We start from the raw sequence: 72,089 nt of genomic DNA on the forward strand, positions 1-72,089 counted from the left end.
AAAAAACAAAATAAATAAATAAATAACATTCAACATGTACTGGAACATTAAGGTATTTTTCATATGTACCAATTGTAAATGACAAGACTTTAGCGTAATAATTTGAAAGTAAATGGTTTTTGTTGGGTCCTGGCTTTCAGAATGGCTAAGAAGAAGACTTTCTGATCTTGTCCCTGTAGCTGCCTATTATACTTAAAGTCCTAATCTAGAGAAATTACATGTCATCAAATAGTAAAAGTTTGGTGTATTCTTTTTTAAATTGACTAGATTAAAAATTGATTGAGTGAAAGAAAGCTTAAGTGTGAAGTAAGGTTTATCATACAGAAATCTGAAAATTATGCATAAAATTGCTTTTATTTATTTTTTCAGATTTTTAAGAGTTTTGAACGGCATTGAAATATTTGAATTGTAAGGAGGGCTTTATGAACCATATTGACAGTATCTCGTAACTCTGATGTCACGTCACTTTTTTTCCTGATGTTCAGCAGAAGGAAGGAAATTTTGGGAATCTTTTACTCTTGGGTATAAAGAATTATTCAAACATTCAGTTTCGTGATTAGGGTTGGAAAACTTTCTCTGACGTCAGAGTTCCTAAACCCTGATAGTAAGGTTCATAAAGCCCATCCTAGAATTCAAATGTTGGAGCGCTTTTAACTCTCTTCACAAAAAACTGGAAAAATAAATGAAAGTATATTTATGCATAGTTTTAAGTGGTCTATTTAGTGATGCCTACTTTGATTTTTAGAGGTCTTTTCCTTTAATGTTTTTGTTTTATTGTTTGTCAACTTTGAGATTTGCCCCCAAACCGTTTTGTACTCGTTTATTTCCATCGCCAGAGCTGTATTGACATCACAAGTCAACATTTGAGTTTGTTAGCCATACAGTCAACAGGGAATGCCAGCGAGACACATGCGAAAAAACTACTAGAAAAGCACAAGAGTGATAGGCATGAGTTAGGTGACAGTAGTCCTACACAACACTGCATATGGTATAGAAACCGTAGACACTTTTATCAATGTTTCTCACTAGGTTCATCTCATTTGGAAAATAAATGTACGCTGACAAAATCTAAGGATTGACTGGTAGCTTTCTTTCTCAACTGGCGATTGCAGACCTCGTAGTATGCCGCAATGATATAAGTTTAGTGCATTTTATAAAAATAAAATACTGGTATATGTAATAAAACCGTGGTTTTCTTGATCTTTAAAGCCAGTATTTCAAATGCCTAGCTCCGTGTCATCAGCTGCCATGCCCTGTCTTTCCAAGTACATAAATAATGCCTGAAATATCAGGGCAAGATCACTTCATTTTCTTCTGCATGTCTGCTGTTCAGACTCAATTTACATGTAAACACTATGTTTAAGTGGCTGTATGAAGTATGCAGAACATTAGTGGCATCAGTACGTAATATTGCAAAAGCATGTCTAATTGAGCCTTTCTAAATGAGGTCTGAACTGATGTGACCATTTTCTCCACTGCATAGGAAAGGTGTGGTGTTATTTCTCACAGCTACATGTATGTTGTAATGGCTGCATTGCTGATGTAAGACCTTTACAGAGTGTGAAGGAGAAAGTAAATATAGGAGGCCAGGGGCTTGGCCTGACATTCCCCACGTCTGACCAATCGCAGGCCAGCATTTGGCACACCTCCAGCCACACAGATGTGATGACAGCCAGGTCAGTGTGCCTCACATGCGCACATGTTGCAACACCATGTACCCTGCCAGACTGGCTACTTAGCTGTGTCAATATCTGGACGTGCCAACCTCAAGCTTGTACATGTATATTTTACAGTAGCTGTTTTTAAAACAGTTCTGAGCTTCAATTTTTGATTGTTTGGTGATGGCGAGGTTGTCACGGTATACATGTATCTATTACTAAATGTGTTTTCAGATGCAGTCGTTTCATCATTTAATATATGTAAACTGATGGAACGTGCCGTCGTAACCACGCCTGAAATACTGGTATTGAAATATAAATATCCTTGCGCAAATTTCATCTTTTGAGCACAATTTTGTTTTTTAAGGTGGACCATATCCTAGGGCCTCGTCTAAAGCTTAATGAAATATTGATGACGCCAATGCCCAGAGCAACATCTGCAGAGCATTTTTTAGCCAATCAGAGTGGAGGACGTGGACAACACCCACTGTCTGTGCTAGCTGTCTGGCTCAGACATGCACAGGACATACAGCTTACGTAAACTGAGGACTCCCCAACCTCAAAGACATGTTGATGAAGCTTACATGTACATCTGCCATCACTTGTTTGTTTTCCTCAGTTCTCAGCTCTAGTTGAACTGCATTTATGTTTTTTCTGGAAGTTTAAGAATTGTTGGCAATACATTTAAAAAATGCATTTTACTGTAAGTTTGAATGCGTTGCTTGATTAACAGGGTTTTAAGCTGTGATACAATATTCTATTGCACCTTGAAGTCAACATTTAAGTGGATTTATATAAGGCTGCTTCAGTAAAATCCATGTAACAAGAACTTCTGTGCAATGAAAATGTGTAATACACATGTAGTGTAAATAATAATGAATCTGTTTTTTGATTTTTGATAGCCAGCGATCAGGCTTTAGATGAAATAGTTTCGTCAAACATTCATGGTTTAGAGTGGGGATGGTACATGTACTTATTTGTAATCTACAGCATATAGAATCAAGTACAGTATTGACTGCTTCAGGCAGACAGCTTGTGTATTCAGTATAGCTGAAATAATTGATTTTAATCTGGAAAGTATTGATTTCTTCTTTTTTTTTTAGTCAGGAGACGCCCACGTTGAAAACTATGTAGGTTGTCTATTATCAGTGTGCCATTTAGTGCAAAAACAATGTTTTTACATGTAAACAAAATCTAGAGGGAGAAGGCTACAAACACCTTACGTATATTTACACATGCATTTTGCCAATATAGTGTTTACCGTTTGATGGGAGTGATGTATATGTATAAAGTAGTATGAGTGTTTTTGTGTTAGAATGTTGTTAAGGATTTGGATATATGTGCTGCCTTTAGAGGCTAAAAATGTTATCTTTTATATTTGAGATTTAAAGTGCTCACCCCTTATTCAACTATGGCAATCTGTATTTCATTTCACCCCAAAAAAAAATCTTGGATCGTATGACTTTGGTCTCCATAGCAACCAACCAAGGGAAAAATCAATATTGCCTCATTAATATGAGACTGGCTTGATGGGGTGGGCGCCTCTAGTAAGTAGAGGAGAAGCCTGAATCACATGTGACTGAAATGCCGGCATGGTGTGACAGATATTTGTGAATTGCGTGAGATTTGCTCAGTGGGATTTTATTTTAAACACACCTGGCTCCAGACTGAAAAGTGAAAGGTTGAGGTCAGACAAGAGACTTTATTATAGAGGAGGAACTAGCGCTGGGGCTCAGTTTATATTTGAAATCCTGACAGTTAGCATTGAGTCAGGCACATCTGGTCGACTTCAGGGTACAGGACTTCATCTTAACTGGCTGTCTGCCAACCACTCAGGGATAAAACAGACGTCACTGTTTGTGTCCACCTTTGGAGATTGTTGAAGCATCTGTTCAGTTATTGATTGCTGGAATAGGTAAAATACTCTGTTTTATCTAACAGTACTTAGATTTACCTGTATCCAGAGCCAGGTAAACTCACATCATATCCTTGCTGATTCTGAGGACTGCCCCAGACAGATCCATCCCTACCATCAAAACTATTCGTGAAAGGCGATCTATTTGGTAAACACCATGGGAGCTTGTTATGCCACAAACTCGGGCAAGGTGAAGCGTCACAAACTGAAACATGTTCTGCCCATCAAGTCGATGAAAGTTACCAATAATGCTGTCAAAGAAGTAAGTACTGTTCTACAGCAGGTAGATAGGGTGCTCTTGTATTCTTAAGTACTTTTCTTCTACATTCATGTGCTTGTATCTAAAAGTATGTCCATTAGTACCATGACTTTAAAACATGAAATGCTGTTAAATTTTTATTAAAATGGGTTCTTACAGATGAAATCAATTTTAAGGATGAAAGGCTAAAGATAAATTTTATTTAGTTCCATCTGATTTTAGCAGATTTTATTTTTCGGAAAAAGACGCAATGCCATGAGTATAACACTGACATCACTGTAACAATGATGGGCCATTGTCATTCCGTTTTATGTGTGTTTTGTAAATTATGTCAACCTGCGGAGATCATGTTTATAAAATTAAATTAAATCTGCATAATTTGCCTTTTTGAGTGGCCTGTTTGCGGATACTTGTACTGTACACGCATCTCAACATTACTGTCATGAAGGTTTTAATTGATATTTTTAAAATTTACCCACATTCTATTTGTAATGATAGTAATTTATCCTGCCCTTTCATTTGTCAAAAGAATGACGGAACTGGATAACTTATAAGGACTAAGGAATTCAGCATACAATTTAATATACGTACAATAAAAGTGTTTTATTTGTGAAACACAAAAATAAGCAAAATTTTTATTGTGACATACTAGAGCAAATTAGCGTTGAAGAACATCATTTTTCTGAAACAAAAATTTAAATCCAGTATACTCCACTCCTCATTAGAAATGTGCTGTGTGTAATTTGTGTACATGTAAATAATTGTGTGGGAGTGAAGCTTCTTTCCGCTACTAAGGGATGTCACAACAGCGCGCTAGACAACACAATACATGTGCATGTGCTATAAACCTTGTTCTGTTTCATGCTTTGCCTTACCTGTGTATTATTGCTGACAAATGGCCAGTCCTTAGGCCTGGGAATCTACCCCAGTCCCCTCTCTACTATTGGTAGGCCACATTGTTGTCTAATTTTAACAATGACATTTCTCTCGCCTGCATATCAGAGAACAGTAGTATATTTAGCATACATGTATGTAGATAGAGATTGCTTTATCACTGTCTCCATGTAATGTATTGAACACAGGAATGAGAACTGCCATTATGGCATGGATTCCTTACGCAACCTAGGAACTGTTTTCACCTGAAGTTTGAGCACGTATGCCATGATTTATGTTACATATTAAGTGTGTGCCCACCTCACCTCACATACATGGCACTTATCTGCCAGTGATGTCTAAATGTGCGCAGTACAACAACTGTGTCCACAACGGAAAATCAACATGCATTGATTTTTTTGTACCAAGGTTCAACACAGCAAGTACTTATGTGGGATATACACAAACAAAATACTGTTCAAAAGCCAATACAAGTGCCTGAGTTATGTACATAAAAAAAAAAAAAAAAAAAAAAAAAAACAGCTTGTGTTACTACGTCAGTTTGGCACAAACTGGCAGTATGCCAGAGTCAAAGATCATGGGTCTAGAAGAGGTGGTTGATATTTGTGTAATCATTTTGATATGTGTATAGTTATGAATGACAGAGATGAATATATATTGAAATTTATTGTTATACAAAGTTGAAATAGTTTTGTTTTCTTAATGGATTAGATGTAGAGTGTAAAGAATATATTTGTTTATTACACTTCTTTTATTACAGTCTTTTGTGGCTTCAATATTTGCTAAAGTGATGTTCAGCCATAAGCATTTATTCTGTTACAAGATGTTTGACACTTATGTGTACATGTACCATACATTCACACTTCATTTTATATTGTTCACATGAAACTGTAAACGTATGTAAATACTAAATGTATTTACAAACAAAGTAATGGAAGGAAAATTTGCTTTAGACTTCTTGTCATGTGGTTTGCCACTCAGCTTTACTGTTAATTACAAAACATAGTGGTACATGTATATTTGAGCTACACAAAAACTGTACCATATTCTATGTATATTTACTTTGGTGTAGTTGTTTTTGTTTTTTTTTTTTTACATATCTAGTCTGCTCTGTTTAGCCAATATACAGTGAAATGTAAATGCAGCAGGAATATTTAGCTTCCTTTTTTTTTTTCACGTTGTTAATTCATCTAATGAACAATATATTCATACATGTATCTGTACTCCCCCCCCCCCCCCAAAAAAAAAAAAACGGGAATGAAATGTAGCTGCTTCCTTTCACCACTACTAATATCTGCCCTAAAATTTGAAGAATTTAATAGGGTAAATGTCATATCTCAATATGTGCATATCCACATGTGTGTCTACTTGGATATAATAATACAATATACATGTTATGCTATGTTGATTGTGTTTGAAGTTGTTCCAAAATGTCAGCCATGCATACATGTGGACAAATACATTTCTACTCCTGATATGAAAACAGTCATGATGCTGGATCTAAATGTAGTAGGACAGTCATATAACTAAGAAACTTCTATAAATGTTGTTAGCAGTATAACCACAGCAATGTTTTCATACAGTAGCAGTGGTGTGTACAGACAGGGATCCCAACAGTGGTATGTGCACAGCTTGTGTGGGGGTGTGCAGGTGCGAAGCGCACGCTGATGCCGGTAATAGTTGAGGGGGTAAAGGTTAGCTTGACTGTGGGCACTAGGTTTACACGATTAGTAGCCTCCTCACACAACAGGAGTTCATTCATATCTGAGTACTGCCACAGTTGTGAACTGGACCCTACTGTTAGGGCCTAGGTTTTTACTTCCCCTATTTGTTTGCCGGTGTAGACAAACTAACTAACGGTTGGTCATTGAGTGAAGGTGACTCTTTTCAGGCAAAAATACCATATGTACTTGTACCTCAGAACAACTCTGTACCTCTAACAACCCAAGGTCATGAAACTTAAGGTAAGCTTCTCTATGATTCTGTTTTGTGTGTTGAGGTAGAGTACACACGGCCAGATTTGGCATGGCCTGTTGTTGACATTCCTTCTGTGTCAGGGCAGGCCTCACCTGTCACTCAGCAGTGGGTTTATATACATGTACATATGCTATCTTCATCTGTATAACTGTTAGTACATGTACCTTTACTGTTTTGGTGGCTGTTATGTTTATATCAGTACATGTACTTTACATACATTTCGTAACATCAGGGTCGTGACCTGTATCTGGGTGAACATTCCTTCATGTACATCTGGTTGTACCTGTGGCTTGTTCTTACTTCCAGCAGTTGTAGTGACGAAGCAGTAAATGAATTAGCAATATAACGTGTACATTAACACACATGGATGGAACAGCACTGGCACGAGGAAGCAGTATTAAAAGTGCACAAGATGACTTGCTAAACGTATGAAGTTTGCAGTCCTGCATTGCAGTTCTTTCAGATACATGACAATGCTTATTTCAGTTTTAGTGCAAAATGTCACTCAAGGTACATATTTGATGGTATGATTCTGAGTACAAATGGAACGCTGTTTCATGGTGTACATAGGTATTTATGAACCGCAAGTAAACTTGCAACACAGACATTGATTTTCGCTGCATGTAACCGTTAAATTGTGGTGTAGTCAGAGTGTGTTTATTTGGGGTCTACAGAAACACCTAGCAGTGTTCAGTAGGAATTTACCCCATAGAAAGACTCGTCATACAGTCCAGTGTGTCGGCCTAACTGTGAGGCAAGAAGTCATTGAACTGTGTGCATTTATATTCTACCTTCTGAAACATCATGACAATGGAATTGACTGTCTACAGTCTGTGTACTTGTATTAAGCCAAATCCATGTCTGCCTGTGTTAAAGACATGGGTCCAAGTGTTGTATTGCTCAGCATGTAGATTTTTAGAATGTGGAAGTTGGGTTTAACAGGGTACTGTAACTATAACATGGGAGGTAATGGGTGGAAATAAGCTGACCAGAATTCTGTTTTTTGACAGCTAAAAAGACAGATAAAAGAATCTGATTTCACAGTATATTGTCATTGGGTTGGTCTCATGTATTTTATTGGCCATACCAAGATCACATCTCTGTCACTTACATGAATGTTTACATTCCATAATTAATTGCCTATTAACAGGTACAGGTAAATGTACTATGGTATAGATAGCGCAGCCTGAAATTCTAACTAGCTTCCTTGTATCTAGGAAGTTTCTCTTTGCTTAGGTCCAGCCACAAGTATGTGTATATAGCCCACATATGATACTGTTTTGGGATCAGGTACATGTATATCGGAAGATTCGACCACAGACGGGCAGACCTGCCTTTTGAAGTACATATACAAGTCTGTCTGAGTGCTTAGGGTACTGTGACATGAGATATCTGCTCAAGGTTTACCTTTGTGAATATGGGAATGTATATGTATAATAGATCAGACTAGACGATAATATGCCAGCCTGCCAGTATTGATTCTTGTGTCAAATACCGAGGCTGACATGTTCAACTGTAACATTTAGCTTAATCAGGAAGTGTGTTTCTATTGATCAACAAATACCAATGGGCAAATATTGGCCTGGCATTATAGAATGTTCAAAATACCTCAAAAGACTGAAGTCCTGTTGTTTTTGTTTTTTTGCAAATGCCACCCCTGATAATGACTGTAAAGTCGTACGATATGTGGAGTGTATGAAAGTTTTTTTCTGGTCTGTTATGACATAATCACTTGTTTTCCATAAAATGTAAACTGTGGACATCCCTGTTGTACTCTACATGTGTGTTACTGATCGGTACAAGAAAAGTTTGATCAGCCCTCTAATCTGCTGCTCCTGTACCTTATAATCTTGCTGTCACAGCATCCAAATAGTGTCATTATCTAAGAAATTAAATATTCTCAAATACAATCAAGGTTCATGGATGAGTTAAAAGGATTATGGAAGAAATTATATCTTATTTACTTTGCATGTTTTTTTACAGGTATTTCTTTATACACGTACATTCCAACCAGGTTGTTCAAATTACATGACAAACCGCTGTAGACTTGTCAATGTTGTTGTTGGTATATCCTACTTGACAGGTGCTTGTTTGTTGTATGTTGAACAGATAGAGAACATTCTACGTCCTTTCCACCTGACAGATGATGACTACAGACGTGTCATGGACCTGCTCCTACAGAACATGGTTAAGGACTGGGCAAGGACACCAACCCCGACGCTCGAGTCAAGATGTTCCCTACCTACGTCAGATCTCTGCCAGACGGCACAGGTGCGCTCTTCAACTTTGTGTCACCGCCATAGATCACTAAATTATCTCCCTTATATCATCTACCTTGTACGCAAGCAACATTACATCGTTCATGTAATTAAAGTATCCCAGTGCTGACTTTAATTACACTAATTCCTCAATATTTTCACATGGGAAATTTTCGGTGCAATGTATGCAGCTTTTTAATTTGATGACATCAAGTATTATTTTATCAGTTTACACAGAATAATGTCTTCAGAATACACTGGAATAAACACCTTGCACACATGTGAAATGGTTGAAGACATTTCTTCAGTATGTATTGTATTTATTTCATTGGTGTTAAAGGCCTTACTCAAAATGTGGTTTCTCATACTGGCTTCCTCTCCGACTGTATGTGGAAAGGTCTGCCAGCAACCTGCGGATGGTTGTGTGTTTCCCTGGACTGTGCCCGGTTTCTGCCCACCATAATGCCAACCGCCGTTGTGTAAATGAAAACATCAATCAAATAACAAAACTTTTTCACTTTATAATGACGACTGTCTGTTGTATCAGTGGAGGAAACCGGTGATCCTGCAGTAAAGCACTGACCTTCGCTAGGTACATGTACCTGACAAAATTCCTGACAGGACAGGATACTATAAATACAGTATACTGTATTTATAGTATTTATTTATACACATTTGATCGCTGCCAAACAGACATTTAATGCTTATTTCAGTTCGTCAGGTTTCTATCAGCCAACACATCCGTCTTCATTGTGCACCGTTTTGTCATTGCTATGCAACTTCTGTGAAATGACACTAAGAAAGTGTGTTTGTGTATATAGAAAGCTTTGTGTGACCTCATCATTCACTCCTCACTGCACCTGTTTCATTCACACTTTCCATAATTCTCCTGAAGGTGAGAACATATATGTGTTTATATGTGTGAAAGAAACACTTCTGAAACTGGGTCACATACAGGTGTATTTTTCCTGAAGGTGTCACGTTACATGTAACATATAACTAGCCTTTAACAGGAACAGACGTTACATGAACATGTACTTCAGTAAACTACTTATCAATTTTATGATCTATTACTTCCCGAATTCTCCGCCCATATAGGCGACAAATTCTTAATTCTTCATTGGTGTGGTCTCGTATAGCACCATGGCAGGGCGTCATGCATCCCCTGTTGGCACTCGCAATGTAAGGACATGATAACAAGTGGGATAGAGGTATGCAGCATTCCTGGTGCCTTACAGTGTACTCCTATTTGAAAGATTAACCTATATACACAGTTCTCTCAGTACCTCATTTTATTTCTCTGTGTAATTCCCCTGAGCATTCTCCTCTCAGTGTTATCTCAATTACCACAACATTCTTTAATCCAGTTACCTGCATACACAAGTTTTTTCCATGTAAAGGTGTACCAGTTCACGAGGTGTAGATGACAGAATCGTTTGAGCAAAGGCTAGCTAACTTGGAAAGTTCAGAAATTAAAGGTTAAATTTATTAATATTTGCGGGAAGTAGTCGCATTTCTGATATGCTCTATCTAAATATCCCTCCACACATTCCTCCCCCCCCCCCAACAACACCCCCGGCTTTTCTGAAAATATACATCTGTGAGGCAAAATTATTTCTATTTACGTACTCAACACAGCCATCAAAAGCTCTTGTAAAAATTTACTCTACACAAAGGAATATTTCAAGTAAGAAAAAACTCTTAAATAATTTCTTCAAACTTGAATAGTTCGTGGGGAGATCTGCCAGAAATCTGATCACTGGATGATCACTGTCTTCTCACCATAATGATGGCTGCAGACGAATACATGTAGGTAAAATATTCTTCAATAAGTCCGGCTTTAAACACTAATAAATAGGTAAAGAAATAAATCAAGCGTAAAAAGGAACAAACCATTTGTTGTAAAAATTTTTGTGGTGTAGTAAATGTATCCTACACATAGTGATACTTCAGTGCCTGGCAGTGTGGGTAAGACTAAAGAGGGTGCCTTCAGACATTGCTAACTGACCTCTGCACATTTCTTGTCTTCCTAGCTCAGACAGACAGTCAATATTTGAACATGGGATCTCACAGGACATGACTTAAAACAGGATTATCTGTCTGTTCCTTCCCCAACCTTCCCTACTTTACCTGAGTGACCTCTTTGGTCAGCCTCATCAGTGCTGACCACATCCCCAAACTGACCTGCAGCCCATCACACCTGGATGACAGAACACACTTTATCTTACTGTATTCTACCTTACATGTCATGTACACAATAGGAGGTCTTACACACAGTCCATGTGCAAGGCTCTTTGTGTGTACATAGGGAAATTATGTAATATCTGGAGAATAAATAATATACTTTCATTATCTGAATAGAATACTGTAACTTAAGTTGCTCCAGGTTCGTTGTCATTGGGAGCAAACATTGGATATCTGATTATGTTGAAAAACTTTAAATATTATTTTGTGAATATAAAGCATTTATAAGAGCACATGTTTGTTCAGGATTGAAGCTGACTGTGCTGGCTTAATGATCTGAGGTCAGGGAATGACTGGCAGTATATGATGTGAGACATACATGCATTACATGGTGCTATGGAATGAGTCAGTAGCAGGTAGAATATGGAATAAAAACTTTCCAGTGAATGTTTTTTTTTTTTAAGATTTTTGTACATTTTATTGTCTTACAGAATCTGGGGATATCCTGGCTCTAGATTTGGGAGGAACAAATTTCCGTGTGCTCCTAATTCGTCTTGATGGGCAGGAAGTAACAATGGAGAGCAAAATTTTCCTTATACCACAGCACATTATGTTAGGCACTGGTAAAATGGTAAGTGGCATTCTCTCATACCACAGAACATGATATGAGTCATTGGTAAAATGGTAAGCACAGTAGATTGGCAATGGTAATGTGATATCAAAAGTATATTATAGTATATTATAGTGCACAGTATATTAGGTGCTTGTGAAATGGTGAGTGCAATGTATTTAGCACTGGTAAAATGGTTAGCACATTGTCGCGCACTGGTAAAATGATATTGACACTTCTATTTTAAACTCTGAACATTTTGATCATAGACACCTGACAAGTCATATGACGTATCCCATGAACCTTTGTCACATGTACAACTTGCATATACTGACACGAGTAGAAGACAAGACTCTGTTAAGCACTTACGGACACGTAGGGGAGGAAGAAGGGAAATGAAACATGCTCTAATTCATTCACATGACATTCTTCAACGCAGTAAACCCAAGTCATAAGTCGTCATATTTCTATATTTTTATTTTTATGTTGAGCAGTTGTGCTTTACAATTCTTTAACAAAATGAAAGGCGACACAAGAAGGAAGTCTCAAAATGTTAAACTTACCAAACAGTTAAGCTGCTAGGTCAGTGTAAGTGTATGTGATGTTTGTAATATTATCTTACATGTCCTTCAAAGCACTAGCTGGATTGAATGGATTTTAAATTTGTCAGCCACACCTTAAAAAGTTATTTAGGCCTGCAGTTATTTGAGTAAGTAGGGTATCTGTGGTCTTCACAGCTCTTAAGGTAGCCCATTTTGCTAAGTGGTTACCTCCTACCCTGTAGAGACAACCTACAGTGTATTTCCCACACAGTCCCTATGCCACACCCTACATGTAGTCATGGATTAAGAAAGTCCTTGTCAATCAAGACTGCTGTCACAAAGCCACCATGCTGAACTACTAGGCACACACGCACTCTGTAAACTGTTACAATAGCTGTATGTAGCAATAGCTGCTTAGTGTTTCCTCACGTGGTTGGCAGATCTCTAAAGGGGGTGTTGCACAATTATACCTGGTCTGTGATATCAGACATGTCTGGACACTGTGATCTGAACAAGCAATGCACACAGAGTGTTCTGTAGAATTACATGTATGGACACATGTATTCCTGTTCCAATTAGACTCCAACCTCTTTGATATATATATATATATATGCATGTAACGTTAGTAAAGTTGTTCAGTGTTCCACTTGTTGTATGTATGCGCACTCACACACATATACTGACAGCAATATGCCGTTATACATTACCAATGTCTCATTTAATATTTTAATTGGATATTTCGAACGCCTATAGTCGTGAGTGATAATTTCACCTTTGTACGCCTGTGAACAGGTCAAAACTATGTCAGAGCCGCGCAGGCCAACTGGCCAACTTGTCATTAGTGAACAGGTTCAGTTTAAAAAAAAATATCCTCTGTGACGATGATAAAATGTGAAACATTTCTGTTTATATTAGTGGGTATTTTTTTTATCTGTAAGTTTTTTTTTGTGTGTGGGTTTTTTTTTTATTTATTTAATTTTTGACATTGTTAACAAATAAATAAGCTCTTGTTCACAAGTGTTTTCCTATTTTACAGGAAAATGTTTGGTGTTTTGTAATGTTCTTCATGTTCTGTCTCTTTGCAGTTATTCGACCACATAGTTGACTGTATCGCAAAGTTTATGAAGGAACATAATTAACCGACAAGAAGCTGCCGTTAGGGTTCACCTTCTCATTCCCATGTAAACAGCTGGGTCTGAACAAGGCTATCCTCACCACCTGGACCAAGGGTTTCAAGTGCGAGGGTGTAGAGGGGAGGGACATCGTGGAGCTGCTCCACGAGGCTGTCGAGCGCAGAAAGGTCAGGCTCTCACTCTTACCAAGGACTTTATAGCACCGCAGAGAATAAATATGACCAAATCCAGCAACATTTACTGTATGGTTCTCAACCGACTTCTGTATGAAGTGGGGGCCTCCGTGGCTCAGTCGGTTAGTGCGCTAGCGCAGCGTAATGACCCAGGAGCCTCTCACCAATGCGGTCGCTGTGAGTTCAAGTCCAGCTCATGCTGGCTTCCTCTCCGGCCTTAAGTGGGAAGGTCTTCCAGCAACCTGCGGATGGTCGTGGGTTTCCCCCGGGCTGTGCCCAGTTTCCACCCACCATAATGCCAGCCGCCGTCGTATAAGTGAAATATTCTTGAGTACGGCGTAAAACACCAATCAAAAAAAAAAAAAAAAAAAAATTCTGTATGAAGTGTGGTGGTTTGTTCCAGGCACTTCGGTTTTCACAATCCATAAACCTTACTTCAGTGAAAGCTTCTTGAGTACAACATGAGTACACCAGTCTTAAGAATAAATAAGTTGATATATTGGGATTTTTTCTAATCTAGACTAATTACTTCAAATTGATGTTCAGTATATATGTAAAGTATTAAAACTTTTTCTTTTGACTTGTGATTGATGCAATGAATGGGTTGCTGTTGTACTCTGTTTATATTCCTGTCTTTTCTCAAATATGCATATTTTCATGATATCCTGCTTGCCAGAATATATGTACTTGGATAGCACGCCACTTTTCAAAGAACTTAATAAATCAATTTTCCATAACTTCCCTTTAAAATCATATCGCTTTGTGAAACAACATGTGCCAAAAACATTGTGAGTGCAAAGTTTCCAGAAAGTGACATTGGTTCTATATTTGTTATAAACCTGGGTGTTGTTTGTTTCAGGACATTGACATAGACTGTGTAGCTGTGATAAATGACACGGTCGGAGCCTTGATGTCCTGTGCTCACAGCGACAGAGATTGTAGAATTGGAATAATTTTAGGTATGAAGTTACTGTCTTCTTCCTGGTTTTAATACTGTACTACGAGATAAAATAAACAAACACTGATTTGTCAGGACCTGTGATAATATACTGTAAATCTTCAACCAATTCAATCACCCAAGCACTGTTTTAAGTGGAATTTTTGCATACAATTATTAAGACAGTGATGTTAAAAATGATTTGCTTGTGTCACTAGAAATGCCAGCTTTAAAAATCTGTGCAAATTATTTCTCTACACCTCATTGTTCTCTCAGAATGCTTCAAAATATTGGTTGTTAAGGCAGTTAAGACTTTTAAAGAGGAAGTTGTAACTTGGCGTTCAGCATGAAAGGGATAGTCCAACGACTGGTTGACCTGTATCAGTATAATGGCTCGGGTGGGGCGGCTTACTTACCTTTGGTAAGGCGTCTCAGTGAAGTAGCACTAGATAAAAGAGCAGTGGAAATCCATCCTGCAACAAGGAGGCACATTAACATTACATGCACTGTAAGGATGCCATCGTTGTCATATGACTGAAAAATTGTTAAGTACGACGTTAAGCCAAAACACTCACTCACTCACTCACTCAGGTGTTAATCCTGGTCATGAGCTTAAATCATGTGACAGAATATCATATACCCCAATTCCTCAGCAAGTTCAACCAGCAGAGAATAATTTGAAATGAAAATTGAAGACATATTTGTTAACATTTTGGAAATTATGATACAAGTATGGGGACTGGGAGTCTTCAGAGAGATCATGAAATAACATGCCAAATCAACAGTTCTCTAATGTGTCAAAACATGTCCTTTGTAGCTGGTCAGATTTTTGGGGAATTAAGGGTTGCTGTTAAAAGTCTGTCAAGCTTCTTCGTCAAGTACATGTAGTACACCATCTGTGAATGAATACAAGCTTCTGTTTGTCTAGTTTGTCTAGGTTGTCTAGGTATCTCACTGTGTTTCTCCCCTATTTGACTTTCAGGTACAGGGTCTAATGCTTGTTATGTAGAGGATTTAAAACATGTAGAAATCTGGGATGAAGACAAAAATGACCCTAGTCAGGTAATAATTTGTTTTCTCCTTAAGTTGTGCAAAACTCAGTTAATGGTTATGTTGTTGTTGGCATTAAAACTGGTATCAGGAATTGACAAGGTATAAAATTAAGCTTTGATTAATTTATGTTCTTTATGTAGAAAAAGGTTCATTAGTGATGGCTTGGTACAATATATTATGTATATACATGTACATTATCTATGTAAATTGAAGAACATACTTACAGCTCCTCAGTACACAGTTGTTATTTCCATGACTGTGAGGCTGATAAATGTTTTTGGTTGACAATTTGAGATGGCATGCTCATTTTGAGTACTGGTATGTACTAAGCATTCTATTCTGTTCTATTTGTAACAGGTGATCATTAACATGGAGTGGGGAGCGTTTGGGGACGACGGCTGTTTGGATTTCTTGAGAACAGATTATGACAAAGACATGGACAGACATTCCCTAAATCCAGGCAAACAACTGTAAGTTTTATCTTCTATGCTTCAGTAATTTATATGAAAACAGATGGGAAGGTACATGGGATTTACGAAACTTAGAGTGCAGAAATTCTGCAAAAATAATTAGTTTTAATATGTACTTGATTTTCCCGAAAGGCTTACAAGGAAAAAGTATTCTTTAGTTATGTATTGTTATCTTTTGAGCATCTTTGATCATAAGCACTGCTTAGCATTGTGAGCAATCTGTCACAAGGAGAAACTGCTTTGAAATACCAATATGTTAAAAGCAAAATAAACAAGAAAAAAAATATTTGAACACTGGCCCCTGTAATTTTGCAGGCATGAAAAAAGATAAGAGACAAATTTATAAGATATATTAATAATTGCCCAAGTGAAAGAGAATGAAAAAGAATGCATGTGCTTTTGTGTCCATTATTATGGCTCATATGAACTCTGTCTTATCTGCAGGTTTGAAAAGATGATCTCTGGTATGTACATGGGAGAAATTGTACGTCTGGTTCTGGAGAAACTCAGGAAATCCAAACTCATTTTCAACGGGAAAGGTTCAGAAGAAATGTCCACAAGGGGGCGCTTCTTCACAAAATATGTTTCAGAGATAGAAAGGTCAGTGTGGCATGGGTTAGAAACTTTCAGGAATTATGTGCACGTGTGATTTGTTGACCTGTACACTTAAAGGAGGCCTAGGAGTACATGTGTATTGTGTCTTGAATGATTCCAAGTTATTCAAGATCTAGAAATTTGTAATTTACTACTCACCTTGCTCTATGAAATATGGCATAAAAGGATGGTAACTTCATGAAAAATTATGCAAATCAACATACCAGTATATACTGCAGTATGTGATTTCACAATTTCACCTGATTTTTCACCAAATACTGCAAGTTGACTGGTTGGTGAAGAATCCCATGAAATTGTGTGATTTACACGCATTTTTTCCATTAAGGTGCACTTTCGGCTTTTCTCGGCTAGACTGACCATTTGACTCACATATTCTCCTTTACAGTCTATGCTCCAGTATTACAGATCTCGCGAAATAATGCATGAAAAGCCAATAGTGCACCTACCTTAGCTCATTCTTTCACAGGGAAGTCCAGGCATAGTTTCCGTCGTAACATACGGTATTGTTTGGTGTTACAGTGATGTAGACGACGGGTTCAAAAACACAAAGCAGGTGTTTGAGGATCTGAACCTCCAGCAGTGGTCTATAGAAGACTGCAGGATAACCCAGTATGTGTGCTCCTTGGTGTCTAGTCGGGCAGCCTTCCTCGCCTCTGCTGGTGAGTGCAACAACAACAACTACCTGTTATATTTGTGTCATTATGTAGACAACAGAATATAATCTCCTCTAATGTTTTCAGATATATACTTGATGTTTAATTTTATTGAAACAGTACAAGCCTTTCTTGTTTGATGGAGAAATTCTTTTTTTTACTGTGGTGGCGCTAAATTGTTGTATCTTGTGGTTGCCAAATTTGAGATGTATCTTCTTCTTTCCTTTATTTTACTCAAAACAGAAGAATGCGATCATATACATTCACAAATAGGATAATAAATGATTCTCTATTTGACATGTCACATATGCTGACATTTGTAATTTGTATGAGGACAAAATGTGCTTTAGTATTGACTTGTACATGTGTACATTGATGATTATGGTAAATGGACATGTATGCTCTAGGCACTCTCTACCCGTAAGCGAAAATTTCTTAAATTTGGCTTTAAATAAAAATGAAATAAATAAACATATATGAAGTGATGAATTGATTGATTGATTGATTGTTTTCAGGAGTTGCCACATTACTCAACCGCATCAACAAACCAGATGTGACCTGTGCTGTTGACGGTTCTCTCTATCGTTTTCATCCACACTTCCATGATCTGATGGTGGAGAAGATTGGCCAGTTGATAGATCCAGGCCTGAGGGTCAGTATAAACAGCTGGGACGTCACGTTAAGATAATCTTGTCTGATATGTAAGCTAAATGGTCTGTCTCAAGAGCCATGTTTTAGAACAGCAGGCTTATAAATCTGATTCAAAGGATTGGCTGTCTAGCTTCTTACATGTGAAAGGTTTTCCAGTTATATTTTTGATATCCTAGGTTTTAACACCGTCCATTCATTTTAATAACAAGTGGCCTGAGTACAAGACTCAGGCTTTGCTGTAGGATATTGTAGTTGTGAATTCGCACTCATTTATGTTCAGCTGTGTATGTATTTTGCTTTTGTTGACAGATGTTTTCACAAAACCAGCAGGTAAAGATTTTCCTTTTCATTTGCAGTTCAAACTGATGTTGTCTCACGACGGAAGTGGGAAAGGAGCAGCCATTGTAGCTTCTGTAGCAAGTCGCGTGCAGACCAACAAGGCCAGTCCAGAACAGCAGTTAAATTTAGACCAAATACAGTTGGGTGACAACCAATGATAGCAATTGTGGTGTTATTGCCAAGATATTACGCAGGAGGCTGACCAGAAGTTACCTCCCCTTGTTGTACCCTGCTCGCGCCCTGATAGGTGGCTACTCTTGTGTTCACTGGTATACACACACCCTTTCTTATGCAAATGGGACTGCAGACCAGCCGTGACGGATTCCTGGAGCTGACCAGCAAAGGAATATATCAAGAATCTCCAGCAAACTCCAAGCGTACTGCCGTCATAGAACATTCTCTCTATAGTGCTTTTTTTTTTTTTGTTCTGTACAACTGGCATAAAACAACTGAAGTCTTTGTGTAAATTATATTTTGTAACAGATTGCTTGCTCCTGTGTTTTCATATTTTGAGGTGCATATGAGCGTGTAGATTTTGATCAATTGTTTTGTTTAAGGTGTGAATTTCTTGTGGTATGTTTGGTTCCTGTCATTTTTTGTTCCTTTTTTTAGTTTTGGTGGGTTGAGAGCCTGTAAAGGTATTAGCTACTAAATGCAGTGTACAAAAGTCATCATTCCTATGAGCATTATCTCATCAATCATTCATCATGTCATCTGACCAGAGATGTCATTATAACAGGGTTGTCACAATGGTTTATATACAAAAACTCCTACACAGTTTGTAAATCCACTTTCCTAACAGGAAAGCAGTAGGACAACATGAAAACAGCCACAATTGCACTTGTATGTGTATTGTAGACTGTGCTTGTTACTATACTTACTCGTGATCTAGACAATTTAATTACAGATATATCTCTTATTGCGGAAAGGAAAACAAAACAAAATTTACTCAAAGATTTGTGATTCTTAGAATTATACACAGGCAATTTTTAAGATAAATTTTGTTCAGAAAGTTTTGTCTGTAAATGACCTAGCTAAACTAGCATTAGGTACACTTTTAAGAAAGTGACTTTTTCAAAGGTTCTTTCACTAGAAATCATTGATGTTTTTCTACTGAGCAATAAGGAGTGGCCTTTCTTCTGGGAAATCATGTGTTGTGACTGTATTAGAGGGTACAAACAAGATTAGCTAATTTCATTGACTCATATTAACATGATTTTCCATCATTCTGAATTTTGCAGTTCACATCTACCTGGTTAATATGTATATTTTAAAATTGGGACAGGAGGAAAATATTATGACGCTATTCCGGTGAAGTTTTGCTTCAGGCACTTAAAACAGCATCTTCTGGATTTTGAACAAACTAGAGGATTGATTACACTGTATCCATTCATGATCCTGTGGAGGAACTGTGTCTTGTTCTCACATATGCGCTTCACTTGTGACTTTCAACCAGACTGTTTGTAAATAATGTAGAGTATAAATATGGCTGTAAGAAGATGGTTTCTCATGAACCTTGTTATGCTTGCGTATGTGATATTCTTCTGTTATATTTAGGTTTAGTCATTCGTCAGTTATTTATGAATTGTACAGACGATGGACTGTGTGTCTGTGGGTGAAATTTTGTCTCCCTCAAAGTCCATGTCCCCTCCACCAACCTTTAGACTGCATAAGAATTTTTATCTAAGTGTTTTATCATAGAGAAATGTGACCTTCCAATGTGGTACATAACTTAAATGTTTGGTAAGTAAGTTAAGCATTATGTTTTAAATGGTTTCCATTATGGAGCTTAAAATTTAATTTTCATGAGCAACTAAAATGGATTCCTGAATATTAAATAGAGGCTGTAAGGAACTGATCAGCAAGATTATATCAAACAGATAATGGGAGAGCATTTCATTAACTTACTACATGTAGTTTTTATGTCTGTTACTACCAGAGAGGTCATAACATACTTCCTACAATAGCCCATCAAAGGTTTTCATGTTTTACCAGATTAATCAGCATTTAGCCATTAGAAGTTATGAAAGGCTTTTGTCTGTTTTGTAGTCAATCTCATACATACAGAACATGAAAATTAAAACAAAATTTACACGTTGAAATTGTAAGTTTTGCTTTCCACACCTAGAATTTGTTGACAGTGTTTTAGTTTGGGGAAAAGAATAACCTGGAGAGTTTGGTTTATTTCTGTACAATGGTAATATATCATGTAGCCACAACTCCACACTTTTTTTTTTGTAATCATAAGTTAAAATGAGGGATTATAGTATACAAGACCTAACTTATTGTATTGCATAAGAGTGTATTATCAATTTGAGGAAATCAATATTTCTAAGTATTTATTTGTACAATGCAATATATTTCACCTTGAGGAATTTCCCTCCACTCCATATTTCCCAAATACAGGGTCATCACTGTCACAGAGAATCTCAGAACAGTTGTGTGTACAATGTACTTGTTTAGTGTTTTGGTCATAAGTGATCTCACATAATCTCTTACTGAGTCTTGTCCAATGGAAGTGTTGTGTTGAGAGGGTAAGTTACATGGATGCTTTGCTTAACTACTTCAAGACAATATTTAATACTTACTGGAGAAGTATCTTGTGAAGGAATGAAAAAGCATTGAAGAATATAGAGGCAGAAAGACATGGCTGAAATGATTTAATTTCTGGGTATGAAGAGTTGATGCTGTAAATGAAGGCACAGATGAAAATCATGCCCAGATTGCCAGTTTTAGCAGAAGTTATTAGAGACACATTTTTATGTTTTTAATTATGAATCTATACAAGGAGAACTATGTTGGTGTGGGAGTGCATCAGTTAAATATTATCTGTTATGGGTGTATTACTTGTGGTGTTTTATTCGCCTGGGTGATGCGTGTCCCACAAAGCAACGGTTATCACCTGACCAGGTGTCTTGAGGACTACTGACTTGGATGTGTCATCAGTGTACAGGTGATGTCAACAGCTGTCTATAGCCATCACCTGGCCAGGTGTCCAAATTGAGATCTCTGCTCTTGCCACAAGCGCTGTCCATGTATGCCTTTGTTGCATGTGATGTATTATAGCCTGTATAAACCAGAAAATTTTTAGATGGAACTGGATTTGTTTTATCAATGCTTTGTAAATAAGTGGTATTCACATCAAATAAATATTATAAATATTATGTGACTAGAGTTCATTATGTGATTCATTCCTCTTCCATATTTCTTGCACAGTATGCGAAAATAAGTTCTACCAAAGGAAGATTGACAGCTAACTTATCATTTCATTTAAACACTATCATTTCAAATACAGTGTAGGCTGCGGGCAGTAACTCTATTAGGAAAAGCAGCCAGGTGAAACATTGGTTCAAAGTTGTCTCCCTTGGGATGAAGCCATGAAAAGTCGAAGCAGCAGACGTATGTCTATCCAGGTGAAAGAAATAAAGATAGATGCCTCCACTGAGTACTGGGATATATAATTCAAATGGCCCGTCATAGCCTGTTAGTGAGGATTTTACTACCATACCTTATATAGCCTATTTGCTAATCACTTCACAGGCCATCTTAGTGAACCATTGATATGACATAATCGATAAGACACTTGAATATGGTATCAAAGAGATATAGAAAATATTTCTGATGGTGGCACAGTATCGTCGTGTATATGGTAGAAAGGTGCAAAGAAATGCCGTGTTCTAACCTTATGTGCTTTCAATTATCAATATTTAAGCCTGCACTATATGCAAATCTGTTGGTATATGAACGCAGCTCATGTTCCAAAAAGAGAGAACAATATAACCCATCACGGACGCACTCCAGACTAAAATATCACAAAACACGCATGGTAGCCTACTTTTGACCTTACATTGTTACATTGGACACTTATGATATTAACATTAGAAATATATAATGAATTATTTTCACTCAGAAATCTTCCACAATGGTACAGACTATCAGGACGCCAGTTGCATGGCATTATTGCGTACAAAAATTGAAAGCGTTGCCTTTCTGCTTTAGTATAGAGGACTGTATGTAGATCTATCATATTCATCCCGGTATACAGGAACATGTACATATATAGGATATAATGTATAATTGGACAGGAAATATGTGTATATACTTGCTTATATATTTGCTTGATTTGAGTTTTTATGCTGCCTATAGGCCTATACCCATAAATATTTTACTTATAAAATATGACGGCTGATGTAAGGATAATAACTGTGAAGGACACCGAACAGACCTAACACAGGAAACCGTTGCACCTCGGCATGTATACATGTCGGTATACGTTGGCTGAAATATTCGCATTTCAGCTTTGAAGTGGTACGTGTAAGTATGACCTATGAAATATGACAACACTCGGATTTCGATCCCGCAGTAAGTATCCTTGGCGAAACATATATAGGCCTAGGGCCAAATGTGGCAGTGATTGGCGTTCAGACAGTGTACATACCCAGGTAGTTACTACATATATTGGATAAGAAGAGATCTGTATGGAGAAACATTATCTAGGCCTACAGAGTTCGTTTGACAGATTTCGACTAACACCGCACATATAAAATAATTTACTCGCAGATTCATTATATACACGGTTCACGTTGCAGGCATGTAGGATCGGTCTTGATAGAACGTACACGAGCTTGGATATATCAGTTGCATGAAGAGATGGACAGTCCAGAGTTCGAATCCCTATAACAATTCATTAAGTTCCCCCATGTGCCAAATGTATAACAAAAAAAAAAAAAAAGAAGCGAACACGGATGCATGATCGAGATTTATTCTCAGTACACGCGAAGCCACACAACCAAAATGATATAATTTTCTACCACATTTTATCTGACGGAATTAACTTTTTTATTCATTTTTTTTTTTCTGTTTGAAATATCACCTAGACGTTTGATAAACAGATAAACTTTAGAGTTTAGACATAACGGTTCATATATGATAAATATAATAAAAATAGCAGTTAAGTTGTCGGATCGAGATAATGCCTCTGCCAAAGGTTTCAGTAGGGTACAAAACTCGCATCTTTTATTGGCGAATTTTATGTGTAATCCTGTTATCACATCGTTGTTCTTTCATGGCTCAGTGTACCCTGACTCACTAACTTCTTTTTTCATCTTATTCACTCAGACTGAAGTCTCCATGCGGTACTTTTTCATCCATCTTGAGGACATTGACATATTATATAAATGTTTTCTGGACACAATTAACGAGTCTTGAGTTTTGCTCATGAATCAATAAGGTTCCACAAAGGTTTTCCGTAAACAGTCCGAATGAGGGTACCTCAGAACAAATAAGTTGTTTCCGCTCGATGGTTGGATCGAAACAACTTGGCACAGTGTCACCAACTGAGGCGTATTTCATATTCATGATGCTGCTTTGCTATGGATTGAGGTCAGTGGGCTGAACTAAGTTAGCGCTTTGTTGAACTGGCCTGATACGTACAGCAGATCAGTGCAGATACACCGAGTAACGAAGCTGCAATATAGCTTTCTCTACTAGCTAACAAACCAGCTTGTTTTCAAGATTTACGGATACTAACGCCTTTTGCCGGACAACCAGTATTGAACAGAGATGCCCAGCACGCCGGAGCAACTCAGCAAATATGAAAAGGTGAGTTCGGGTGGAAATTTGGTCTTGTTTTGTTTTTTTTTTTGGTACTGTCCTGGTAGAACAGCCTTCGGGCGCACTTTAAGTATGTCTTGGCGGCCCGTGTAGCTTAGCTGAGTTTATGATGCGCAGGCATTTGATTACACATACATAAGCTGAGATTATCAGCTCGACCTGACGAGGTCTGGGACAAGCACTTACCCTCATGACCCGAGACACATCAACTGTCATTTCATGAACGAATGACCCAGGGCAAGTTTTGTGGTACATGCCACACACATCAACATTACATGCATATGTTCCCGCATGTTCCCATGTTCGATGAATTTATGTGATGTAGGCCTGTCTTCATCTTATATCGTACAACGATCATACGCGTTGTGGTGATGCTGGTTGACAACATGTTGATTTGGAAGGCACAGCCAAGCGCGGTCCGAACGACACGTCAATACGGACAAACACAAGCACCATGATAGACGGTTGAACGGATATGTCTACTAAGGCATGGGTATTTTCCACTAAATTCTTGTTAAATTTATGAAATTCTACGGATTGATGATAATTTGTGGCATGGCAAGTTTAATATGTAGACTGAGGTAGATTGAATCGTCCTTTGAGTGACCTTACAGCCCCCACGGGTAGGAAATATAAGGGGAAAGTGATAATTTTGTTGGCATCGACTGAAACTGCGTCGACTGTGGGGGCTTGGCTGCTGAATATTCATGTAAGCCTGTTTGCAGCAATCTCATTGGCTGAATTCCGTGTGTGTGGCAGACAACACCTGCATATTTTATCCTTGAGCTACAAGGTCACGCTTTTTGAGACGCGTCCAAAATAAAAGATTTATATATAAACACACGGTTAATAGACTTGCCGGTTGACCTGCAAAACAGTTTGCCGTGGTTTTAGAAGGAAAACGGTAGATGTTGTTCAAAAAACAACTACCTCGGTATTTCGTTGAAAATACCTAGGAAGACTTAACTGCTGTGTGTATGTGTATACATAACCATGTAGGCCTACACGATATAAACAAAATGATCTCAACTATTGTGTAAGCACAGGGTTTTATAAAATCGTATTAGGCCATGGTCATTTTTTGACATGGTGATTATTTCTGATGCACAGTCTGCCTGTGGAACAGTCATTGATATAGATATACTGTCGTAGCAGTAGGAGCCCAGTGTGACAGTAATTTAAAATTAGTAAATTATACATACATACATATATATATATATATATATATATATATATATATATATATATATATGCTTCTGTGGGGGGTTTTGTCATTATTAATGAAAGACTTGTCACTTTTATTTATTTATTTCATTGGTGTTTAAACGGCGGTGGCCCAGGGCCCAGGGGAAACCCACGACCGTCCGCAGGTTGCTGGAAGACCTTCCAACGTACGGTCGGAGAGGAAGCCAGCATGAGCTGGACTTGAACTCACAGCGACCGCATTTTATGAGAGGCTTTTGGGTCATTATGCTGCGCTAGTGACTTGTCACTTTTAAAATCCTTAGCTGTTAATGTGTAATGTTCTGCAGATAGACATAATATTGTTTATTTATACTGATACAACAACTGTATGAATAGGAATGACAATTTAAATACTGATAATGCTTTAACACCACAAACTGTAAACATTGTGTCAGTTTTATATTAATCTGTTGTAAAACAATGTTGGTAGCATGTGCACTGATTAACCCACAAGTCATGGGTGTGGATGTTTACATCGATTCTTTGTAAAAATGAAAAAATGATTCTTAAAACAAATGGTTTTATAATATGTTCTTAACATTTAATTTGTTCGTGTTCTCATTGCAGTATATGATGTTCAGGTCTCATTATTAAAAAGACAAGTGTTTTTAAAAGTAACCAATATTTTAATATTTGTATGTCGAAACATGTGCTAAACCCAGGACCAAGTTGCTGTCATTGGAATTTTGCGTTTAATGAATTGTGGTTTTGATTTGGATTAAGAGACATTCTGACTGTTCATTTGTGCTGTTTTGTATACACTGTAGTCCATGTATAGGACAGGACCTATGTAGGCCTAGAATAACAGGCACGATCGATGGTAAACTCGGTGTTGTTTACAAAGGTCACATACAAGTAGCAGCTGTGGATTACACCCAGTCACTGGGCTCTCCTGCACTATACGGGATTTTCATCTGCTATATCAACAACAACAAATATCAAAACAACCATTTAGGCCACCTACAACGTCGGTGCCATTGGGTACATTACGTTGATTCATAGGCCTACCCCATACTCCCACAGCACGTTGGGAGAAATGCTTTTTTTCTTGATGAAGATAGTTTATGACAGTTTAGTTACACGAAAGCTAAACATGTTATAAAAATCATTATAAACATGAAGCAAGCGACTGCGATTTTAAGGCGGAAGTCGTTCTGTGAAGAATGTTTGTGTCACATGCACGCTACTGTTTGACACTCGTCAGGCCACTCCATTTTATTGCTTATTTATATGTCCTGTATGTGGAAATAAGAGTTCCATTTTTAAGTATGTATACCTAGTCGAGTGATCACTGGCCGTAACGAATTGCATGTCTGCCGCCTCAACTCGATTTGTAAACAACTTCTCGTTCATCATCTCCATTCACTGGGGCGACCTAGAAGTTGGCTCCTTGCCAACATTCTGTTTCGCGTGACGTCAGGTGACTGAAAAAGGAAGATATCGGGACAGTTGAGAAGACGACGCCAAAGTGTGTTTAACTGGAGGTGCGTGGAGGATGACGGTCCTTTGAAACCTTAAAACCGAAATCATAAGTTTTATCAACGTTGAAATGTAGTATTGGCCTTGTTTACGCTAATTCGCGACTATAAAACGTATCAAGGGGCAGACACCCATAAAACTCGTACGACCGAGATTAAAACACAGCTAGATTTATCGTTTTCTGTGTAGAACGAAGTGGGATGGAGATGAAACCAAAAACCAACGAGTGTCATTCGTGTATCAGATCTGTGTGAATGAATATAATAAAGCTTTTTAACGATAATAAAGCCTACCCACTGCGTATAACCCGTGAAATAAACAAGCACATAGCACTGATTGGTTGTTTATCAACACTTTGAAATCCGGGTCAGTTCAGAGTACACATAGGTTTGCCCAGGTGGATGATTATATTAACATTATGAGAAGCAACACGGTTCCTGAGGGCATGAATCAAGCGAAAACGTGGTAGAAATATTTCGTGTTGCGTCATTATGGTTTGGAGGAGTGAGGAGTAAGTGGTTCTGTGGATATGAATTGTCGATATAGGCCAATCCAGCCATGAAGTTATATGTTGTTTACAGCAACATACCAGGATGTAGCCATGTTTGCTGCGAGAAGGTTAACGTTGCCATAGAAATATGGGCCTACATACTAAACTATTGGGATGGCTGAAATGCAAGAAATACAAGTTTTTCTTCAAGAAATCCGTTGTTACCTGACTTGTTAACTCGCAGTTAATTTCTACACCTTAGGCTATACATAGGGAAAGAATGTCTGCAACACGAGACAATAAGATGATAAGACTGTTATAATTGACGTATGCAGTTGCCATGATATCACACTAGTTATGAACTATATAGTCGCTATGGTGCCACATTGGTTATGAACTATACAGTCGCTACGGTGTCACATGGGTTATATTTTATTTTTATTTGATTGGTGGGGAAAACCCACGACCATCCGCATGCTGCCGACAGACCTTCTCACTTATAGCTGGAGAGGAAGTCAGCATGAGCTGGACTTGAACTCACATTGACCGCATTGGTGAGAGGCTCCACATGTTGGTTATAACTTACACAGTCACTGTGGTGTCACTTTGCTTGTAACTGACACAATCGGTAAGGTGTCACATTGGTTATAACTGACACAGTCACTATATGGTGTCACATTGGTTATAACTGAAGTTGCATTGGAAGAAGTACCGCCACCCAGCCGACAATGGCAGTAACACGTTTCAAATGAAAGCAAAAAAGAAAGAAAAAACGTAAAAAAGTATATAAATGAAATAAATCAAAAGTAAAGTCCGACCAGTTTACTGGCGACCAACAAAATGAAGGCCCATGCACACGCATACACACATGTGACGTTAAAGCTTATAAAGCTACAATGGATCTATGTGAAGGATAAAACACCCTTAAAACAATTTCGGGGCATCTCCAGCCGCTTGGCATCCCAGAGCTTTCGCCTATTGGCAGTCGTCACTTTGTCACTAATGGCTATATATATATATCTCGCCACGAGATCCTGGTTGTAATGGGCACGGTCTTCATGAAGTTTACAATAGTTATGACATGACATTGCCATATTTATAACTAACACAGTTGTTTCATATTCACAAGGTTTGTAATTGGCATCATTACCACAAAGTCCCAATTATGGTTGCAACTGATATCCTCGCTGCGAGGTCCCAGTAGTGACAACTGACTTTCTGGTTACAAGTTCCCAATGGTTACAACTGACATTCTCGTCCAGGTTACAGCTGAGATCCTCGCCACGAGGTCTCCGTGGTTACAACTGACATTCTTGTCACAAGGTCCTAATGGTTACTACTGACATTATCACAGCGAGGTTGCAGTGGTTACAACCTTGGGTACAGTATGAAAATCTTACAACCTGGGATCCAATATTGTATCCCAGTTACATCTAACATTCTCACCACAAGGTCCCATTGGTTACAACTGACATTCTCGTCACGGTTACAACTGAGATCCTCACCACGAGGTCTCTGTGGTTACAACTGACATTCTCATCATGAGTTCCCATTGGTCACAACTCACATTCCCGGAACGAGGTCCCATTGGTTACGACTGACATTCTCACCTTGAAGTCCCATTGGTGATAAGTGGCATTCTTCCCGCAAGGCCCCATTGGTTACAACTAACATTCTTACCACAAGGTCTCATTGGTTATAACTGGCATTCTCACCACAAGGTCCCTTTGGTTACAACTGGCATTCTCATCACGAGGTCCCATTTGTTACAACTAACATTCTTACCAGGAGGTCCCATTGGTTACAACTAACATTCTCACCACGAGGTCCCATTGGTTAGAACTGACATTCTCACCACAAGGTCCCATTGGTTACAGCTAACATTCTTACCACAAGGTCTCATTGGTTACAACTGGTATTCTCACCACAAGGTCCCATTGGTTACAACTGGCATTCTCACCACGAGGTCCCGTTGGTTACAACTGACATTCTTACCACGAGGTCCCATTGGTTACAACTAACATTCTTACCACGAGGTCCCTTTGGTTACAACTAACATTCTCAGCAAGAGGTCCCATTGGTTACAACTGGCATTCTCACCACGAGGTCCCGTTGGTTACAACTGACATTCTCAGCAAGAGGTCCCATTGGTTACAACTGGCATTCTCACCACGAGGTCCCATTGGTTACAACTAACATTCTTACCAGGAGGTCCCATTGGTTACAGCTGACAATCATCCTCGCCTGGATCAGAGTGGTAAAGCGGGATCACACTGGTATACAAATGGCATCCTGTCCTCGTGGTTGCAATGCTTATAGCTGATGGGTAACGAGATTACAACATGGTTATAACTGGTTACATTTTATTGTCAAAATCAGTCATTGAAGTGATATCCATCGGTTCTCAAGTCAAATAGTGCATAAAATGGTTTGGTCACCATTTTTTAATCTAATCCGCTCTAGGCCTTACATTGTTGATATAGGACGGTCCACATTCTCACCATGTATGTACATTCACTTCAGTTTTGCAATCGTGAATATTCACGTGTTTACCTATACTCATTCTCCAGTGTGATTATTGCCATAGGCCTACATAATTTTTCACTGAACTGAAATATTCTTGACTACGGCATAAAACATCCATCAAATAAATACATAAATAAATAAATAAATAATTTTTCACTGTCACTGTCTAAAGAAGCAGGACCGTGTTTTGATTTACTACATATACAATGTGTAAGTCACATGATATTCGAAACAGCGATATCATATGTCAGTACATCGTATACCTCTTGTGCTGTGTGTACATACGACGACCTTTGGCCTAGTAATCCAACACTGAACTACACAGTGCTTGTCCAAGCCTCCAGTGACCCAGCAAGATTTCCAGGCCTTCAGTTCACCAGTACTTATGCAAGAGCCGGTTATATTTGTAGAGAACGTCCTAGTTTTAGAGAGTACATCATGAGACACTTGATTTATGGTATTGCTTGGCGCGTTTACCTGTTACACACCGAGAACATCAGCTGCTCACGCAGAAATTACCCCCCAGAGCTAATTTAGGTTACTTAACTGGAGAGCACTACAGATGATGAGCATACAGAGACTTAAACAAGTTTTCAACATAAAAACGACGTCCTTGTACCAAGTTCGTTATATAAGCAAGTCATATCTCTGAAGTTATTGGGGTCCACTTCGGGAGCGGTAGATCCAGGGCCAACCCTGGGTCGAGTCACATCTAAGACCTTAAAAGAGGGAGTTGTAACTTCCTCGCTTGGCGTTTAGCGTGAAGGAGATAGTGCAACAACTGGTATAATGGCTTGGGCGGGGCGCTTTGCTTGCCTTCGGTAAGGCGTCTCATTGAAGCAGCACTAGATAAAAGAGCGGTGGAAATCCGTCTTGCAACAAGAACGCACATTACATGCACTCTAAAGATTCCTTCGTCGTCATATGACTGAAAAATTGTTGAGTACGACGTTAAACCCCAGGCACTCACTCACTCTGAAATCATTGAATGGTATGATACTTTATAGCGTCACCATTGGTTGTGCACAGTATAATAAATATGTATGAATGAATGGATAGTAAATGAATCTTTTAAGGCATATTTTTCAATATATCGTTCGTATAAATACGCCCAGGGCTGATTTAACCCTGCAAAAATTACCTGGCTGTTGTGATATTTATCGCGATGTTATTCGTAAGCACGTGAGTGTTACATTCCTTGAAAAGGCCTATCGGTGATGAAACTTTGTGCTTACAAAAAGAGGAAAAAGTGGTTGAGGGAACACGAAACGTTAGATGTGCATTAGCTGTTCTTAGATGTTCTTGATCGTATACCTACGAAAAAAGCTGCTTTGGCCATTGTAGATTTGTACGCTGGACTTTCTTGGATGTGAAAGTTTTGTCTCTTTGAGAGTACAAACTGTAACGCCATTGTTGAAAAATGTTACGAGGAAAGTGTGAACGAAGGCGAGTCAACAGTAAAGCTTTTTCCAGTTATTAACCAACACGTACGTTCATAAATCGGCGTTCCATGTAATAAAGTAACCATCTGATTTGTAGTTTTCAATTTTACCAACGGCTTCTCCATTGTCCCACAGATCGAAGCGTTGGTGCGAAACTTCAAGCTGTCAACGCTGACCTACAAGAGGATCATGCATCTCCTGGATGAGGAGATGAACAATGGCCTCCGGAAGAGCACGAACCACATGGCCGACATCAAGATGTTCCCCACATTTGTCCGGGCCCTGCCGGACGGGACGGGTAAGCTTCTGGAATCGGCCATAATCCTGGCCGCAGTCTATTATCAATCAAGTGAAATATAGTGTATTCTTGAGTATGGCGTAAAACATCAATCAAATTGATGAAGGACTCTGTATTTGTATCAAAGCTTTAGATGGTATACCAACAATGCGCATGGTGTTTCCCTATGATGTCAAGCATCTGTTTAGTTGTTTGAAACAAAGATAACAATTATACATGGAGATAGGATTCTGACAGAAAATGCGTGTTTTGTTTTGTTGCTTATATTTTCTATATTATATTTTGTATATTGTATTTTGTGCAATTGCAGAAAAGGGTGAATTCCTAGCTCTGGATCTTGGCGGTACAAACTTCCGGGTGTTGCTGGTGAAGCTTGACGGACGGGACGTGGATATACAGAGCAAAACCTACCTTATACCACAGAGAATTATGTTAGGCACAGGAACACAGGTAAGTCTCAGCTAATTCCCAACAGTGTGCTTTCTTATAACAAAGTCTCCCCACAGAATGAAGGTGTTTGTGCTGTTCTTGTTCACATTGATTACCATCAAATGTTGTGTCGACTAAGAGGTTTATATGAATAAGTTGTACGGACAAGATATGTAAAACCTGACTCAACGGACAGTCTTACTTCCTGAGACGTGTTTCAAGTCATGCCATCTTCTTTTTGGAAAGTAAAACATACCCCCAAGCAGTGCAATTCCAGAAATATGCACTAAATCTAGCACCGTTGACAAACTAATGCCTTTTATGAAACTGAACAGGGTGCCCATTTGTTTAATATAGCTGATTTTGTATAAAAGCGAAGATCTTTTTTGGCTTTGTTGTATTTTTAAAATGACAAAATTAGCGTTTTCGGCACATTGATTCTTAGGACATTGTTGGCGCAAATGACCATCAAGGAAACACTTAATAACGAATTTGTGCATATTTGTTTGCAGTTGTTCGATCATATAGCAGACTGTATCGGACGTTTTGTGAAGGAGCAGGACCTTCGGGGCAGGATTCCTTTGGGGTTTACCTTCTCATTTCCATGTAGACAGGAAGGATTAGCCAAAGCTCGCCTTTCCAAATGGACAAAAGGTTTCCGATGTGAAGGGGTGGTTGGGGAGGACATCTGTCAACTTTTACATGAAGCCATTAAAAGAAGAACTGTGAGTTTAGGTCTCTCTGGCCACAGATCTCAAAGATTTATGAAATGAGGGATGAAAAGATGTACATAATAGAGAGTAGCCTGAATACAACTTCGTCATTGTCTGCTGATTTTGTTACTATATTACTTTGTATAACTGAAATTCTCTGATAAGGTAAGCTTGAAAAACATGTTTTCATCATCCTCTTTTTACAGAGCTTCCCTTTGTTCAGAATTTGTTCTGTTTTCTCCTCGTTAGCTGATGTTGAAAATCATCTTGAACTCGGGTGTGTTGTTGCTGTTTTCAGACAATTGATGTCGAAATAGTAGCTGTTGTGAATGACGCTGTTGGAGCATTGATGTCCGCCGCTCACAGTGACCGTAACTGTCATGTTGGTTTGATTCTTGGTGAGTACTTTTGTTAATTCTTTCAACAATATATGAAGCATTGCATAAGTACTGGATTAGTATCAGTCATTAAGTTAAAAGCAATGCAAAACTACTTTACTGGAAATGAGCTTTTGTCTCACCGATTTCATCGGCTGATGCAATTTTCAACGAACTGTAATGATCTGTCTAGTTGTTGGTATTATCGAGTGGTTGCATGGTTACAACTCGTCCTGGGAAGGTTTGTAAGTATGCCAAGGATATCGACAAGCTGATCAAACATTGCATCAGATTGATGTCTAAAGAGACAAATAAACAGTCTATTTTTATCAGGATGCACTTTCCTTTCGTCAACCTCATGGAGTAAGGCATCTTCTGTCGGTAACAATTCATCAACGGAAAGCAGCTGCCTTTGGTTTTATGTATAAAAAAGAGGCAGAGAAATGGAAACATTCTCAATTTTTAAACTGATCGACTTAATCCAACTGCTTAAGTGTGTAAAGCTGTCCGCATTGAAGAAGAAATTATGTGTTTCTTTCAGTAGAAGTCTGCTATATAAGTGTCAATGGTTGAGTCCGTCAAAGATATTCAAAACAAAGTGTGCCTTTTCAAAAATTTCTAAATTGGCTCAAATCATTGCATGTTGATTTTTGTAAACTTTGAAACTTTTAATGTTGGGATATTTACAGTATAATAAAATACTTATAGCATAGAGAGTAAAACCATACAGAGCACCCACGACAGTGTGATAACTGACAAATGATCACACGTAGCTTGAGTAGTAGTTAGGTAGTAGTGAATTACAGGCACTCTGCTTAAGCAGAATATGGCAAAAAAGGTTGTGATGATATTGTAATTTGTTAGTCGTGACTTATGTAGAATTAATCAAAATGCCTTGGTGCCATCACATTTAATTCTCGCCGACCTGTATTTATTTATTGATTTATTTATTTATTTATTTGTAAGGTGTATTGCGCCGTACACAATAATACTTCACTTATACGATGGCCTCCAGCATTATGGTGGCCGTCGACCTATATATCTACAATCGGGGATTCTTACCAAGCATTACGTATGATGGCCGTGACTGTATAGTATAACATCTCTTGTGTGTCTTGGTCTGTACAAATACTTGGCCTATCTGTTCCCTAGGTACCGGCTGTAACGCCTGTTACATGGAGAAGTTGGAGAAGGTGGGAGTGTGGGAGGGAGATGTCCACGGGCCAGAGCAGGTACATTATCAGTAATCCCCTTCCGTGAACAGTTTTAAATGTGCGTTGCCAATAGCCGCTGTTGTTATTCCATTTCTCTTGTGGTCAAAAAATTCAATATCCATTCGATTTCTTCCTTTATCTTCTTCAGTCTTCTGTTTTTGTTTTTTGGGCCGCTGACATTGTCTTCCAGGCGGGTTGTGAAAGCTTCATGTAGGCCTACTGGCCTTCCCCATTTACTTAATATCAAAACATTGTAGAAACGAATGATGTGTCTTTATTCACTGAGCTATGTTTTTATCTCTGGACTTTCAGGTGATAATCAATACCGAGTGGGGAGCTTTTGGGGACAATGGGTGTTTGGACTTCGTACGGACGGAGTATGATCGGGAACTCGATACATTTTCCATCAATCCTGGAAAGCAATTGTAAGATTTCAAGAAAAACTGGAAGAAAAAACGTGGGCGTTCTTAAGACGTTAACAATGTAGGATTATTAAAACTATAGGAGCCATTTATCTATGTATATTGTCTCAGATCTTTGGAATGTTTAATAAACCTTGTTTTGGGTTGAAAACTACATAATGTAATCACCAGAAACCTTGTGAGTTTCCCAAAATAGAAGACAGTTTGTCATAAAGAAGCACTTTAGTGACCAAATATTTGACTACCGACTTTTGTAAATTTCATTAAAAGAGGTTGCGATAGAAGAGTCTCATTTAGGTCACCATTGCACTTTTACGCAGTCCAAGATCATGTATTCAGAACTACTCAGGAGCGTTTGTATGTCTTCGTGGATGTTGTTTCACACAGCACCTGTCAACCTTATGAAGTACAATTCATGGTTGTCAGCTAAAATTTTCCACGAAAGATTATGGATTTGGACATCGTTCCTTCTGTCAGCCCCAGTGTAATTTTGTGAAACCCTTGCATTAAAAGCCATCGAAACTGCCAGTTATAACATCTTTACATTTGATACCTTTTTTATCAGCGGTTCGATGTCAAAAATGACAAGCGCGACGCCTAACCATTTGAAGAGAGAATTTGTAGATTCCCCTGTTGTAATTGTCTTCCAACAATATGGCATACGAAAGTTAGTTTGTAACTTGCCAATGATCGGTCGTTTACCCTGGACACTGGGCTACTTCCACCCGCAAAGCTGTCTGTCATTGTATAGGTGAAAAATTCCATGCTGTTTTGTTGCTTTAATCAACAACCAACCATTCAGTAAAAAAAAAAAATGGCAATTATGATTTTATATCTGTTACAGATTAGAGAAGATGATTTCTGGGATGTATATGGGTGAGATCGTCCGGCTGGTTCTGGAGCGGTTAGCCATGGAGAACCTTGTGTTCCAAGGTGTAGATCCCGAATGTGATATCTTTGCCAGAGGAAGGTTCTTCACGAAATACATCTCAGAAATTGAAGAGTAGGTTTAATTATTACATAGCCAATAGAATATCAAGACTTGAAATGTTATAGTTGCTACAATTTTTCATTAAATGCATCTCAGAAATAGAAAAGTATATATTTTCTTTATTACAGCATATACAGACTTGAATGTGTAAATGAGTGCTAAATTAGACATTCTGTATACCTTGCTTCTCCATTACACTGTCAAGACTTTTTCCTTTTGTGAACAGAGGCTTTGTGTTTGTATCAGTGAGTCATCTTTTCATCCAGTAAACCTTGGAAGAGGCGGAGACCCTAATCCAACATTTATCGTCGGTATTTCTGTGATAACTGTTGCCTGTTTTTTTCGTGCAGTACATTTACAATCATTTGGATGTGTCTGTGTTGTAAATTTTGGCCTAATGGCACTTTTTTCTCTGTTTTCATCTACAGTGATCACGATGAGTTTTACAGAAATACCAAGCAGGTTCTTGACGACCTTGGAGTCCAAAATTACACAACAGAAGATTGCAAGATTGTCAAGTACGTCTGTACCCTAGTTTCGGCACGGGCTGCCTTTTTATCCTCAGCAGGTAAGTCGTCCTTGGTCTAAAAATATTTGATGTTAAATTTTCTTCTTTCCGATTTCACATGGCGTAATCATGTTCAGCATAAATTGTTTCCAAAATAAACATTATCCGTGGCAGTGTTGAAGTTTTATTCTATATCTTTGTATTCCTTGGTTACAGGTATTGCCACGTTAATTAATCACTTGAAACGTCCGGAGACAACGATAGCCGTGGACGGTTCCTTGTACAGATTTCACCCCCGTTTTCACAATCTGATGGTGCTCAAAATACAAGAGCTGACAGCACCAGGATTGAAGGTAAAGCGCTTGTCTTGTATCAGCAGTACCCAGTACTTAAACTCCTGTTAAGTTCATTCAAGAGTACAGCCAACTTTTTATAACTTCCTTCTTTAATATCATGCATCATGTTCATATCCTTACTTACTCTTGGAGGGAAGCAGTGTTTTTTTAAGCCACCTCCAATTTCAAATGTGAGCTCTCGGAAACTGGTTTAATAATGAAAATTTATTTTCTTTTTTATGTTCGTAAATATTTATGTTTTCGTACCTGTTTTATGTCTGTAATTATTGTAACACATTCTGCACGTGATCTGCACTTTTTGTTTCAGTTTAAGTTGACATTGTCCCATGACGGCAGTGGTAAGGGCGCGGCTTTGGTGGCAGCGGTGGCAGTCAGACTGAAGCAAACGAAGCAGATTCAGGAAGATGCTATGGCTTGTCAGTGATAATGTAGGTGGTACACTAATCCTCAATGGTGTGACTATAACCGCTTCTGCGACGCCAGCCTCTGATGTCCTTGAGCCTATCTCTGATGTAACGATTTCAGCTTGTCAAGATAGACATACAGATAAAGGACGTACGGAGTGAACTGTGTCAAACTGCTATTACCTTGCAGTTCTTCAGCTACAGTGTGTTCTGCTATGCAAAGTATTCTGGTAGAAAAAGAAGGATGTGTATTACTGGCTAATTCATCCAGTACAATACTAATTAGAACATGACCTGTAAATACACTCAATATGTGTTGGCGGGTGACGTTTTGGTTTAGTCTGCAGTTCGCTCTGTAGGGTGTTGTGATTTACCATATTCAAAGCCTGTTTAATTAAATTCTTCAATATTTTGTATTATGGCGGATCAGTATTTTTGTGTCATACTCGGTAGTAGCATTTATTGCCGCTCACTACCTGACGGCATAATTATATTTTAAGCTAACAAATACCTAATTTACATCTCTGTTTGTTCCTGTCAGACGCTATGATTGGGATAAAAGCGTGACTTGCAGGGTAATGGCGTCGCGGACTAGTTGCTGGCCAATACTGATATCATGTGACTTACACTGATAGAATCTTACACTGGACATTCACAAACATTTTTCATAATGCTTGCTAAGTGCCCCCGTTGTGCTTCGTCGATTGGAGTGGGACACCTTTATCTAACAAGAAAAGGGCCGTTGACTGCAACCAAGTTTTCTCCAAGTTTCCTACAAGCTTCATCCAAGAAGCAGACTGACTGTTGACCGCGGTATTTATTCCCCAAGCCAACATGGTGAAAGGAGCTATCTGCTGTTTGGCTCAATGTGGTCCACTGTGAACATTTACTGTGATGATTTGTGATGGAGCATATGTGAGAGAGAACGGTGAAAAGTTTTTATGTTTAAGTTCTGCTGGCACTAGTTCTGCTTGCCCTGATGTGTGTTGAATGTATTCTTGCTGATCGCGGCTTGGATTGTGGGTTGTAGGAACATTACTTGTGAATCACAGGTACGTGTACACTATAAACCTAGCTTTTTAATTCTCAGAGAAACCTTTGGTACTGTCAGATGATTCGTCTTGGATCTAATCATGGCTTGATCTGTTCGTCAAAGATATTTGTTGGAGACAGGGTTCTGTGTTTAGTCGTGGTGTATCTACACAATTAAGCCATCAGGAGCCTTAATACTTTGGGACAACTGAATCTGGATTTCTTGATATGGTCACAGTAGAAAAAGATACGCCAGGAAGGTTTTCCGGAGGAGTGGAGGATTTGTTGAGAAATCGGTTTGGCAAACAGCCGGATGAGCCGTGTTATTGATGCGTAATCTGATGTCCACCATCGAGAACTCACAACCCTTCACTCCCTACATATACATGTGTCACCAGACCGCATCTAGATTGATTTTATACAGCCTGTACAGATTCCCAATCAATATGTGAACATATGTTTGATTCTGTCTTCCTCCTTTTGTGTCCATGTGTCTACAATGTTTAGCGCTGGCGAGGATGGGCTTTTTAAGGAACAGTAAATTGTGGATGATTACTGAGTTAAGCCTTTTGCTAGCGTATATACTTGGGTTGTATGAGACCCCATTGACTAATCCTTTAGGGAGGGGCAAACATTCACTTGACATGATTAGGAATTTACGGTTTGTGCCTGCTTTGTGCTAAGATTCCATGATGACTACATGCAGTATTAACCATTACTACACTCATTGTTTCCGTGTTTAACATTTTGTCTTGCGGGCGTCCATGTTTGAGAAGATCTGCATTTTCACTTACAATTCTTACACCATATGGTGTACTTTTCTGCATGTATCGGTTGCTTACAGGCATTGAACGCGATGAGTAAAAGATTGCCAGAAGCCGTAAATAATAATTTACAAGCATAATAAGTATTGACAATACGTGCACGCGTGAGGGATAGATTAACAAGATTTATAGGTTACGCTATTTTTGTTACAGAATGTACTTGTATATACATGAGCTCTTTCTGTTGTATTTTGTCGCCAACACTAACGTTGGCTGTCCATACAGACATGTATATTGCGTCCGGTGTTTTAGTGAGTATGGAAAGCAGTGAATTGTGGCAGTATTTGAACCTCTTTCCCAAACTGAAATCTGTATATAATTCTGACAATATGAAAAGCCAGGGAGCTATGACAAAAGATGTGTGTGCGTGGATGTCGCAGGAATGTCATCTTGTTGCCTCGTTTCTGTATATACTTTATTTTCAACACCTGTAAATACGCTTGTGATGTCTCATGTAATGGCTGGTTGAATTTCTGTTATGATTGTTTGTAATTATAATATGTGATGGTATCGAATAAATGTAACGCATTTCAAACCATGCTGTTGTTATTTTTAGCGTACTGTTAACCATATAAAAGGTGGTTGTAACTTTCAGCTCCCTGATCTTCGAGATATTAATGCGAGTACCAGGCACGTTGTGTCTCTTCACATGTTGAAGGTGGGTGGAGTGGGGAAAGTAGTGATTGGGCTGCCCAAGACCCGTTGTCCGCTGTATAGCCATCAGCCCAATTTCTTCAGATCTGTATGAGTTGATTGTGCAGGACTTGATTTTATTTATTTATTTATTTGATAGGTGTTTTACACCGTACTCGAGAATATTTCACCATATGATGGCGGCCAGCATTTTGGTGGATGAGAGTTAAGGACTCATCTTTTGGGGTATGGTCATCTGCTGTTTTGTTTATTAATTTGTTGTCATTTTGATATTCATCGGTTTCCTCCCCCCATAATGCTGGTCGCCTTTGTATAAGTGAAATATTGTTGAGTACGGCGTAGAACATCAATCAAATAAATAAATTTTAATATTGTAGCAGACTAAAACCTTGTTCGAGCAATGTCTGCTGAACTGAAGTGCATAACAGGTATGAATTGAAACTTAATAGCATGCGACTCGATGCTTGCAAGGGCGGGAGACATGTTCCAATTAAACATTTATATATATATATATATATATATATATATATATATATATATATATATATATGTTTAAGTTGTTTTGGCGTTATATTTATTATTTGATTAGTGTTTTACGCCGTACTCAAGAATGTTTCACCTATGCGACGGCGGCCAGCATTACGGTGGAAAACCCACCACCATCCGCAGACCTTCCCACTTACGGCCGGAGAGGAAGACAGCATGAGCTGGACTTGAACTCACAGCGGCAGCATTGGTGAGAGGCTCCTGGGTCATTACGCTACGATAGCGCGCTAACCGACTGAACCAGGGAGCCCCTCGCCCCCTTCCCTTGGCGTTATATGTGTCGAAAGCGTGAATCCATTTCTTACAGATATGAAAAATTTTAGCTAAGGATTGGATTCAGAAGTAAAGAGTTATCCCACGATTGTATCTGCTCATTATGAATGTATGTTTTAATTCTCGAACGTATAATTTGTTTTTATTTAATTGATTAGCGTTTTACGTCATGATCAAGAATTTTTCACTTATACGACGGCGGCCAGCATTGAGTCAGCATGGTGGGAGAAACCGAGCAGAGCCTGGTGGGAACCCACGAACAACCGCAGGTTGCTGTCAGATCTTCCCACGTAAGACCAGTGAGCAAGCCAACATGAACTGGACTTGAACTGACAGCGACCGCGCCGTAATCTTGATAAAACCCAGTTAGAGATCAGTTATGTATATACACGTATGTATAAGAGGTGAGAATCATATGTTGGTATAAAGAACGTTGACCCTGCTAAAGTCATCCCAGCAGAACCACCGCTGTGCCTGGAAGTCGGCTCGTATTTCTCCGTGTATACACTCTGGAATCCCATGATGAAATACACCACTTACTTAGCGTACATATGCTAATAGTGTATGTGTTCGCGGTATATATGTTTGACCTTGGTGGGCCGGGACTGTTGAGGATGGCGTTTGCAATAACCCTAGCTCCGCGTCCTCTTCCAGACTGCATAGTGTAGCCCAGAATAGCCTGGCCCTCCGCCTCCACCCTCAAGGTCATCACTCCAGGATACAACGCAGAATCCTGTTTTCGTCAGGACTGAATAGAACCCGCTGACATAACCGTTATAGGATGTACTTCAGAATAGAGCTGGAGTACTTCAGAACTTTTCTAAAGGTATACATTATATAGACAGAATTATAGTTTTTTATGTCACGTGCACAACATATAAATATCATAAATGGCCAAATATTTTTAGACGCCAATAAATGGGACAAAATATTATTTTCGGTGATGAAACTAACACTTTTCCACTAGAATATCCCATGTTCCAAGCAAACCTCAAAACACCTGTCTAAAATCAATATAACTCTCAGAATCAGAAAAAATGGGCAAGTTAGCCATGGACGAAGAGTATGCCTCAAGCCGGCATTAGAACACACGAGGTACAGGTTCAATCCCCGACTTGTGGGTTTTGTCTGAACTTGGTGACATAAATCTGTCAGATTTACATGTACATTGAGATGGTTCACTCAGGACACTCCGAGTCTAATTATTAAAAAAAAAAAGTTCCTTTTTTTTTTGGTACAAAAGAAAAATTTTTGAGAGTGGATTAAATCTCCAATCAAATAACTATAAACTGGTGGAGTTTGACTAAGAAATTATGCGACATATAAGTGAGTGCAAATTAAGATACAATTTAGCTGATTAAATTGAAAGTCTGGCGTATTGTAATTAAAGTCTCTTATATTGCAATGAGCCAAACACTTGAAGAATACTGTATAAATAACACCTGTGGATATCTAATTCTCTATTTGGTGGTCTGACCAATGAATCAGAAACTGCATGCATGTACGATTGAACCCATTTTAATGCACCAGTAATCATGCAGCCGGCAAGGCCTTGAGCGTCATCTTATTCAGCCTGGAACTTTTTTTACACATTTGTTTGCGTAGACCGCGATGTAAACAAGGTGTGTATCTCAGGGACACAATTTAGTACACATTAAATGTGTAGGTTCATCTGCGGATGAATGAGAGACTATTGCAGAAATACGGATTTTACACTTATATGACAAAATCTGACAAAACTGATCATATCATAAAGTTTATGTTTAACATATGAAGACAAACGTTGACGAAACTTTGACAATACGTAGAAATACACATATAGAAGTTTCAGATAATTTTTTTTTTTTGATATTTTTCTGGTTAACGTTGATCTCCATACTGTAAATTAAAAAATAATGCCTCGTTTAAACGAAAAATTGGCGTTTTTGATCGGGAATGCATCTCTGGAGGGTTATTATTAAGCAAACATCTCTTTTATGACCATATAACTTTTACGGATGTTTGAGCCAAGTTTTTTTCTTCTGATCTGGAACTGTACAGAATTGTGCTGGGATTTGAAATTGCTCTTTCTCATCGTACCTCTCTGAGGCCGATCTCCGCCTTACCCTGCCAGGTCATTTGTTACAATTAATGTGTCCCTGTGGTACACCGTTGCTTTAAGAGAGTATCGTGTGGTTGAAAATTATTATATAGCATCTACCATACGTCCGAATGTGAATTGCCAAACATTATTACTCTGTGAGGTAATGTGATGTTTATTTGTTCCATATCCGTTTTGAGGTATAAGCGAGAACGGTTATTAGCCATAAACTCAACCTCCACATGTGAACCTCACTGGATTGGAGGACAGCCAATCTGGACTCATCGCTTACAGCGCTTGACGTCATCAAAACAGGTTGTTTTCTCTATATGCTACAAACATGAACGTGTGCAGGCGCTCAGTGGTTGATCATGTGCTAAAATCCCTGCCAAATTTCATTTATACATTCCTGAAGTAATATTCACAGAATCCTGTTTGTCAACAGATATACCAATGGTTGCCAATTTTTGTCGGTTCCACCGTTTAAATTGCCACAAGATCGCCGACTGCAAGCAACACTACAATGTTTGAGGCGATTATTATCCTTGTGATATGTAGAGAGGGCGATGGTTGGAGGCAGGGCTAATGCTTGCAATGCCCTCTATAAAGTCGTATATTATTCCCTTCGCATTCACCTATACAGTTACTAAGCCTGGATAACACGCATATGTGGGACAAACAAGCAAATGTCACCAAGCCCTTGCTCTTTTTATTTGCTCTTTTATTCTCTTGACAAGATTTTCGTTTCTGTGTTTTGTTTTTATTACCCCACATAATGTACATGTACATTATCATACAAGTACCTATTCACCTAGCACATATCGCGTGAAGATAGCGGGATGGAGTCATTTTTCGACAGATGTATTAATTAGTATAGCTGTAGATGCATGGTTTCTTTCAAACGTTTCGTATAATAATATAATCTTTTCATAAACCATGCTGTCTTTATGTCTTAAGCACTGAACGTGCAGTGCGTCGATTTGATAAACGAAATTTCGTGAAAGTTTTTGACGCACGAGTCAAAATTGAAACCTAGTGCCATACGCTTGCAGGAATCGGCCTGCAATTTGTAACATCACACTCAGTCGTCACGATATCATATACGTTTGTTTTCATCATGAGTTCCCAAGAGGGTCATGTTGGGCGTAACAGTAGGAACTTGGGGTAATCTGTATTTATATAATTGCATTTGTAATTCCATACGAACTATACTAATTATGTGAGTTCCCAAGAGGGTCATGTTGATTCTGCCGCCTTGTGAAAGGGTTGAAATGTAACAATAAAATATAATGGTAATATTTCATTTAAAGGCAGGGATATGAGAAATACGTTGTACCGATATATCACAATTTGCTGTTTGATTCAGTATGTAAGCACACCTACAGTTGTACGTACGGCCTATGTGTATGTAAATAAAAACTCTACGTTTTCGCTATGCGTCTTACTATCTTATCTATAACTTTATATCGAGCCATGTATGTATAACGGGCCATGAGCTGTTGTTTGTAAACAAAGTCAATAACATACTGATATCCCACGTTACATATCATGAAATTATAAATCCACGTGCCTAAATACATTCATAGAGTTAATGGAATTTCTCCTTTAAACAACTTCATGTATCATCAAGTTTTTGAAGAAAACAATTATTAACACAAGGAGGCTGCTATTATAGAAGTGTTTTTAGGCTTATTTAAATGGAGTGATAACCATGTATAGTATCTCACTTGTATAAAAGGCTTGACCTTTTGCAGGAAAAAACTGACTGATCTGTGAGCATGCCGATTCCACGCACTCACCGATCCAAACCATGTCAAGGCCATTACAACGCACAAGTTTCCGTCCCCAATACAGACCACAAGTACTGTTGACATATTTTGTTTTAGCCCAAAGCTAAGCTGGACGTTCCTACCGTAACGCACAGCTTCGGCCATATAGACTTCCATGCGGACAATTTCACTAAAAAACCGGCTCGAACCCCACCTTATTTTTGCTATCCATCGATTCCCTAAAACGCCCGAAATGCAATATGTCAACGTCAGCATTGGTAAACCATCTTTCAACAGTAATGAAGCCGTTTAACCTTTCGAATCGGACAACTCAAATCAACTTCTGCCATGTTTGAAAAATTGTTTCCACCTTCAGGCAGGGTGAAGGCCGCGAAAATTTTATCCCACAAAACATTCTGTGTACTAGGGCATGCAATTCTTAAAGAGAGTGTTGGGTAGCGGCTCATCATCTTGCGCGAAGATGACCGCGTTGAAGTCTATATGACGGAAGCTGGGCGTTACGGTAGGAACTTGGGCTAATCTGTAATTATATAATTGCATTTGTAATTCAAAACGAACTATACTATTTATGTACATGGATGGTATGCACTTTATATGTCATGTTTACAAATATGTATATACGTCAACCCGAGCTGCTATATAATTTTACTTAATGGCTATAGTTTGATTGTCATAAATTTTCGACAATAAACATGCATCGCGCACAGTTTCTCATATACTCGTATATAGGCCATATGTAGGCAATATGCTAAATTCTATTGTTTGACCCAGACTGATGCCCTGTATCGCCGACACGGCCTTTGCCACAAAATGCAGTCGTGATATCGAATAATAGTGCGTGTACCGCGGGTGACACGAATTGTAAATAAAATAGAGAGAAGTTGTGTACTATCGTTAGAAAAATTGTGACAATTGTGACATGCATCACAGCGTAGTCAGGAGGTTTGTCAGGTACGTCCTGTGAAAATTCAGTCAAATAAATAAAGTGTGTAATTGTCTATTATTTTATTTACTTAAATTTTGTACGAATGAACATATGTATATGGCTGGTTTATATTTATATATTTTTTATTTGGGATTTGTTTTCATGACCGTGGAGAATTTTATTGGTGGACGAAATGGCATATTTAGGGTACCAGGGGAAAACATGTAAGCAAGCCGACGATGATCCATACACACGACCTTAGGAGCTCGCAGTACAACCCGTCAGACAACAAAGCCATCGTTGGCCTGCATGCCAAATAATAATTTCCAAGACCCTAACGGAATTACAGCACTTGTACATCACTAATTCTAATCATGCAAATTTTAAAATGTCAGTAAGCGTTCACTTATTTGTCACTGATGGGTGTGCATATACCTGTCTTTTAGCGTTCTCCTGCAGACTATTAAATAACGTTATATCGCTATTATACCTGCAATACAGAGTTGTAAATCCAGCAAGACTCACAACCAGGCTACTTCATAACAAATTAACCAGAAGTTTCAAGACCTAGTATAGATCTGCTTGGGAACTTTGATATGTGAACTGAATGTCAATCGTCCAATGGACAGCTTAGATTGATTAAGTGGCCTGTGCCCTTAGCGCACTTTGAGCATGTGTTGTCCAACCCATGACGAGTGCTCCGTGTCTCATTATTGATCAAGGATCGATGTCTTACTTTGTCAACATAACCCAATGGTTCGAATAACGTTCGCGTGTACTTGAGAGTGGAGCTAAACTCGGCCTTCTGCCACAGGAAGGTCAATATTGTGATGGGGTTTCTTATCAATCACATACAAATAACTTCAAGGGTTTATTGAACTCGGGCGTAGCGTTGTATAGGCCTACGACAATATGCCTTGCGTAGTTTTGTCTTGGTCACAGGTAGTTGCGGAGTGGGATAACTTTCACCGAGCAAGCCAGTTGCAAGAGTTACGGTGTGAAACAGCCCCAAATGTCGTACTCCTTACAATGCATGTGTCGCTCTCTGCAATTCGTAGCACCTTAGATCACTGCCACCAACAGACAAACTAGGCTCTGGAGCGTGTGAGACGTACGTAACCTCAACACTTGTCTCCTCCTGCGGAACTGTTTAATCAGCATTCATCAATTAAATTGTTTTAAGTTTTGGTTAGAATCATGATAACATACTCTAGATAAAGAGAGTACATGTGAATAAAATATCATTAGAGACAGGTTCAGACGGATTGTGTTTTTCTGAAATCACTTCCTGTTCTTCGCCACCGTGACGCCAGTGACCTCCGTGCTGTCACTGGCAGCTTTTGTGTACAAAATTTGCTATTGGGGGCAGTGACCTAAAGCGAAGGTAGAAAGCGACGCATGGGCCGTAGAGCCCAAAGCTAACGTATAGCCCAAAGCTAACGTACAGCCCAAAGCTAACGTACAGCCCAAAGCTAACGTATAGCCCAAAGCTAACGTATAGCCCAAAGCTAACGTATAGCCCAAAGCTAAGCTGGACCCAGCTTCTGTCATATACAATTTCATTTGGACAATTTAACTAAAAAAGCGGCTCGAACCCTACCTTACTTTTGCTATCCACCAATTCCCTAAAACGCCCGGAATGCAATATGTCAAAGCCATCATTGGTAAACTATCTTTCAACAGTAATCCAACCGTTTAAACTTTCGAATCGGACAACTCAAATCAATTCAAATTAAGTCTTGAAAAAAAAACGGAATTAATTTGAATTGATTTGAGTTATCCGATTCGAAAGTTTAAACGGTTGGATTACTGTTGAAATGCTGGCTTTGACATATTACATTTCAGGCGTTTTAGGGAATCGTTGGATAGCAAAAAGTAAGGCAGGGTTCGAGTAGGGTTTTAAGTGAAATTGTCCGCGTGGAAGCCCATATAATCGAAGCTGGACCTTGCGGTAGTTGCTGAAAGACCAATCGACATGTGGGCAGTGAGGAGGATATGACGCATTTAAATATATATCTAGCACATGGCATATATATTGATCCGTTGTGATGTCCAATATGCCAAGACATAAACAAATCCCTTACACGGAGCCCAGTTCGGCTAGTTTTAGTGCCGAGTGCGTCACGTGATAAATTCGTGAAATGTCGGCGAGACTCGTGCGTTGTCGGCGAAAGGTCGTGGAGTTGTCGTGACTTTGTTCTGGCAAAGTCGTGCTAATCTGACCGAGTCCTGGGGAGTTGGTTTTTTTTTTTTTTTTTTTTTTGAACATGTTGAAAATTTTGAGTACTCGTACTAATTCGTAAATATATCGTTGTGTAGTCGTAGAGCAATCGTTGTACTCGGGACTTAGTCGTACAAGTTGTGCTGCAGTCCTGCTGTTGTCGTAGTACAGTCATATCGTCGAAATCGTTTCTCGATCCGGGGAAGCTCGTGTTAAACTCGCATGTTAGTCCTAGAACAGTCGTGACATTGTCGTAGTAAAGTCGTTGAACACTCGTTGATTCGTCGTATTGCTTTCGTCATGTCCTAATGTTGTCGTACATTACTCGTGTATATGTCGTAGAATCTCATTATCACGTGATTAATGTTTAATATCGTTAAGCAGTCCTACTACTCGTGGAGCAGCCGTACAGGTCGTGCCTCTGTTCTGCGACACTCTTACTTCACTCTGGTCTGGTCGTAGAAAGGTCGGGGTTAGTCGGGAACAAGTCGAGGCAGCATCTTCCTGTAGTCCTACTACAATCCTGATTTGCTCGTCCCTAGATTCTCTTTCATTCCCGACCAACCAAGACTAACCCCCGACTAAACAGGACTGCAGTAGGACTATACACGACAACAACAAGAGTTATCCCGATTTTTGTCACGACTAAGTCGGCCACTAGTCCTGAGATAAATCGGCCTCTTGGGAGAGCTACTATGTGGTGTAAGTCAGCGGCATTTAGAAATATTGCTGGATTTATAGAAAATAGCATCTGCATATATAACTGTGTACGCAAGTTATATTCGTGAAACACGTGGATACCATATTCATGTCGTCTAAACACCATCTGTGGAACATGAACACAGTATATAGCCTAGACATTTTTGACTCTCAGCTTGTCCTTCCTCAGAAATGCTATGAACCTGCACAACACTACATGCAGAAGCCAATACGTTACCCTAAATACTGCAGACTTCATCTGCGTAAGGTCAATGACCGTTAACGGATCCATGTAGTGATGTGCCAGTAAGACTGTTATATACCCTAATAAGGATGTAGCTGTATATAGGTCACTGGTCCTCGTTATATTAGTGAGAAATACACATTATATACTAACACGTTTTTTCACTAGGCCTTCATATATGTTCGACCTTATATGATTAAGATGGCCCCAAATCTACCTGACATCTCGTTTATTCTAGATCAAGCAAACTTTTGCCTGGGTTTTCATGAGAAATGATTTATTTATTTATTTAATTTTGTCATGCCGTACTCCAGAATATTTCAGATACGACGGCTGCCATGCAACATAATGATGGGAGAAACCGGCCAGAGCCCATGGAAAAACCCATGACCATCCACAGGTTGCTGACAGACCTTTCCATTGCCAAACCTACCGGAGAGGAAGCTCAGTTAGCAAAGGAAGAGCCATATCTAGGGGGATATGTGTGTGTGTGTGTGTGTGTATCATTCAGACAAAATTCTATTGATTTCATTAGTTGAAACGCCCAACATACAAGACCGAATATGACGGAAATCCGGGGGTATATCAGTTTTCATCAGCGAAGGCCTCACTCGCGGATATATCCTCAGAGTCAAGGCAAAACGCACAGAAGCAAAATGTAAACAAAAAGGGAGACAGCTTTGCTTGAACAAAATAATTTTTTGTCCTCTGTTTTGATCATGGTCGACGTCGGAAAAAAAATGTTTTTTGTCTCGCAGTAATAAAAAATATGTGGCAAAATGGGCCAGTGTTATTCCGGACATAGGAACAAAATCTAATGAGCGGCAATAATATGTTTGTTCCTACCCTGATGAAAAGGACAGCTGAAATCTTTTGAAGAGTTTCCTCTTAAAAGATCGGGTAATGCTCAAAGACATTTTTGCCTTGGTTTGAGGCCTAAAACAAGGATGGGACTACATAATCCTTTATCTTTTGAATGTTTTCGTCATTCCTACATGTAGTTAAATCGTCGCCCAGAAGCTACTGTGTTCAGACACAAATCAGTTTCGTCGCTGCCTGTTGATCGCAGCATCACAGTGTTGGCCATGAACAACAGAAATTCAACATGGACAGAGACTGAGTGTTGAGTGCCGAGATTTCCACCTGCTAAGTACTGTGCCATTTGCATAGTTATCCACACATCTTCTCTTCCGAAATCAAAATGGCCTGAATCGTATCCATCACATTTTTCTGTCGTCTCATTTGATTAGCACTAATACTGACCTTGATTGACCTCAATCCGGTGCCACTGATAGAAACATATGAAAAGCTCCGACACTTAATAACTATACTCGACGTTGGAAGGCTCTGAACTTATATAACAATAACGTATACCTGTAAAATAAAAGAGAAATATAAATGTAAAGATTATAACAGTCCAAAATAATGATGTAATATATGGCAAAGAATTAAGCAACGGAATATTGTCTGTTTGTTCATGATTGAATTTGCTTATATATTTTCTCTTAAACTGCAAATTGTATTTAGTAAAGATGTCATTGTGTAAGTGTGGCTGAGTCATCTGGTTATATTTTGATCACCACAGCGAATATTCTAGTCCTGAGGAATAGCTTGATGTTTGAGGCCACCACGAGTCAAGCGTAAAATTAACAAAGTTGCTGGTATACATTTCACTGTCAAACCCGTTGCATTATCGTCATGATCAGGGGTTTCAGTGACGTCCGCGACGAAAAGTGTCTATTTCTGGTATAGTCTTGACCTTGTCGACAAATAATACTTGAATGGACCTAGCCTTACTAGTACAGCTAATGATATACAGGTAGTCTATGTACATGATTAAAGCCTATGTAGGCCAGTGGGTTATAATCCCATACCACGCAAAGGCGACCTCACTATTAAAGTTATATAACTGCATGATATCATTCGAACATAAATTCATACATTTACGTCCATCTCTCTATCAACAAGTATAACTTTCAGTATACACCCTAGCGATAATAGGCTCATAGCGTACATGTGGAAGTAGTCAAAAAGGCTATTACCCAACGGAACAAGATTTTACTCCCTGTAAGCCTATTTATAAAGTCGGTTACGCTAAACATGTGCCTTTTCATTTAGAAATGATGGTTTAATCTAAAATATGTGACTAATGCAATTCCGCATTCCTCAAAATCTGTGTATCTGCTTTATTAGGCCTATCTATTCCGTAATAGAAAGTGTATATATAGCTTATGAGATCAAGGGAGAGAACTCTTTCGTGAGATTAGACTAGTGGGTTGAAAATAACACACTACTTGACATTGATTATTACGTGAATTAAAATTGTAAAATGCCAAAATACGAATAATTTATGTATTTTGGCGCAGACATTTCGCAACATTTTCTGCAAGAAGCTGTTAACATATCTCGCATGCACACACATGTAATATTGTGAAGGCATGTAAGTGTAGAGCTCACTGCATTTAGGCCTATGCACATGAATAAAAATTTTTAACACTAAAAACCTCAATTTCCATACTCTAAGTCATAGTATATCACCCTGACAAATCAAGATTCCGGATATTCTTTATTTGTTTTTCTGGTGTCTAAAATATTTCACTTAGATGAAGGTGGCCAACGTTTCCACAGATGATGACGCTATACCTTAAGGTTTTGTGAATATTTACAGAGAAAACATAACAAACTCCGAGATGATCCCCGCTCTCTGAAAAAGGACAATTATGCTATTGAAAAGGTTCGATAAAGAACGATATTGTGGCACGAAAGAACCACCTGGAAGATGATTTTCTTAGTAGTCAGATCTATAGTCATTTCAGCATATTACACCCGTCTGTAGTTCAGCTTCTGTTTCAATACCGATCTATAGAATACTGTTCAAGTAGTCTAACTGCCTGCACTTGACGATAAATTGATGGAGGGCAGTGTAGCCAAGTGGTGCGTGACAAGGTCAGTGAAGTTTACCGTCTGTCCGCAGTCATGCCATATCTTACGGAATATACTTTTGTCATGACTTCAATGACAAAATATCAAGGGTCAGCTAAAAATTCAAGGGCCATCTTCAAGGTCATTGAGACATCTTTTGATAACAAGTATAATATGACCTTGACCTTTGAAATGAGATCCAAACAATAAAAGTTTAGTTTTCAAAATGTAAAGATTGAGATGAAATTACGCATCGAATTCCACATCTGGATTCTGTGGAAAACGGCTCAATTCTTCGCCTACGAATAATCGTCTTGCAGGACTCAATTTTTGTGACATGCGCCATCATCATCCCATACCATATCAGAATGCTAAATTTTGAGTTTAATCCTGCATTATTACTCATTAACAAAAAGATTGTCCGGTTGAAGTAATAATTAACATAGGTTTATAGATCTAGGTCGCGAAATTGGTGAAATCTTTATTTATGGACTGATTTAGTTAAGTTTTGATTTAGCCTACAATGACATAGCCCAATGAATTATACACTGGTATCTCTTGCATATTTTACAAGTAAACGCACGGCAATAAAGGTGATCTACTCTGACAACATTCTCTAGCTTTCGTTCAGAAAATCTTCCGTTAGTTATACATTAGAACGATACGTGGGGAGTTCTCAAACTACAAATGTTCTTGGGTTTCCCCAGAGCTTTGCCCGGAATTCTCCCACAACAATGTTGGCCACAGTCGTATAAGTGAAATATTATTAGTTACGGCGTAACGGACCAATCAAATAAATAAATAAATAAATATACTAAAATTGACTATCAAGTAGGAGTCTCGCAGCTTACGCTCAAAAACAATTAACACCTCCAAAACTGCATTTTTCTGGAGGCAAATAAATGTCATAAAATATTATTTTTGGTTCTGAAACTTACAATTTTCCAGTGGAATATCATTCAATGTTATGTTAATGTAAACAGAACTCTGAGAACCAGGTAAGGCTGGTCATGACGAAAGTTATGGTCATTGAGGGTAATTTCATGTACCACAACTGGTAACTTGATACATTACTATAAAGAAAACTTCACTTCAGAAGGAACAGCATGTCAGAAGTAACTTGTGAGCATGATTACAATCTCTTTACCAATGTTCAGCAGAAACAATACAGTGAGAGCAATGGTAGACAACTGAAGAACAAAATCATGACATTAAATCTTTGCTGCCCTTGAAGGTCATTTATTCAAAGTAAATTCATGTAACATACACATATATGTTGATCAACTCAAACAAATGCCCAGGAAGTCCAATATACATGTATACAACAACATAAAACAAGTAAATTAGAGAGAGTCAGTTTGCGTTTGGTCGTTGGGATTTAGTAAACTACACATACTTGTGATCAAATTTCACTCAATAGCTGGAATAAGTGTTATATTCGACGAAACATGCATACCCTACTTCTTCGAATTTTTGGGACACTCGATCTGCTCATTTTAGCCAATATATATACACAATTATATATACACAATTGAGTATTAAGTTTCTTTTATCTCACATTGCTAGACCATCTAATGAACGACGTACTCATGTCTTTACTCTGGTAAAGAAATGCACCGCAAATGACCTAAAGTTTCGTTGTGGTTTACTTTCGCACGATTTCGCACGAGTTGGTTGCAAGATGACAGAAGAGAATGATTATACTAATGCACCCAGAGATCATTTAAGTTTTTTACCCCAACATGAAAAAAAAAAAAATATTAATGGGATAGAATTAGAAATAATTTGCATCAGAATCACAAATTTTTCATGTGTGTTCACAATTTAATCAGCTGAAGTGGGACAGTGACATTTATGGAGCAGTCAAAGTGTAAATGTAAACAGCCTTGTCTACCCAAAAAGTTTAATCCAATTTATTACAGCTAGCCCTAGGGTTGAATGTGCTGATAGGTGTAAATACACTTTGTGGTGTAATTAAGGCCTTTTTCTTCTGATGAAAAAATGAAGGGAAAGGTAAATGAAATTGGAAATGCTTCAGTGCATTCAGGTATATGTATGGGGAAAATATGGAGGCCTGAGCACATTATTAAAAGCTCACATGTTCAGCTATCGTTGGGTTTCTAGGTAAAACAGAGAATGGAGGTCCATGTACATGTATGTGCAGGGAGTTGAGATAAAAGCTCAGGACCAAACATTTGGCACAATTTTACCTCCCAAAATTGGTAATTGTCTCAAAAGTCACATCAAGAAATCTTTTAAATGCACAGCCAATTATACTTTCACAACTAATAAAAAGTAAAATCAATGGATAGATAAACTTGAGTACACGTAAACGTACGACAACATTCTATGCGCTCATGACAAAACACATTTACACAGCAGTGATATCCTGCTTATGGCTCATCTACACTGTGACATAAGCACAATGTACATTTATACTTAACACCAATATTTACAGTCAACTTGCTCAACTTTCTGTGCATTATTATTACATAAAAGTGCATATACATATTATTTTCTCCAGTCTGACATCACTTTCTTCAAATTGTGGAATGTTAAAATATATCACACCCCTATCCAGTTAATGCCCACCCCACACACTCAACATCCCGGGTGACAGATGGACCAAGGCTCAACTTTCTTGAAGAACACATCAAAGCTCCTTTAAAAATAAAATAAAGTACGCTCTTGATAAAATCATTCACTTACTCTTCTAAGCCATTCAGAGCTAAGACAAACCTCAGATACACACTTATCTTTACATTTCAATGCAAATTTATACCAGGCTAACTGACGCATTGCTTTGCAAAATAATACATGTAGGTCACCATTATTTCTACACCATGATCATTACAAATTACGAGTCCTTCAGAACAGGGACAATCCTGGGCTAATATTTCAACGTGCACATCACACATGTCAGACAAGGGAACTACTGCTGCTACAAGAGTCAGGAAACTAGGCCACATACTGATAACATGTTGTCATGGCATTTAGTCTCTAATTACTGCCAATAATTGTGTTTATTGTCATATCCTATTAAAATCCATCTTGGAAGACTTTAATATATGCTTAATATCACACAGAAAATGTCCCAGATCAGTATTACCTGAACACTTCAACAAAGTTAATGTTACATATATATATATATAGTGTATATGTAAAGCACATCCTAAGAATATTAAATAACACAATTTCAAGGCATATTAAACTTGTGCCTTGACACTAAACTGCGTCAATGACCTTGCATGAAAATTGCGTTGTAAGACATGCAAGATTGGATGATGGTAATGTACAATTAATAGTAAAATGAAATGTACACAGAAACAAGACCAAGTTGTACAAAATAACATAGCCACACATACATTTGTATGAATGTATTTTACAACAACTGATAACATACACATACCTCTAATTAAGGGATACCATCATTATCATGCTTTATCTTTGCAGAACAATAAAACTAGGACACATACTGGAGGAAAGTTTTCCTCAAACATTCAAACAAGGCAAAACTACCTCAGTTATTACCAATGCTCTAACAACTTCCATGAAGAGACATATCATGACTAGGATGTTCAAGCCGTAAAATTTAAAGAAAAAGTTATTAAAAATATATTTTGCCAAGGCACAAGGACGAATGGTGCATTTCATGGAAGTGATACACCAGAAATCCCAAAAATACCATATAAAAATATACCACAATTTTGAGAGATCATCTGGGTATTCTCAGCAATACTGGTCAGCGACATACTGTTCCTGATAAGGAGGCTGTGAAGCACCGGATCTAGTGTACATGTACATGTATGTACTCAGACACACTGTAGTGTATGTTGTCAGATACACTACATGTATGTTGTCAGATACACTGTAATGTATGCTGTCAGATACACTGTAATGTATGTTGTTAGATACACTGTAATGTATGTTGTCAGATACACTGTAATGTATGTTGTCAGATACACCATAGTGTATGTTGTCAGATACACTGTAATGTATGTTGTTAGATACACTGTAATGTATGTTGTTAGATACACTGTAATGTATGTTGTCAGATACACCATAATGTATGTAGTTAGAGACACTGTAGTGTATGTTGTCAGTTACAGTATATGTATGTTGTTAGATACACTGTAATGTATGTTGTTAGATACACTGTAATGTATGTTGTTAGGTACACTGTAATGTATGTTGTCAGACACACTGTAATGTGTGTTGTCAGTTACACTACATGTATGTTGTCAGATACACTGTAATGTATGTTGTCAGACATACTGTAATGTATGTTGTCAGATACACCATAATGTATGTTGTCAGACACACTGTAATGTAAGTTGTAAAAACTGTAATGTATGTTGTCAGACATACTATAATGTATGTTGTCTGATACACCATAATTTATGTTGTCAGACATACTGTAATGGATGTTGTCAGATACACGGTAATGTATGTTGTCAGTTACACTACATGTATGTAGTCAGATACACCCTAATGTATGTTGTCAGATACACTCTAATGTATGTTATCAGATACACTGTAATGCATGTTGTGAGATACACGGTAATGTAAGTTGTCAGATTTATTGCATATGTTATCAGATGGAGTATAACACATGTTATGACAAAGATTGTTATATGTTGCCCAATACAGTGTAAAACAGGGAAGTATTTATGACCCATGTCCATCCAAAGATGGGCAATCTCCACTTTGACAAAAGTCAAAAATTGCTTTCGCTCATTATAACAAAATGGTAGTTATACTCACTGCTGTATAAAATTCAGACAAAACTGTGACCGATTTTTCTTTACCTATGTGTTGTGGGCATTTTTATTTTTTCATGCGTATTTCACTCTGGAATCAACAGTACATATCACACATCCACTGACAATCACACATACAGAAGTTTGCATGTTCTCAATGAATGCTTAGATACATGTACTGGTACACATGTACGTCTTTCCTTCTTCTTCACAGCATGTCACAACAGTCCTTCCTATCCATGGTGAAATAAAGATTATTCCTGAATAATGTTTCCTTCATACATGTGTAGCAGTGTCTTCAGAGGTACATTTCCGTTTGTCAAACATATCCACTTGATCTTGTCCTATTCTACCTTTTTCAATGTTGCAGTGTCAGTAGAACTTTATCATTTCACTGTCGCACTCAGTGAAACAGTACACCTGTATGTTCTCATCCAGGATGGCAGTTAGTGGACCACTCATATGTTATCCCTAGCACAGCAGTCAGTGGAACAGTCCACTTGAATGTTCCATCTACACAGCAGTCAGTGGAACAGTTCGCTTGGATGTTCTGTCTGCAGAGCCGTCCATGGAACAGCAAATACGAATGTTCTCACACAGGTCTTGTAGGGAGATCAATGATGGTAGTGAGAAGAATGGTTATCAACCATACCAAACCCCGTCCTAATTTCCTGGCTGACTTCAACATCCACTGGCTTCTGCTGGTCTTTCAGCCACCAACTGAACAAACTTTACAATGCCCAGTGAGAAGTTTACTCCCAAAAAGAGACCCACTATCAGTGCAAAGGCCATCATCATACCTGCAGTAGGGGCGTGATGGGACTCCACTAAACTGTAACAGCAAACGTAAAACATGTAATAGGTGTGAATTTTAGAATGCAACAATTCTGCATTTAATTACGTCAAAAGGTAATCAATATAAAAACTTTTGTGGTCGCATATGTGCATGAAGATAAGCTCTGATCCACATAATTCTGACTAATCTCAATCAGTCAGGCTTTGTTGTATAAGCTGTGATTGAGCATCACAAACGACCTAAATTAATCATGTGTACACTTTTGTCACAGTTCCCTCCATGTTTATGTGATTGGAGTTTTACGCCATACTCAAGAATATATTACTTACACAACGGCGGCTAGCATTACAGTGGGAGGAAACCCACGACCATCTGCACGTTTCTGACAGATCTTCCCACATGACTTGAGAGGAAGCTTGCATGAGCTGGACTTGAACTACCAGTGACTTGGGTCATGGTGCAGCACTGACAAGCTAACCACCAGGCCATGGAGGCATCCAAAGAGCAACTATGTGACTACCACAGATAAAAAGAGGGTGTAGCTTCAAACAATTTCTAGGGATCCAATCGAGATATTGGCCACAAATGACTGCAACAAATAGACCGCGATGAAGAAGATGAAGAAGGCCTGACTGTCTTACCTCGGACCATACATCATGGCCAGACTGCTGTAATAGCCGCTGGTGAAGGCAAAGATGACTGAACCCACGATGTATACATAGTCATTGGCCAGCCACATGGGAATGTTCTCCACAATACGAACCTCGGGTCGGTAATTGCTCAGCACAAAGAAGGGGATGAAGAAGAGTCCCCTGATTAGTACAGGCAGCCAGAGGAAGCGAGGGCCAGGCTGAAAATACAACATAATACACTCATCTTACTTCTTCACAATTTCTTCTTTCTTTCTCCCAATTAACTTATATTTGATATACTAAATAGCTTTAAACAGTTCTTAAAGAGAAAAAAAAAAAAAACTGGTAAGAGGCTCCTGAGTCATTGCGCTCTCACCCTTTTGCCACTGAAGCCCCAATATTTTCACCCACAGTCATACCCACAAAGTGCCAAGGTTTGAAAGCAAAAGATCACAGAGTTCTACACTTACTGTTCAGACATCATTTGTATGATCATTTGTATGTTTGTATACATGTATTTATATATAGGAAGTGATGGGCACTTAATGGAAGTTGAACTGTCACCAGCTGGGAAATCACCATGTTCTACTCAACAGCATGCAATGAATATTTTACAATACTAAATGACACATCATGATCTTAAATGTGACAACACGTCCATTTCTGTTATGCTTTACAGGCTAACAACAGAAAGAATGTACAAACTGACTGCAGCAGACAACACACCTAACCAAATACAAGGGGGCAAAACTCATGCTGCAACCAAAACTAAATGTGATGTAGCGCAGCTCAGAATGCAGCTGGGTACAATGTCGTGAATTGGTGAACCTTACATGATGTGGTCTTACATGAAGTATAATAACAGAATATGGTTGGCTTCCTCCTTGCCAGCAACCTGCGGATGGTCGAGGGTTTATCCCGCGCTCTGAATGGTTTCCTCCAACCATAATGTTGGCTGCCGTCATCTAAGTGAAATATTCTTGATTACAGTGTAAATAACAGAATACGTACTGGTTACATGCAACCATGTAATGCTTCACCATATACACAGGCAGGTTATGACAATAATAACATCAACATTATGTCTATACATTTGTATACTTACAAATTTAATCCACTCTGACATAAGATTTCCCAGGAATGCAAACACATTGAAGCTCAAAAAGCAGAAAACAGCCACCCAGTAGTCATCTACGAAGAAACAAAGGAATACCACGGTAAAGAACTGACAATTATACAAATGGAATAAAAACTTGTGCAGCAACAAAAATTCAAGCCAAAAAAAAAGTGACGGAAGCAAATCTCTATCCTCACTCACCAGTACCTATACAATGTAAATTAGATACAGGTTAGTTATCGTTGTGTTTGTTCCATGTGCCTGTATCATACTGAAATCCTAAGGCTTACTTGCACCACAAATTACACAGCTTCATAATAATAGCTAGATTGTTGTCTTTCTCATTTTCATAATATATGCTGAAAAGTTCTGGTACTAATGACGAATCAGGCCACAAAACATTTCATCAGACATCCTTGTCAGAATGGTCACTTTGGAATACATTTATTTATTTATTTATTTATTTGATTGGTTTTTTTACGCAGCACTCAAGAATATTTCACTTATACAATGGTGGCCAGCATAATGGTGGGAGGAAACAGCCCAGTGGAAACCCACGATCATCCGCAGGTTGCTGACAGACCTTTCCACGTACAGCCGGAGAGGTAACCAGCATGAACTTTGGAATACATGAATGAATAAATGAATGATTATGGTTTAACGCCACTTCCGCAAGAATGCAGCCATATGGTAGCTTTGGAGCAGCAAAATGGATTTGAGCAGTTCATATGAGAAAACTGTGTTGAGCAATGATATTGTGTCAATGACAAGAAGGCCTTACCGCTGAGGGGGAAGTCTATCCTCCTGACTTGGGCCTGGATGGCAGGAAATATTGACAAGGTGACAAAAAATATAAAAGCCACAGAAAACAACTGGACCCAGATCTGAAATGGAAGAAAATATCATTTTTTAAATGTTTGAAAACTTTAAAATTCTAAGGTGAAGTATATAAAATATCAATTCTAAAATTTTACTGGAAGACAATTCATTAAGACATACATGTTTGATGTAAAGTTCAAACAAGCTCAAATTCACAAATGCCACAAACAGTTGATCCCAGAAGGGCTTGTGTCATCTTGCACATAAGTCTCTCACTAAGTAAATGGTCCTTTTTAAGATAAGATGATAAAAATTGGACTGACCAACCAATTGAATGAATGAATGATTATGGGTTAATGCCACACCTCCAATAAGAACTATATCAGCCATACAGTGGCACAATGACATAGACTGACAGGTAGAGCAATTTACAGAGCAAATAAACTTTTATTTCTAAACAAATCTGTTAACTTTAATCACTCACTTTTTTAAATATTAACAGGTAGGGTGGTCTGGTTGTCCCTTGGGTTTGTCGTGTTTCTTCTCTTTTCATCTCCACGACTCTTTGGTAATATTTGTAATATTTCTATGGAGAAAAAACATCTTAACTTGGAAAAATATAACTTTAATACCTCAGTAAGCAGAATTTTGGACCAATTGCATGTAAAAGAGCACCAAGTCTATCAGAAATTCACAACAAATGTGTAGATAGTTGCCTCTAAATAATTTCTTCATTATTTCTTTAATAATTATAAATTATTTGCAGCAACAATAATAATCATTTCTTAAATAATGAGAAACTTAAACTTCAAATAATTTAGTCAGCTGGCCCATCTACAACAAGTTATTTTCTTTCTCCTGTCTGAACAGTAAATATCCCACACTGACTGTGAGAAGATCATACAGCTGTGGAAAAAAACAAAAAGGCCAAATAAATAAATAAATAAATCAAAATAAAATAAAAAGTAGTTACCAGAAGGGGGAGAGCAAAGTATGAATCAAATGCTACCAGAAGGACAAAAATAGCTGTGATGAAGTAATAAATGGCCGCAGTTCTCGTGCTTGGAGAGGCTGCAAAATGAAGAGCTATGCATTAAAATGAAACCCTTAATATATACATTATAAACTAATTAGCAAAAAACAAATACAAGTTAAATACAGTATACATTGACATCATTTATATACAAAATATTAGCATCCACGAAGAACATGATGATTTTACTTTCATGAATAAGTCCCCATTTAGGGGAAGGCATATTCAAAATTGGTAACTGAGGGCCCGAATGTATGTATTTATTTCATTGCGGTTTAACGTTTACCTAAAAAAAATTTCCACTTAAATGAGGGTGATCAGATTTATGAGTGGAGGAATTCGGTGTGCTCGAAGTTAACTACCAATGACCAGTACCACACAAACCTCCCTGGCTTTAATCAGCAGCCAGAGAAGCATGAACAGGATTCAAGTCCATGATCTCATTGGTCAAGGACCTGATGGTGTAGACAGTCCAAGAGCTAAGGGACAAAGGGAAAATGCTACTAATCATCCAAATGGGGCATGACATTATGAAAAATCCAGACATGTGAACAAGCAACCTTTCTGTACGTACCCCACATGGCTATGATGTTTATCACAGCTGTGAACACTCCACTTGTATTCTGCAAAGGTAGAGGAACATGATGTTACATGTAGATATAACAAGGAAAATGTGTGTCACTTAAACAAAGTGTGTGTCACTTAAACAAAGTGTATGTCACTTAAACAATATGTGTATAATTAAGAAGATATAGATGTACTTGTTTTTTTCCCAATAGTTTCCAAATGTACAAATCTTTTCAAAAAAGCATAAAACACCAATCAAGTAAATTTATTTATTTGATTGGTGTTTTGCGCTGTACTCAAGAGTATTTCACTTATACAATGGCAGCCAGCATTATGGTGAGAGGAAACCGTGCACAGCCCGGGGGAAATCCACGACCATCTGCAGGTTGCTGGCAGACCTTCCCACGAACGTCCGGAGAGGAAGCCAGCATGGCCTGGACTTGAACTCACAGCGACCGCATTGCTAAGAGGCTCCTGGGTCATTACGCTGCCCTAGTGAGCAAACCAACTGAGCCACGGAGGCTCCAAACAAATAAATAAATGTATCTCAGTATAGCAGCACAGTGTAGTGACTAGGCTTGGTCAGAATAACAAGTAAACAATTCAAAACAAGCACGCCACACAATGCCTTTCCCGCCTTTCAGTGGTGAATCTTTCTAGCACGCCAGACCTATACTTAAGCTCTGTGGTCTGATATTCATTCTTGCTTGTGTGATCAGGTTTTCCCTAATTCTTCTGACTTTTGGGACATACACTGGTAGTGTTGAAAGTAGAATATTACATTTCTTTACCAGCCTTTTGGAAAAGTGAAAGTGAAGATATGTGTATATTGTTCATTAGATGGTCTCACCATGTGAGAAAAAAGAAAATCAATATTCCTGCTACAGTTACATATACATATATATATATATATATATATATATATATATATATATATATACATACACACACATATATATATATTGGCTGAAATGAGCAGACCAGATGTCCCAAAAATTAAAAGAAATGAGGTAACTGGAAACCTATAACTTGAGCAGCGCAACAGGACACTGGTCAGATCAGCCTTCAATGGAGATACCACTGCATACGAACAAATACATGTGTGGGTGTGGTATTAAGACAACCCAGAAGTTCAACTCACAGTCCCCAATACCACAGCATTTGTGTACTTCATGGGAAGAATTGCTGCCAGGCCATACACACAGTTCTGAAAAACTCCATTGGCCACTGAAACCAAGAGGCCAAAAAAACCATCAGAAACCAAAGTTTTAACCAGCCAAATATTATTACGAGGTAAAAATTACATGTACGAGAAACACAGATTTTTGTATATCGTTCAGGAAAAAATTACACGTACAAGAAATACAGATTGTATATTGTTCAGGAAGAAATTACAGACAAGATGAATTTAATGCACTGCCACTTTAGTATTACAGAGACCTCAAGCAAATTTCTCTGTGGTTGATACTGTATTTATCATCTGCAAAACATTATATAAATCAAGGAATGAAATAACTTTGTCACACTGATGCACTCTAAAAATATAATTTTCATTTACACAGAGGAATGGTTTCTTTTCAGCTTACTGTTAAGGACGACGACTGAAGCCATTGTTATCAAGAAGAATGTCCCGGGCCCTTAAAAATAAATAAATTAGAATTTTTCTGGATTAGCTGTACATGAATCTTGGAAGTGGGTGATGAAGTGGTTAAATGTCAACTGTGAAAATCCTTAAGTGAAAATTATCAATACCTGTGCTCAGCGAAGTCATATGTTGTATCGCCTGTCCTTTTGTCTATTCCATGAGGTAATGTAACAAAATATTCCAGTTAATCAAGGAACAAAATGAATTTTCTTGTAGTATTAAATGTGCTTGTAAATAATTTTGAAGGGGAACAAGGAATAAATAGGGCTAAACTCTCTTACATGTAGAAACACTGTCCAAATGATGTTAGTGTCTTCTTATCTGTCTACAGTATTTTGTATATTCATAACATTAATGTACACTATGGGAGGGACAATTCAAGTGTGGCAGAACCCCCCCCCCCCCAAAAAAAAAAGATAGCCATTAGGCTAGAGTTTAAAACATTAACAAGTGAACATGATCCATAGAGACTAACTACATGTAAGTACAGCAGTTATACATCTTACTCATGTTTATTTAATTTTAAACGTCCACTTGTGTTTTCAGGGATCTCCATGTCGGGTGCTTAGCATGCCAACATGGTGCCATAGGTGACAGAATCGTCCAAACGCTATTCATGTCTGATATATATCGAGTGGGCATAAAAAAATGGGCTGTACTTTGACACTTAATATCTCCGAAATCCTCTTACCTTTTGAAAATTTACACACTCAAAAGCCATTATGTCCTAAGTATACAGAATATACAGAGTTTAAGGTTTCTGTTCATGGGACCAAAATCAAAAACACATATTCCAAACATTTCAAAATGATGTTCTTCCTTGTTTTACTTGAAGAGGTGATCAATTCCTTGTCCACTGCAGAGAAAACCATCTTGATTCAGCAAAACTTGTGCCTATCTGGCAGAAGGGTTTCTCTGACTCTAGAGCCAGACAATTTTTCCAGACAACACTTGATTGACGCATGTCACACAGGTGCAGCATGCGCTTTACTAATGACACCGGAAAGGTGATGCAATGTGGGTCACCAGAACGTGCGTTTTTGAGGCGATGTTTTCATTTTAACCCTGTGTACAGACTACTCGTGCTATGATCTTGAAAATTGGTCAGTATATTAACAAAATCATGCCATTTGAATGTGTAAAGTTTGAAAAAGTTTGAACAAAGGATAACGGAGCAATGCAGCATCAATGTACGGCTCATTTTTTTTTACCCACCCGATATAACAAGGTACATAACTTAAAATGCCTGGGACAGAAGACCCGACAGTACATAAGAGAACATAGAACATAGAACCATAGTGCAATCTCAACCCACGACGTTCATTTGAAAGCTGACACATTAAGTTTTACACTGCTGTATGAACTGCAAACAAACATTCTTTTATTTGGCTACACAAAGCCGGAAACCCATATGTTTTTCGTTTAGTCAGACAAATCTGGTAATAGGGAAAAGACCACTAGGCGACAGTTCTGACTTGATTTCTCAGTGACAAAAGACATTCAAACAAACATTGTTTGGTTAAGACTAGACTATTTTTCTATGTTTTATGTCCAGTTATGTAAAGGTTGGTTCTTCCATTCCAGGTATTGAAGTTATGTATCTTTTTATATATATCAGGCCCAGGAGCTTCTAACCAATGTGAGTTAAGATTTCCCTTAAGCCTCAAGCAGGAAGGTCTGGCAGCAACCTGCAGATGGTTATGGCTTTCCCCTGGGCTATGCCTGGTTTCCTCCCACCACACATGCTGGCTGCTGTCATATACGTGAAATATTCTTGAGTACGGCATAAAACACCAATCAAATAAATAAATAAACGTGTTTTTAAACTTAACACCTAGAGTGACTAGATATGAACCCTTGTTTTCCACTGAATGTCTGATGGCCTATAAAACTTCTACAAGATTTGGCCAGTTTTGGATACTTACAGTCACTGGAATCTATCATGGCCAGTACAACAGTCAAGATAAACACTGCCACAACGGTCAGTAGACTCCAGATGATTCTCTTGGATGACTGACCCCTGAAACACAGGAATGTTGTCTTCTGCATTGTTTATTTTATTTCTGACAGGTGTTTTAAGCTGCACTCAAGCCTCTTTTATTTTATGATGAGGAGAGCTGGCTAGAGCCCTTGATAAACATATCACCATCTGCAGGTTGCTGGCAGACCTTCCCACTTACAACCAGAGTCTTCTGCATTACAATAATGCTGAAATGACACATACATGTACAGGTGTTTATATACTACAAAAGAAGCAGCAACTACCTAAGCGTCATCAGGTGATTTCCAAGCTAAAATTTGTCACTTACATCACGGCGGTAAATTTTACGGGTGTATGAAACTGAAGTCCTTGGATAAAACTACTAATCTCACTAATCTTAGTCTGATAGTCACAGGGAGCTATTGCTTTAACCAACTCAGCCAGCATAGTCTCAGGGAGCTATTGCTTTAACCATCTCAGCCTGCATAGTCACAGGGAGCTATTGCTTTAACTCTCTCAGCCAGCATAGTCACAGGGAGCTATTGCTTTTACCATCTCAGCCTGCATAGTCACAGGGAGCTATTGCTTTAACTCTCTCAGCCAGCATAGTCACAGGGAGCTATTGCTTTAACCATCTCAGCCAGCATAGTCACAGGGAGCTATTGCTTTAACCCTCTCAGCCAGCATAGTCACAGGGAGCTATTGCTTTAACCATCTCAGCCAGCATAGTCACAGGGAGCTATTGCTTTAACCCTCTCAGCCAGCATAGTCACAGGGAGCTATTGCTTTAACCATCTCAGCCAGCATAGTCACAGGGAGCTATTGCTTTAACCATCTCAGCCAGCATAGCCACAGGGAGCTATTGCTTTAACCATCTCAGCCAGGAAAATTGTTTGCCATGGGGTGAAGTGTGGACAGTAGCACTACATCTGCCTCATCATCACACTAAGATGCAGGGGAGGTTGAAATGCTGTCAACTGTCACTTACCCTCCACAGTGACAGACCATGTTGAGGAAGCTGAGGAGTATCATGGGGATGTTACTGCAGATGCCCAGGTAGTTGAGAAACTGCTGACGGTACTCCGAACAGCTGCTTTCATTTGTCGTCAACTTGAAGTCAAAATACTGTTCAGGAAAACAAAAATGAAAATGAGTCAAAACTCAAAACAAAACAAAACCTTTCTGAAAAAAACCTGGAGATGCAGACACATTAACAATATATGGCGATGAACCCGGTCTAATAATAGTTAGATGCCAACCACCATTTGGTGGAAAACTTTGGCATATATTCATCCTTAATTTCTTACGGTACATGTACAGTGACTAACCAGTCTGCAGGCTTTAGGAACTGTCTGTTTGGAAGCGTCCACAGAGAACCTGTACAATGGCAGTGACACTTTAGCATGCTAATACACTGTCTAATACACTTGGAAGAAACAGAAAAATGAATGTAAGTTTATAAGGTTTTTACTCCCATAAATTAAAATCACACAAAGTCATTTTAACAAGAATATTAGAAGTAAATGGAAAAAACTTGTGTTTTAAGATGATTCTTGAATAAGCCCAAAGAATCTCAGGGTTGAAGAGTTTTGTGTTGAGAGTTCCATATTTTAACACCATTATACATATACATATAGATGAGGCTTACTTTAAGGGACAGGTACAGGTAATGATATGATAGCATGACACTCAGTGTCCTTGACCAGACAGTTCACATAACCTTAACAGCAGTTTAGGTTCAAGCAGGTGTACTTACAGATTTGGCCGTGATGAACATGTTCCAGGGCATCAGACTAGCCAATCCATACACCAACATGATCATCTGCACCAACCTCCATCTGTACAACAGAACATAACATTATACATACAGCCTTCACACAGTCCATGGGAGTTTGGACTGACTGATTCACTCAATAGCTGATTTATTGGCAAATTAGGCTTAGGCCACACCAAGTTTAATTGTTGTTTCACGGGGAGAGTAAATCTTTTTCGATTTCGGAGAAGGGCATAAAAATAAAACTAAAACTTGAAAATCATATAATCTGTGTAATATGTAGACCAAACATGTGGATTTTCAGTTTTATTTTTATTCCAATTTAGCACTTGTTAGTGTTAGCTTGCCCATAAAACACAAAATATGATTGGTGTTGGATTACCTCATGGATAATCAGACTTTAGTCACAAGCACCTATAAATCATTGGAAAAAAAAGTTTGAATATTGCAATGCATTCCTATCACTTTTTTTCTCAACTTATGTGCATCATACATTCCTCACAATTCACATGGGTGTATGTTTCATATCAAACAAAATCATCTGCCAGCAACCCGCAGATGGTTGTGGGTTTCCCCGGGCTCTGCGCGCTTTTCTTCCACCATAATGCTGGCAACAATATTTCACTTATATGACAGCGGCCAGCGTTATGGTAGGAGGGAACTAGACAGAGCTCAGTTTATGTATGGTAGAACATAAAATGGCAGGAGCATTAAACATCCATGTATACATGTAAGTTAATGTATCGAAATAGAAAATAGTTTTTATCCTATACTTCAAGTGGTATGGGTCATAAGGACTCGCCAGCAGAGAGAAGTAACAGAAAGTTATTCAAGGCTGACTGCGAGTGAAAGGTACATGAAACATCCATTAAGGTAACCCCTGCCCTCCCCTGCCCTCCCCTCCCCAAAAACCGGGTGTTCTTAATAAGGGATCCATGAAGGGAAACATGCACATAAGTCATGATGACACAGGACAAATGCAGAAGTTACTGATGTAACACTGGTCTATAAAAATACTTCAACACCACACCATTAGCAAATGTTTGAATTACCTTGATACATCATCGTTCACATATATTTATTCTGGGCAAACATAATCACTATTCAGGTCATCACTAAATATATATATATATATATATATATATATATATATATATATATATATATATATATATATGTGTGTGTGTGTGTTTATTGGATGTAACCTGACTAACTCCACCTCCCATTGAAAATGGTGCCATTCTAAAGCTTTTACTGGGATTTAGAAAGATTTTTTATGTCTTTGAATTTAATTTTTCCCAAATCTCCTTTTTTTTTCTCATTTGGCATAATATGGTAAAAAAAAAAAAATGAACATTTCCTTCCTGACCTACCCTATTTTTCTGATAGGGTGTAACATAGAATTTTTTAATTCTACAGTATTATGTTCATTCATATTTACAGAATATCACGGTACAGGATCCCAATAAAATGTTCCTCTACATGTTATTAAATCCACAAACTTCGTTTACTGGATGAAACTTTCGATGGATAAGAGAAGATTCAACTCCTACGAGAAAGCTCTGTTTCACATTCACAAAACAGTTGTAAATCGACATGATGACCCCATTGTCTTATAACAAGTTTGCGATGATGTTTTAATAACTCATTGACCAACATGTACTTAGGCCAAAAGGATATGTATTTCTTATTGAGAAACATACACGAGTGTTCATGATCTTGTTGAAATAATACTAACCCACTTAAAATAAATATATTCAGCCTGACAAATATCTTTTCTATCCTCAAAATTAAAAAAAAACACGCTAGTTTTACATAACAGTGAATAACACTTGACCAGACACTGGCATGATTGGCATCAATACTTTTCCCTGTCTACAACATTACAATATAATGTACGTATTTCCCCTTACTGCACAACGAAAAGCTAAAAATAAGCACAGATCTTGCTTGAAGATAATACACTTGTCTGTTTCTTCTACACAAGATAAGTACATGTGGCTGCAATTTATACCTGAGTGTAACCTGGCCTAAAGCAATAGGGAGGTTTAATCCTTAGCTTAGTTATTCTGAGATCTAGAGCCAATTGCACATAACCATTTCTGACTTAAGCAAAAATTTAAAACCTATTTGACAATCCTTCTTTTTAGGTACTGAAAGTTGAGATTATGATTTTGATTTTGATTCTGTCAGACTTTTAATTACTAGGCCCTAAAGATCAGCTTTAAAATCATACATCAAATTTTGACTTAAGTCAGAAATGGCTTTGTCGGATCAGCACCTGATCCTATATGTGAAGGGGAAGCAATCAAGTAGCCTCTGAGCAGTATAATAAACAAAAAAATTACCTACTGAAGTGCAAAGTTTTTAACTTTTGCATAATAGTATGCTGTTTGCAGGTTTCTCCTGCAACTGAATTTGTATAAAATTGTGAAAACTGTAATTGTTAAAATAATTCCATAAGTTTTCTTTGACATTAATCTTTGCATTTGTGTGATATTAAGTTTGTTAGATTTTAAAAGCTGGTCAAAAATCTTTGTAGTTCCCCTACATGCATACACAGACAACAGACAGACCTGTCTTTAGGTGGATGTTTGGGGAACTGTCGGTCATGTTCGGAGTTGGTGAAGTTCAGGACATCGTCCGAGTGATTGTTGGATTCCCATCCTGATGCCTTAGACACAGGAGAGAGAAATTCCACTGTTTCCTCAGCAGTGCCTCGTTCTGCCAGAAAAGACATAATTAATGCAACAGAGAAGACTACAATGTCTAGAGAACATTCCACCACTGAAATGTGCATGTACACTCACAGCAGTGGAGTGGACTTGAAATTTAATACCCAGCTCAGCTGTCTAAACAATGATATGGGTACTAGCTTCAGCTGTGTCCCATAGTTATACAGTATTACACATGAACATGTTGTACAGTACTGTGTACAGTACTGTGTTGTATATACATGTATGTACAAGTTGGGATAGAGTATCATGGTATTTACATGTATAACGTAATCTTGTCAACCAAAGTTTTAAGTACTGTGCCAATGTCCAAAGCATTACACAACATGACAAAACCTTGTATGCACAATACAATACAATACTGCAGAGCAATATGTAACGGTAAAGCCATAAAATGATGCAAGAGCCAGCAATATGGTGTTCTCAAAACATAATTAAATACTTACCGTAACAAAAAAAAAAAACCTAAAATTTTACATTAAAGGTAGAATAATTTTTTTTATCTTTCAACATTTCCGACACCGATTTGCATGTATTTTTTTTTTACCAGTCTTCGAGTGTGCACCAGTCAAGTATGAACTCACCAAATACATGAACTAACCAAATACATGAGCTTACCAAATACATGAACTAACCAAATACATGAACTTACCAAATACATAAACTTACTAAAATATATGAACTAACCAAATACATGAACTAACCAAATACATGTACTACAATCTACAAATACATGTACATGTATATATATATATGTACCTGGACAGACATATTGATGCACATTGTTATATATTCCTATAATGATTAAGCTGCATCAAAACTACATTAATCTTTATTAATTGTAAACACATGTTTTAAAATTTTACATTGTATTTCCTTCAGTTAATAATCTTAAATCATGTTCAACATAAATTCATGTAATAAAACCTTAAGATTCTTTTTCAGCTCAAATTATGTGGAAAACATTGCAATTTTACCTTGAATCATTACCAGGCAACATGTAATGCACTTAAAAATTACATAGTGAAAAAAAAGCTGTTTTTGGCAATTAATTGATCTGATTTTACGTAAGAAATAAAACAACACTATAGTTTCATTCAGCTGTCCTTAGACTGACACACAATATAAACAGCATCCTATACATGTACAATATTGGCACAGGCAACATATATGACGTACCTGAGTGATTTTTGCTGATGGGCGTTGAGTGTGAGGGTATGGAGTTTGAGGTGTTTAGGTGCTCCGAGTTAGCTACCTTCTTCCTCTTCCCAAATGTGGACATTGGGTAGTCCTCTTCTGCTGGGGAACTCATGATGCTAGGGGTTAGTTACTGGCACAAGTAGACCAGGTCAAGCAGTCTTAACAAGGCTTCAGGTAAATACCAGGTAACATTAAACACCTGAGAATTTTTGCTCAGACTGTGAAGTAAAACTTTTACTCAGCTGTCAGTCAGTCTACACAGGCTGTCTAGGGATTCCTTCTGTAACATGTCTGTCATGTCAATTTGGGCTGGTTTCTCCAGGTATCAGGCCATGGTGGTTGGTTGTGTGAACAAACAGTTGACAGGGCTTACATGTACCTCCCCAACACATGACAAAGTCCACCATCTGCAAACACAGGGAAAATATATCACACACAATTAGTCTGCTGGCTATACACCATGATATAGACCACACTGTTTAAATCTAAATGACTGAGGTGAACTTACATGTATATAAGCAGTAGAATGCCCCCATGTCACTCAGTTACATTGGGAACTGAAGTTATACAAGTGTATGTACTACATGCATCAGGCACATAATGAAAGAGGCCGTGATATAAAACAGCTCAAACAATGCCCCGAAGTCATTAACATAATCACCGTGAATTAACACTGACACTCAAGCAACCTTAATATGAAGCCACTGCTTAATGTTGTGGAGGATTTAATATACATGTACCTTGTGTTATGTGGGCTTATGTAAGACAAAGTCCAGAATCAGTACTGTGTGCTTTGTCTACTGAGTAGCCAGTGATTGGATATCAGTCAACATACAGGATGGATTAACTGCCATGACATAACTAATTCCATGCTATGATACTCTTGTGGATACCACATGTTGCCTACATTGTATATATACATAAATAGGCATTTACACATTAGATTACTGTAATCAACCAAATGAATACACAACATAAATGCAGATAAAGATATGGACATTAAATAAATAATTAATACTCTTAATCCACAAAATACATGAATAAACATTTATATGGGCAAGAAAAGAATAGTAGATCTTAATCGCTTGTATACAAAGTACGAATACAAAGGTAGGGATAACAGATAATATTGATGGCAGAAAATTAAGCTGCCTTCGGCTCCAAAAGGCCCAAAGAACTCCACTGGTCACCTTTTTTCACCAGGGCACCACAAAATATACGAGTGGGTGAAACCAGAAATACCTGGCCAAGGTCAGTATTGAACACCTACTTTGTGTTTCAGAGAGACACATTAGCACAGTGACACTTTGTAGACAGCCACATACAGAACCACCATATTTTATATGCACTCACATGAAGATACATTTACAGGTACATGCTATAACTGTTACATATATACACGTATAATTGTGCTAGATGTTCATGTCCTTACATACAACAATCACCTAAGCCTTTCAAATCATATCATAAATTGGACGTCTGCTTTTAGGTGGTCTTTTCAAAACAGCATTTCACACTTTTAATTTTCAGTTTCAGGACTATTGATACAAGATGCACATACTCCATTGAGCATTTTGACAGTCTGTCAAGCATGTCATTGAATTTTACAGCTCATGCTACTGGCAACTTTTTTGCTCTTTTGTTAATATAGTATTTATGACTACTGGTGTATCGGCAGGTGCTCAAGTTGAAGATTTATATGTTTACATGACCATGTACACATTGCAATTCTTAAAATCTCAATGATTTAACACAATAAATGGCCTAAAATTTTGTGCATGACTAAGCTGCTCATTTTGTCCGAGTCTGAGAGTTCTGTTGGTCTTAAAAAGTTGGTTTGAAAAATACATGAGGGATGATATCCTAATGGATCTAGCACCGAGGGATTTCATCGTTCATTTAAATCCAAAGGTGTAATTTTTAGAGCACTGTATCCGGGTTTAAAGACAGTTTTACATACGGGAAGGTGCCTATAAGATTTGAGCTTTGTAC

The 72,089-nt window shown here is 38.2% G+C and overlaps 2 protein-coding genes across 2 annotated transcripts in view; one reads left to right on the plus strand and one right to left on the minus strand.

Moving 5' to 3' along the window:
* The first annotated feature begins 3,730 nt into the window (after positions 1-3,730).
* Positions 3,731-37,544, plus strand: LOC135467398 (hexokinase-2-like). The gene is given in 25 exon segments (XM_064745172.1): positions 3,731-3,835; positions 8,813-8,891; positions 8,894-8,974; positions 11,637-11,776; positions 13,383-13,428; positions 13,431-13,597; positions 14,463-14,562; positions 15,523-15,602; positions 15,951-16,063; positions 16,508-16,663; positions 17,198-17,337; positions 17,847-17,983; positions 18,339-18,478; positions 18,934-18,959; positions 23,882-23,922; positions 31,252-31,414; positions 31,725-31,864; positions 32,356-32,568; positions 32,855-32,954; positions 34,086-34,165; positions 34,460-34,572; positions 35,414-35,572; positions 35,989-36,128; positions 36,285-36,421; positions 36,732-37,544. Coding segments are annotated over 25 exon segments (2,913 nt in total). The 3' UTR covers positions 36,849-37,544.
* Positions 37,545-52,266: 14,722 nt separating this feature from the next.
* LOC135466618 (equilibrative nucleoside transporter 1-like) overlaps positions 52,267-72,089 on the minus strand; it is a 20,058-nt gene continuing 235 nt past the window's right edge. The window contains exons 2-15 of the mRNA XM_064744199.1: positions 70,077-70,504; positions 68,739-68,886; positions 66,145-66,226; positions 65,377-65,513; positions 64,333-64,427; positions 62,349-62,399; positions 61,904-61,989; positions 60,770-60,818; positions 60,136-60,233; positions 59,647-59,748; positions 59,125-59,227; positions 58,332-58,417; positions 57,236-57,444; positions 52,267-56,630 (exon numbers count right to left, since the gene is read on the minus strand). Of these exons, the coding sequence (XP_064600269.1) occupies positions 56,480-56,630; positions 57,236-57,444; positions 58,332-58,417; positions 59,125-59,227; positions 59,647-59,748; positions 60,136-60,233; positions 60,770-60,818; positions 61,904-61,989; positions 62,349-62,399; positions 64,333-64,427; positions 65,377-65,513; positions 66,145-66,226; positions 68,739-68,886; positions 70,077-70,209 (1,530 nt within the window). The 5' untranslated portion in view covers positions 70,210-70,504 and the 3' untranslated portion in view covers positions 52,267-56,479. The remainder of the gene's footprint in view (positions 56,631-57,235; positions 57,445-58,331; positions 58,418-59,124; positions 59,228-59,646; positions 59,749-60,135; positions 60,234-60,769; positions 60,819-61,903; positions 61,990-62,348; positions 62,400-64,332; positions 64,428-65,376; positions 65,514-66,144; positions 66,227-68,738; positions 68,887-70,076; positions 70,505-72,089) is intronic.

This window comes from Liolophura sinensis, chromosome 6 (assembly GCF_032854445.1).
Source record: "Liolophura sinensis isolate JHLJ2023 chromosome 6, CUHK_Ljap_v2, whole genome shotgun sequence".
NCBI lineage: Eukaryota > Metazoa > Mollusca > Polyplacophora > Chitonida > Chitonidae > Liolophura > Liolophura sinensis.